Below are 72,089 nucleotides of genomic sequence, written 5' to 3'. Positions count from 1 at the left end.
AAGGGGTGAGAGTACGTATTAGGAAGCTCTTTAATCCGAACACCTAATCCCGCCCGCCTCGATAGCGGCCTCTACTAATGATTATGGAAATCGTTCATATTTAATATGTCGTCGATGTAATGCATGCAATACAACAAACACATATTAATCCTAGCATGTGAGATTAGACTATGTCGGTTAATAAACAATTTAGCAAATAATTTGGGTCGAAGTTGGAAGTTAGATTAATTACATGTGAAACATACAATATAAATCATACATAAATAATAAATAATAAAATACAATAATTAAAATTACAAATATTACAATGATTACAAAGGTTATTTGATCTACGTCAAAAGCACGCTCAAAACGGGATTTCAAAGAAGAAAGTAAAAGAAAAGTAAGAATAAATGAAACATGAAAATACGTCAGATTAGAGGTGATAATACGATTAATAGTTGATTTAATACGTAATTAGGAACTACGTCAAAGCAAGAAAGAGTTCAGGAATAGAGGCCAACCCAGAACAGGCGCAGCATCTGCTGCATCCTCTGGAAGAGGCGCAGCTCTTTCTGCGTTTGTTCTTGAGCTGGGCTCTATCTGTGAAGTCAGAACCGCGGATTGTTAATGTTCATTGGTGAATTTAAGGTCGATTATTGATATTAGACTCAAGTAGAAGTGATTTAACAGATTACATACATCTGGAACCGTCATAAAACGAATTAAAGGTGATGATTTACAGCGGTTGACATGATTATGACGAACTCGTGTCGAATTTAATAAAGGAACAAACTTTGAACTTTGAAAACGAAATTGAAATCTGATAAATTAAAATCAAACAAATAAAATTATATACAAAAGATGAATTCCAGAGACTTGATATGAACGAATCGAACCTCTAAAATCCGGGTTTGAATAAGATGACGAAAACCAGTAAATATCGAATTATAAGGGATTTAAGTCGATTTAAACGTTATAATTTGAAAGGATTAATAAAGACAAAATTTATGTACTTATACGAACAAAGGACAGAAATAAATAAGAAAAATAAGAAAGATTGCAGAAGGTCGAGGAAGAAGAAGAAGAGCAGGAGCAGCAGCAGCCTCAGGACGAGGCGCAGCATATGCTGCGATTCTTCGAAGAGGCGCAGCTGCTTCTCGACGGTTTTGAACGTGCTTTTGATGAAAACCTTACATTAATGATACAAAATAAAAGTACAATAAATAAAATAGGATTTACACCCTCAGACTTACATGTTTGAGGAAACGAGATTGACTAAAGTTATCGTTTAGTGATTGCTCGACTCGAATATGCGAATATGAAAGTGCCCTTGTTAAAGGATTTAAAAGATTGATTAAGTGGAGTTGGTCAAATTGGTCGGTCTATGCAACGTGACTGGGACTCAGAATGATCTGAGCTTACGTGGTCGATTGATCAAGCACGTAGGCGTCGAAAGCAAAAGCATTGTCTAGAATGCAAAGAGAGAAGAGAAGGACGGACACTCGCGTGCCAAATATGGAGACCGAAGGTCTCTATTTATACTAAACACACGAAGGAGTTTAGGAATGACACGGATACAGAAACAAATCACGGAAATATTCCGGAAAGCATGAAAAGAAGGCTGGGGAAGAGGCGCAGCAACCACTGCGACCCTTGGAAGAGGCGCAGCTCCTACTGCGTCATTTCCCCAGAGGTTTCCTCCTCAACAAGAATGATTTCCGCGTTTTTTATGGAATTTCGGTAGTTATACACTTCCTTATTCCATGAAACACAATATACGGAAGATATTTCCTTAAAAAATATTAAATTTAATTAGGAATAAATATCCAGAGAATTCTAGAACACTCCGGAACATTCCGACTCGGCATTTAAACGGTTTCTTAGAAAATGAAGCGGTTTTTGACTCGGACTCCAAATGAACTCTAATTACTGTCAAAACGACCGTATCGGCACGTAGATGACGACCATAAGGTTGACTCGAGTGTTTGAGCTATCACTTGTCGATGAACTTATGAACTGTCATAAAATCGTTCCGCGTATCAAACATGCGGCCCAATCATCACTCGGTGGTTGGCGAGAGGTGCAAAAATGAGGTATCTACACCCTACCGACCACCTAATAGTTGTATGAACGCAGAAATCATCAACGAATAAACCGGAATGAGTTGTTTACATTGTTATGTGCCGTTTTATACGTTGTAACATGAAATATGTTTAACTGATGGATGAGAACTAACATGCTTAGTAAGCATAATAATGATGCGGTAATTGGTAAACATAAGCGAGAATTATATGAGTGTTACACGACCGGGCCTTGTGGCAACTAAAGTGAAGTAATATGATACGAGGATGGATAAGAATACATGCGTAACCCCGTGGTTTGTGCACAACATAAATTGGTTGGGAATAAGGAAAAATGAAAGAAAGGGAGCCCCATTAGGCGAGATAGTCGACCGCATTATAATTGTTATGTACGGAGTCATGGGCTATACACGTATACCTAGAGTCACAACCTAACAATGATACAACTGGACCTTAGTCATAAGAGTGGGAATGAATGTTGAGCTTGACTTGTACTCGAACCCATGAGCCTAGATCGAGTGAATAAAGGGAATCCTTCTTGCGAGATATCGAGTGGCGAAATTTGGGACGAAGTTCTCTTTTAGGGGGATTGAATGTAACACTTAGGAATAAGAAAGGACATGAGAACACAAAAGAGCACGTACGGTAAAACACTAGCAAGAGAGACGAGCGAATGTTTGAGGAAGAGTCTTTGGGGTGAGGCATGGCACGAATGAGACATAAGAAAGTGTTAAAGAAAAGTGAGGATGAGGCGAACTTCGAAGACGAAGTTCATTTTTAAGGAGGGAAGATTGTAATACCCGGCCTTTATAGTACTCGTACTTAGACCTCAGGACATGTGAGAAGAGGTTTAGACCGATGAGAGAGCACTCGGAAGGGAAGGATAGCCTTACACTAGACCTGAGCTTAGACCGAGTGGGGTTGCAGCGGATAGAGTGGGTTTACTCAGTCGATTGAAAGTTACACTCGACCGAGTGCGTCCACTTGACCGAGTGGACTTGACACTCGGTCGAGTGCCACTGTTTTAGAACACGGGATTTAATCCCTTTCTCCCCTAACTGTAAATCATTTTCACCTTCCCCCTTATCTCTCCAAACTCCCTCCCCTCTCTCTAAAACCCTCACAAACACCTTCTACTTGGGATGCAAGCTTGGATTGGGAGATCTACCACCTTCCTCTTCATATCCTTCACCTAGTAAGTAAAGATCTCTCCTTTTCTAGTCTTTAAACCCTAACTTTTGGGGGAATTCGCCATGGGTAATTAATTAGTGTTTAGTAGGTGTATTTGGGGTAATTAAGGGGTGATAATAAGGGGCTTTGTAGTGTATATTAGTATAGGATGTATTGTAATAGTTATCATGTGATTTGTATAGGATGAGACGGTTCCTTGAGACGGTTTCGGTCCGAGTTCGAGTAGCTTGAGGATATTGCTAAAACGTAGGTTAATCCTACTCAGTTTCAATGATGTAAAGTTATTTATGTTGTTGTTGTAGTTAATCTTGCATAATAGGGGAAATTGCATTATAACATGCTTAATGGTAATCACATAATTTAGAGGATGATTATGATATATTGGTTGTGGTCCATGTATTGGTTGTCATCATATATGTTGGGGGAATTGTTATTGTTGTTGGGGTCGTGTTGTTGTTGTTGTTTTGGAGACGTAAGACGGTTGGGAGACCGTCTTACGCTTGAGTCTCCTCTTGGAGCTTCTCACTCCAAGAGGGATGTGCACATTAATGGCTTGAGTTACGGAGGGACTCGTGTGGTTGTGACACGACGTCTGGCAGGGGATCCGGTTGGCTTCCGGACCCGGTACATCTGGGCGTGTCCCGGTACCTGTTTGTGATTATCGGTATGTCTGGGCATGTCCCGATACCATGGTGGTGGTTACTGATAGTGGTATATTCATATTAGTAGTCATGTTGCATACTCCCACACTTGAGTCGTGTCATCTTTTATCTGTCTATGAAACTGACGTTTATTGTGTCTGTGTTTTGTCACCTGTCTCTCTTGGGGTGGCCTGTGTTGATCCATATGATGCCCTTTGGTCATATGGGGAGTAGGTAAGATACAAGTTGGTTGGATAGTACGCGGGAGACGGGACGAGCTTGATGAGTCACGAGATGTGTATAAATAGTCATATGAGTATAGTAACTACGAGTTGTATTTTTATTCATTAGTTGGATAGGGTGCATAATGTGTTTCATGTGTCTCAGTTAAGAAAGTATGTGAGCGACCCTTTACATGTGCTAGAGGTGGAAAACATAGAGTTGGATGAGTCCTTGTCATACCTTGAGGCGCCAAAACAGATTCTTGATCGCAAGGTTCGGAAAACTAGGAACGGGGAAACGGTGTTTCTTAAGGTTCTATGGTCTAATCATGAGGTTGAGGAAGCTACGTGGGAAGCGGAAGAGGCCATGAGGGAACGGTATCCGTCTCTTTTTTATCAGGTATGTGTGGTTACGGGGACGTAACCATTATTCTTTTAGGGGGGGTAAGAGATGATCGCATAAAGTTTTGGTGTGGTTTTATGTTAGTCTTTGCACAGTTAGTAGTTGTTTTGAGTCGGTTTGTGTTGTGGTTGGGAGTTTTGTTTGGAGTTTGTGTTGCGTTGTGTTTGAGTTAGGATGTTTTGTTTTGAGTATGGGATGAACTTCGGGGACAAAGTTCCTTTTAAGGAGGGAAGACTGTAATACTACGGTTTTCTATGTCTATAGGTACTCTATCGAGTGCGGCTTACTCTGTCGAGTAAGTAAGTTATTTTACGAAACAGTGTTCTGACTGATGGGTACTCGATCGAGTATGTGTGGCACTCGATCGAGTAAGTTGGTTTTGCGGGTTGTTTTAGCCGGGTTTTGTTAATAACGCATGATTAATATTTAAAGCTTTCCGTCACTTTCTTAATCACTTTTACTTTTTCTAAAACCCTTTCAAAGAGAGAAAACAGTTACGTTGCTTTGTTCTTCGCGTTATTGTCAAATCCCAAAGGCTAAGTTTGTCGGATCGTCTTGTTCTTTACGCTGTAGAGTTCGTCGTGTCGAGGGTAAGATCCTTGTATAGTTTTTATATTGTTTCGTTGATTTTGTTTAAAACCCTAATTGGGTAGATTGGGAGTTTTGGGAGTATAATTTGCTTTAGATGGTAATGGCGTGATTATGTGATTATAGGAGGAGGTTTCGTAGAGGAGCGATATTGATTAGCTGCTTGTGACGATCTCGTGATTTCTTATTCCAGGTAGGGTTTCCCTACTCGGTTATTGATTACATAGTTGTTGTTGATGGTTGTTTAATGTTGTTAATCTATATCGTATTGGAATTGGTAATTGGTAATTATTGATGTATAGTTGGTTGTTGTTGTTTGTCTGTGGTTCGCGTGGTGCGCCCTCGGCTGAGTGGAGTCACTTGAGGGAATGGCTTCATTCCCTTGATTCGCCCTCTGTGGAACCCGCCACAGAGGGGATGTGCACATTAAGGAACATGGATTGTCGCTCGGATGAGATGAGCGGGGATTAGGTGGAAACGGATGCGGTCCCCCACTGGCGGCGAGAATATCTGTTGCGATGGGTATTCTGGCAGGACTACACACTTTAGTGTATAGTCAGGTGTGTGTAGTTGTGATGGTGACTGGGTAATTTGTGCATTGTATCTGTTGTATTGTATTTTGTGTAATTAGTAACTGACCTCGTTTAAATGTTTTGAAAACTGTGGTGATCCATTCGGGGATGGTGAGCAGTTATTGAGCAGGTATGAGATGGACGCGCATGGGATAGCTGGGTTGAGTCACCACGAGATGTCTAGAAGTCTTTCGCTGTGTCTTAAACGTTTATTTACTTCAGTTGATTTATCATTTTGGAATAGTTGTATTTTCATTTGACAGTTTTGGTTTGGACGTGTATCGCTTTAAACTTATTTAATAAAGTACGTTCTCTTATGGTCCTTTTGATATACATTGCCTCGGGTAACCGAGATGGTAGCATTCATGTGAAATAGGTTGTCCTGGTAAGGCACTTGCAGTGTATGGGGGTGTTACAAAGTGGTATCAGAGAGACGATTTTGGAACCTGTAACTAATGAACCCAATGAATCTAGGAAGTCAAAATAAAATGAACCAGGGGAGGAGTTGTTAGGAGCTAATGCAAAGACTTGGGAGACGTCCTAAAGTCGCGATCTCGCCCTACAACTTTGAACCGGTCACTATGGGGTGTGTCATGGGATCGCTATGTGTTTATTTAAGTTATTGTTGTGTATATATATATATATATATATATATATATATATATATATATATATATATATATATATGTGTATATATATATATTGAGTAATGTGTTGTATGGATTGTTGAATAAATGAATATGGAGAATGGAGGATGTAGTGGCGAAAGGTGAGTAGTTTGCATGATTGTATGTTAATGTGAATACCGGAATTGCATGATGATTGATTTATACTGTGGTTTATAGAAACATGTGAATAGGAGGTTGTGTTATCATATCTATGTATATATAGTTGTTGTGAAAGGTAGTTAAGTGAGCATGCGGGTAGCTCACGAGTCAGCATGACTCGATCGAGTAGGCTTAACTCGGTCGAGTAGGGTATGTGACATTTTGCAGCAATCGCTGCTGTTTTTGGGCACTCGATCGAGTAAGTTGGGGACTCGATCGAGCGAGGGCTACTCGATCGAGTAAGTGAGGGGCTTGATCGAGTGAGGTTTGTAATGCTTTCTGGTCAGGTTCTAGAGTCGAGGCACTCGATCGAGTAAGTGGGCAACTCGATCGAGTGGCCTCAACTCGATCGAGTGGGTTGTTTTATTCGGTCGAGTGTGAGCTGCTCAGGTTGTATACGTGTTTAAGTTATGGGATGTGTGTTTAGATTTACCTCTTCTCTTATATAGCTTAAAGATGCCGCCAAAGAGATCTGCGTTGTATGCTAGGGCCGAGATGATGAGTATTGATGAGGTTGTGAAGATGCTTGAGCATCATGATGCACTTACGGACGCCTTAAAGAAGTTTGGGAAGGATAAAGAGGCTGGGTTAGACTTTGCTAAGATGAGCATTAACATAGCTTGTTTCAACCTAAAGGACTATATGGGTACAGGTGCGCTAATCTTGCTTCACAATTGGCATAGGGAGATGGAGAATATTCTGAATGTGGTTCATTGCCCTGAGGACTTTAAAGTGGAACAAGTTGCGCTCTACTTGAGAGATGCGGCTAGAGAATGGTGGGATAAGGTAAGGGAGAGTGCCTTAGATCTATATATGAGACAGAGGAGGTGGATGGAGCTGATAGGGAATTATGACATTGATATTATATACCATGAAGGGAAAGCAAATGTGGTTGATGATTCGCTGAGCAGAAAGAGTGTGCATTCTCTATCACAGCTATGTCTCTGATGAGATTGAGAGATGAGGTGGGGAAGATAGGGATACATGTGATACAGAAAGGGGATGCTAGCGGGGACTTGATAGTGGAGCCGGATCTTTATGATGACATTCGCATGAAACATGCTTTGGATCCTAAGATTGAGGAGTGGAGAGCTGGAGTAGAGAAAGGGACAGTGTCTCGGTTCTCTATTCATACAGATGGCAGTGTGAGGTTTGATGGGAGATGGTGTGTTCCTAGCGATGAGGATTTGAAAAATATAATCATGACAGAGGCTCATTGCACACCGTATTCGGTACATCCAGGTGGTGACAAGTTGTATAAAGATTTGAAAGAGACTTTCTGGTGGCCTGGGATGAAGAAGGAAACAACTGAGTTCGTGGCTCGATGTTTGACATGTCAGAGGGTTAAGGGAGAACAACGACGACCACAAGTTAAGATTCAGTCTCTTGAGATACCCGAGTGGAAATGGGAATCCATCTCTATGGATTTTATAGTGGGTTTACCGAGGAGTCAACAGGGTAACAACATGATATGGGTATTAGTTGACCGTTTGACTAAGTCAGCTCACTTTGTTCCGATGAAAGATACTTGGACCAAGATACAGTTAGCTTTGGCTTATAGAAATCATGTGGTTCGGTTACATGGGCTGCCTAAGGATATAGTGTCAGATCAAGATGCGAGATTCATATCCCGATTATGGCGAGAGTTGCGGGATTTGATGGGAACTACCTTGAAGATGAGTACTGCTTTTTATCCTGCAACAGATGGGTAGACAGAGAGGACTATCAAGACCTTGGAGGATATGTTGAGGGCTTGTGTGATGGAGTTTGGTGGTAGTTGGGAGGATAGGTTGGATTTGATTGAGTTTTCCTATAACAACAGCTACCACACGAGTATTGGGATGGCACCGTTTGAGGCTTTGTATGGGATGAGGTGTAGGAGTCCGATTTGCTGGGATGATAGAGTTGAGGCAGTGGCTTTAGGACCACAGATGGTACAGGAGATGATAGAACAGGTTAAGCTGATTAGGCAAAAGATGAAAGCAGCCCAGGATCGACAAAATAGTTATGCGGATCGACTTACATCGACGTGACATAGAGTTTCAGGTTGGGGACAAGGTTCTTTTGAAAGTGTCTCCTATGCGTGGGGTTATGAGGTTTGGTAAGAAAGGGAAGCTGAGCCAGAAATTCATCGGACCGTATGAGATTTTGGATCGTGTGGGTGAGGTTGCTTACCGGTTAGCGCTACCAGCGGCTTTGGATAGGGTGCATAATGTGTTTCATGTGTCTCAGTTAAGGAAGTATGTGAGCGACCCTTCACATGTGCTAGAGGTGGAGAAGATAGAGTTGGATGAGTCCTTGTCTTACCTTGAGGTGCCAAAACAGATTCTTGATCGCAAGGTTCAGAAAACTAGGAACGGGGAAACGGTGTTGCTTAAGGTTCTATGGTCTAATCATGAGGTTGAGGAAGCTACGTGGGAGGCGGAAGAGGCCATGAGAGAACGGTATCCGTCTCTTTTTTATCAGGTATGTGTGCTTACGGGGACGTAACCATTATTCTTTTAGGGGGGGGGGGGTAAGAGATGATCACATAAAGTTTTGGTGTGGTTTTATGTTAGTCTTTGCACAGTTAGTAGTTGTTTTGAGTCAGTTTGTGTTGTGGTTGGGAGTTTTGTTTGGAGTTTTTATTACGTTGTTGCGTTGTGTTCGAGTTAGGATGTTTTGTTTTGAGTATGGGTTGAACTTCGGGGACAAAGTTCCTTTTAAGGAGGGAAGACTGTAATACTACGGTTTTCTATGTCTATAGGTACTCTATCGAGTGCGGCTTACTCTGTTGAGTAAATAAGTTATTTTACGAAACAGTGTTCTGACTGATGGGTACTCGATCGAGTATGTGTGGCACTCGATCGCGTAAGGGTCACTCGATCGAGTAAGTTGGTTTTGCGGATTGTTTTAGCCGGGTTTTGTTAATAACGCGTGATTAATATTTAAAGCTTTCCGTCACTTTCTTAATCACTTTTACTTTTTCTAAAAACCTTTCAAAGAGAGAAAACAGTTACGTTGCTTTGTTCTTCGCGTTATTGTCAAATCCCAAAGGCTGAGTTTGTCGGATCGTCTTGTTCTTTATGCCGTAGAGTTCGTCGTGTCGAGGGTAAGATCCTTGTATAGTTTTTATATTGTTTCGTTGATTTTGTTTAAAACCCTAATTGGGTAGATTGCGAGTTTTGGGAGTATAATGTTGCATTAGATGGTAATGGCGTGATTATGTGATTATAGGAGGAGGTTTCGTAGAGAAGCGATATTGATTAGCTGCTTGTGACGATCTCGTGATTGCTTATTCCAGGTAGGGTTTCCCTACTCGGTTATTGATTACATAGTTGTTGTTGATGGTTGTTTAATGTTGTTAATCTGTATCGTATTGGAATTGGTAATTGGTAATTGTTGATGTATAGTTGGTTGTTGTTGTTTGTCTATGATTCGCGTGGTGCGCCCTCGGCTGAGTGGAGTCACTTGAGGGAGTGGCTTCATGCCCTTGATTTGCCCTCTGTGGAACCCGCCACAGAGGGGATGTGCACATTAAGGAACATGGATTGTCGCTCGGATGAGATGAGCGGGGATTAGGTGGAAACGGCTGCGGTCCCCCACTGGCGGCGAGAATATCTGTTACAATGGGTATTCTGGCAGGACTACACACTTTAGTGTGTAGTCAGGTGTATGGAGTTGTGATGGTGACTGGGTAATTTGTGCATTGTATCTGTTGTATTGTATTTTGTGTAATCAGTAACTGACCCCGTTTAAATGTTTTGAAAACTGTGGCGATCCATTCGGAGATGGTGAGCAGTTATTGAGCAGGTATGAGATGGACGCGCATGAGATAGCTGGGTTGAGTCACCACGAGATGTCTAGAAGTCTTTCGCTGTGTCTTAAACGTTTATTTAGTTCAGTTGATTTATAATTTTGGAATAGTTGTATTTTCATTTGACAGTTTTGGTTTGGACGTGTATCGCTTTAAACTTATTTAATAAAGTACGTTCTCTTATGGTCCTTTTGATATACAGTGCCTCGGGTAACCGAGATGGTAGCATTCTTGTGCAATAGGTAGTCCTGGTAAGACACTTGCAGTGTATGGGGGTGTTACAAAGTGGTATCAGAGAGACGATTTTGGAACCTGTAACTAATGAACCCAATGAATCTAGGAAGTCAAAATAAAATGAACCAGGGTAGGAGTTGTTCAAGGATCATTCATCCATATTAGACTCTCTAATAAAAATTAAATTATCTCATAATTTATCATTTTAGTGATCTATGTAACATGTATGCAAATATAAAAGCATAAAAATAAAAGTTAAGGAAAAACAATTTCCTTACATTGATTTATATGATGAATATGGGAACAATCAAGATCTCCTACCTTGATTGTTCTTGTGCTAAAGAAAAAGGAAGATCCTCCTTTACCAAATCTCCAAATTAGAAGATCTCCTTCAAGAAGCACCCAAGAATAAATACCCAATAATCTAACAAATATTAACTAGATACTTGTTAAATTATTCCCTTGATAATATGTAAATATTACTAACACTCTTAGTAATTATTTTGTTTACTAACAATCTTAGTAAAATGGTTTTTTATTATTTTAGAGAGAGAGATTTCCACATGCGAAAATATTCAAGTTATTGAATGGAAAAATTGGACAACACAAATGTTGTGTTAGTTAAGTGTAGAGGACGGATGGAGGGAGTAATATGAGAGGGAGTTGAGTTGTGTTATATGTGCCCAATAGGATTAGGCATAGATTAGACAAATGGTGTAATGGGAAGAGCACCCAATAGAATTTGTTGGTGCATAATAATTGTGTCTAACAACACACAATCACACTACCATTTACACGGTCCAAATGACCCATTTACGGGTCCATATCGGTTCTTATATTTGTCGCACAAATATGTGTAAATTTTATTTAAACATCGTTTTATGTTTAAATGCTTCCCGATTAATATTGTCTAAAACACTCCGTAAATATACGTGTACAGCTACACATATATTTTTACGTACCAATACTAATCACATTAGTCAATTAGTACCTATATTAAAAATTAACTGCTTAATTATTAATTCCCATCTCAAAAATTTATTATTCAATTATCGCATAATTAAATAATAATTACCGCGCCTCGAGTTCACGACTCAAAATCTCTCTAAAATAATCGACTAACCTTTTAGTCTATAAATCAAGGGACTAAATAAATTGTATCTCATACAATTAATTAGTTGTCAATTGGGGTTCGTTCCTTTAGGTGTGACCGAAAGGGTTCAGTTGATCACCGCCGTCTCACGACAATAACGTCAAACTCTAGCCAGCCAACCGTTATCGATTTACGTTAATCAACTAACGAGGATCAAATAATTAAATATCTGATGATATTCCTTTAATGAGATTTATTATGTAAACGCACTATTCTGGAGGACACTAACTCCAACAATCTCCCACTTGTCCGACACAAGGTGTGCGCTACTAATTCTCTTGTCCGTTATAATCTCCCACTCAATGAAAGGTGTCTTTCAGGTCGCACTTGCACATGAACATATCGCGAGTGGTTTTCTCGATCGGGAGTGTGACTACCTGACCGGAAAAATCTCTCACAGATTACTTCCGAGCGTGACCACGCATTTGTAGTCATTAACTCCTCGAGTGGCCTTGAGATTTAGTTTACCCAATGTGGGTGGACAATTCCTGTATGCCCTATCTATCCTATTGCACAATACAGATCACCATGACCTAGTAAATGCCCTTTTGGCCTCCTTTCACGGCACGACCTAGGACAAAAACCAAAGTCACTCGAAAACTGCACTTGCTCAGATAATAGTCTCCAGTCAAAAGAATCGACTCATTAGAACATCTTAGAGATCCCCGCCACGACCAGGCGTCTATAATAGAACTTAGGGACTCTCTAAATGGTCACTGTCCGGCAAAGTGTCACACACTCTGCCTATGTAATCGACCAGTCATCACATATGACCTTATGGTGTTGAACAACCATCAATCGACTTACAATCTAGTCACTCCGAGACGTCACCTCATTAAGTGACTAGGGACAAAATACAATGTTCATCTTATTCACTTGAATATTGTTCAACATTGTCTCCACAACTTATTCAGATAAACAAGGTATTCATATTTTAAGTCAAACTGAATAATTGAGTTCTTAAGAGACTCAAACAATGAATGGGATCATCACTTATGTAAATATCAATACTCTATCCAATATTTACATAACGATCTTCAGCAATTAAGGTATACTGCTCAATCACATTGAGATGGCATAACCATCATGTCTACCTTATGCCAACGGCTTTGGTTAGAGGATTAGCAACAGTTGCATCACTCTAATTTCCATTGCTATTTTCCTTTTTTCTATGCGATATTTTCATCACATAAAGCCTTTATAAGTACATGTCTAAACAAGTTTTCAGACTCTGGTTCTAAAGCCAGTCAAACACTCCCACTGTTTTCACAGTCTCTTGGGATACGATATTCGGCTAACAGAACTACTCTAGTCCCATTAAATTCCGGTTATCAACTATCTCTCTTACAACATCGGATGTTGTAATGTACTTAGTTTTCGTTCATGATTTGTACGTATAACACTTATACACATCCTTCATATGACATCTTTTATGTATGACTCCTCATGCATGTTTGTTTTATACATGTATAATTTCTTATACATATATGTATAACTTCTTATACATATTATTCTTTATGCACATAGCACTCTTACATGTTAACCATTCTTTAACAAGGCCCATAACATCTTATAAGCATAAGAATGTTTCCGTGTAATCCTTGTACACGAAATTCATAGATTCCTCCAAACTACAAGAGTAAATCCTCAGTGCTTCTCAAGTACTCAAGGTTGCTCTTGAAAATTATCTAGTGACACTCACTAGGAAATGATTGGTAATGACTTCTCATATTCTCAATATGATAAGTCCCGACGAGAGCAGCTTTTGGCATATTTAATAGATCCTGCAGCGGAAGCAAAAAGATCATATTAAATTGTTCAACAACTTGAACGAGTCAAGAATCTTATCACATAAGTCTCTTGACTAAGATGCTAGTATCCATGGAGATCTATCTCATTAGATCCGGATATTTAAGATGCGCCATGATACTCTCAAGTATTTACCCGAGAATATTTCTAGTCACTAATATGTCAAACACATATTTTAGACTAAGAAATATCACCTTAGCTACATTTCTAGTCAATAATATGTCAAGCACATATTTTAGACTAAGAAACTCACTTTAGCTCCCACTAAACTCCATGTATCATCATTTTATCTCGACACTCGAGTAATACCGTTTTGATAGACAACATGATTGAACCCAAGGTTCCAACTCTTTGACGTATATAGATCACAAAAGGGATCTTCCAAGCATGCTAGGCTTCTCAGCATTGACAACATCAGCAAAATTTCTCCCTTCATAAGATACATTCAAGGAGAAAGTTTCGTTATCCTTTTGCCTAAACTCATCCTCATGAGAGGCTATATTTCTAAGACCATACGAATTGATAAAGGCATTCTGGTTGTCACAAACTCTCTATAACAAGCCCAAATTTTAAACATCTTATGTAACCTTAACGACAAGATCAAGGTAACCAACCAAAGTATTCACCTTAAATCAAGTCTCGAAAACATCTCGTGTTTCCTTCCTTATCGCATCGTGTGCAAGGAGATCAATTCGAATTGCATGGTGACACGCCATTACATAGAGTTCATACTATAGAAAAGCCTTTGATGAGGGTTTAACATTCGTCACTTTTGAAAAGTAACGCAATATTATCGCAAAATTATCTCCTTATAACCACTGAGCCACAATAAAGAACATCTTCTTGCATTGTACTCACCACTGAGCCTCAATAAATAACGTCTTTTTGCATTGTACTCAGTTTGTGGGTCTTGGACTTCCGCAAGTTCAAAATTTCTCCCACTCTGTCTTCCTGAAAATGAAAATCTTTCTGGAAAGACAGTATTATGAGCCACAAACTCTTTGTTCTCGTTTTGGAGGAGTAAAAACCAAGTGGTTCAATTTTGGATAACCCTCACAAATACATAAATTGGTTCTGAACATAAACATTTATGGTCCCAAATGTATAATAATGACAAATTAGGGACTCTCCCTATCCATATCTCATATGGAGTCATTTAGGCTATTATAGTCGGGTTTTAAACTTTTAGTGAGAAAATAGCTTACAAAAATTGCGAAAAAAACCTCAAACTATATCTCATAAAGCTCGGTTTATATACTTGACTACAACATACTCTATGGTGTCCCAAGGAGAAGGTATTATGTGAACGGGTTCACAATCTTCTTAGTGATTATCAAGGTCATTACTTGATATTACCCATTTGATCTTCAAAGTCATTACTTTGAAACTTCCGATCAACATCTTGATCTTGATGTGCTTTTGGTTTAATACTTCATTTTGAAAATATAACACGTTTCAAAAATCACTTTTATGTCTTATTAAATAGATACGAGGTTTTCATATTTACTTAACATTACGATAAAAGTAACGAAGTATATTTATAACCAACTATCGGCCTTACACATCCGTATGTATATGGTCAATCACCTCACTATTGTGTTTCTTTTCTGCAAAAGAAAAACATAATACATGCACACATACCATAAGACTCACAATCAAATGGTTGTTCAATGTGCTTATCGTTTATTCGTTTAAACGAATTTACTTGAGGTTTGATCAATTTGGGTTCACCGAATTAGAGACATTAAAATCTACAAGATAGTATAATATTTAGTTTTCGTGAAGAATGTAAAATTCCTCTAACTTGAGTGGTCTAAACCAACCACCAAGTTATCATAGGAGTAGGTACAACCTTTTGTTTTAAATCACATTAGTGATGCCTTCTATGTTTAAACATAGATGATTACATTCTTTTAAAACCAAATTTAGGTACATTTGTCCCTATCGAAATCATTGCTACTCTAGCACCATTTCGATACAAAAATGTCCTATGCTAGACGTCTTACGTTTTATCAATTCATGTAAACTTCTTTACAAGGAAATGACCCATACTTGGTATCCCATACCAAGATAGTGGAACTAGCCTATCCATTGAGTAGATGTCTCTTTCAACTTTGTTCTATCGCATACATCTAGGGTTGATTCTATTTAACTCCCACTCACTTTCATATTCCTATTTGCTTCAATCAAGCAAAAATGAATCTCATGAAGACCGTTCTTCAAGTCATTCGTGATATTTTATAAACTTAGTAAGAGTGAATTACTATAAGTGAGTGCAACATGTGGTAAAATCTCAACTTCTTGCGAAATTGGACTACCTAACCGTTCAATTGTCATCATATGTCTAAACTCTTTAGCGCATAAACAATAGATTTAGCCTTTCTCGAAGTGAGCCATTTGACGGTATCATATTGGAGTATTTTTGTGTTTTTGAAAACTCTTTTCTTAAACTTTTGAATTACTCTTGAGTAATTAAAACTAATACGTCATCTTCATGACGGAGGTGTCACTTCCGAAATCAAGACTCTCTTGATAAAATGTGACTTCCTTTTAAACTCGTAATATGAGTTTGCAACATGAAACCCCTTTTTAAATATGTATGGATGTTAAGTTGATAATAATCGCAATAATTGTTGTAAGCTTATGTAGGTGAATTGGTAAATCATGTTACCAATCATTAATTCCTTCAAAGAAACCGCTTTCTATGAAAGAATGAAACAAGTTATAACAATAAATAGAGAAAAGAGGATGAAGTGCGCGATGTCATACATTTATGAGAATGAACGAAAAATAGGAAAAATTAACATTCAATGTTTTAATTTTACTTGTGAAATATCTTTAACAAGTTTTAACATTTATATAATGATCTCCCACAAAATTATATAAATGATTCCAAGACCCAAATATTAAACAAAAATGAGCATCGCTTGGGCGAAACATCGCATAATTGTGTAAATTCGGTAAGTCACGTTGACTAATTCTACCTCTAGAACTCTTGGTCGACGAATTTCCTTAAATCCATCTACTAGCCCCGGAACACAAGACCGTCTTATATCCCGTTGAGCCCAACCAATTTGGACGTGTGATAACCGCTTACCACCCTACTGATGTGACCATAATTAGCGCATATTTAGTCCCCGAATTAGCCTTGTTCCCATGCTTTTTAGTGCATATTTGGGTCATTTATTGTCTTTAGTTCTTTGTTTTGCATATTCTTTGAGGTTTTGTGTCCTTGGTAGGAAAGGAGTGCAAACCTTGCATTTTCATGGCAAAATGAGACTAAATTGATTGAATTCAATGACCAAGCATCAAGGAGAGACAAGATTAGAAGGCCTTTGTACATACTATAGTAGTTGGGCAATGATGAGGAAAGATCCTTGCATCCCCAAGGAAATCCCCAAGGATTTTATGAAGAAAAGGGAAGAAAAGAAGAAGAAACAAGTCTAGCAGCAAGCCGTGCGGATTGTCCTGAAGACGCCCGTCCCCAGCACCACAATCCGTGCGTCTTCCACCAAAGACGCTCGGGCAGCAGCCACCAGAAGACGCCCGTCTTCTCCCAAAGACGCCCGGGCAGAGACACAGGAATCCGGCCGTCCCGAGCCTAAGACGCACGGATTCCTAGACAGCACAAATTCGTTTCTTCAATCTTCAAGAAAGATGCCCTTCCTTCAGAAAATACCGGCGTTTACCTAAGTAGGGACTTAATCGTCATTTAAGCCCTTAGTTAACCCTAATGCATCCACCTAATTTCCACTATAAATACCCCATTAGTCTAATTAGAAGAGCATGTTCTTCTTATCAATTCTTAGTGTAGTTAATATCAATCAAATCTCTCTTTAGTTTTGTAATCAACAATTAATCAAGTTCTAATACAAGTTTTATTTCCTTAATCTCTCTTTTGTTCATCCTTTATTTTGGGTAATTGAAGATTATTTGGGTTATTATTGGGAGATTGAAAACCTCTCAATCAAGCATCAAGTACTTCTTTTATTCTTGCTTTATTATTGGAATCATTAGTAGGTATAATTCTCTTAATCCCTTTTTAATTATTGCTAATTACTTTCATTTATTCATCATGTTTCACTTTGTTGGTATGATTGACAACCTTGCTAGCATGTTCAACATGATAATGAGTGAGTAGTCACCTAACTAGGGTTAATGGGTAATTAGGGGAAACCAACATGGGGAATGATTCATGCTTAAATTAATATGCTTTCATGGTTTATTTGCTTGCTTGTTTTGATCTCAACTCATGCACATGTTATGTTTGATGAAATGCGAGCCTAGGAATCCTTGCATTTTTTACCCATCACCTATCTTTTCAATGAGACTTGTAAGACATAAACCAACTCGAGTCTCATTAGACCATGCATGTTGTTGAGTAGGAAAGACTAAGTCGACTTGTAGGTGTTATACAATCTAATCGATTCGGCTCCGGGACCCAAACTTTCCTAGGATTGTAAGATATAACCCAACTCAATCCATCACAACAATAATTGCTTGCTTATAATTTGAGAACATGTTTGTATGATCAATTCCCATGATTCCCCTATGACCCCATGATACCCTAGTACTTTTTATCAATTGTTTACAACCCTTTTAATTCATCTTGCTTGTTTACTTTCATTGTTATTTAGTTTAGTGACCTTCTACATCAACCCAAATTGTGACACCCCTAAGACACCACTAGTTGCAATAGAAATCTCATTTCAATTCCCGTCCCTTGGGATCCGACCTTTACTTGCCTCTTTACTAATTGTAGAGTTGTTTGTGAAGTTATAAATTGTGTTTTGGTCTAGGTACTCCTAACGACAAGTTATCGAAAAGATTTAGCTCCGACCAAAAATGGTGTCGTTGCCGGGGACGGTGTTAACTTGATTTAGATTTTCTTATATTGTTATCAGTTGTGTCTTTCTTTGCCTTGAGGAAGTAAAACTCCTCAAGGTTTGTTCTAATTGTTTTCGAGTTGTTTGATATTTTGCATGTCTAGAAGGTCACAAGGTAATCTGTTACCTTTTGATCGTGAAATTGAAAGAACTTTGACAACCAATAGAAGACTTGCTAGGAGAAATTTGAGAGGTATTAGTGAGGTTGTAGATATTCAACCAACTATTGAGTTCATCAACCCTTTTGCAAGAGAAGGTGAGGAGAACCCAACACAAAATACACCACAAAATCAACCCACAATGCCTAAGTTTTCATCACATTCCGTACCCACCGAGGAGAACCTACCCAATGGTACTCCCACACCACATCATTTGACCGGAAATTTCATTGCTAAATCCGCATTTATCCAATTAGTCGAAAGAAGCCAATTTGGGGGGATGCCTAGTGAAGACCCTCATTCTCATATGGAGACCTTTTGTGACTATTGTGATGTGATTTCTCAAACCGGTGTAACTCAAGACCAAATTCGTTGGGTCTTATTTCCTTTTTCTCTAATTGGCACCGCGAAGCAATGGTTGAAGGGCCTTGATAAGGCCACTCTTGGAATTGATTCTTGGAAGAAGTTGGCTCTAGCTTTCTACAAAAAGTTCTACCCACCGGAAAAGACTAACATGCTAAGAGCTCAAATTACGGGTTTTAAGCAAAGGGATGAAGAATCTTTGTATGAAGCTTGGGAGCGGTTCAAAGGAATTTGTCGCTCATGTCCTCACCATGGACTTAGCGAGTGGTTCTTGGTACAACAATTTTGGAAAGGTCTATATGAAGATTCAAGGAACATTCTCAACATGGGATCAAATGGAATGTTCACCGAAGTTGATGACAATCAAACTTGGAACAAAATTGAGGAAATGGCGGTCCATAACTCACAATATAGTAGACCTCGCAAGGCTACTAGAGGAGGAAAGCATGAAGTGGACTCCGTTACTCAATTAAGTGCTCAACTTAGTGCTCACATTGACACAATCAATTTGATGTTTGAAAAAGCTATGGCTAGACTTGAAGAAGCCTCAAAATCACCAAAGCATCATGTTAATGCCATGACGGCATCTTCATCAATCCCAAGTGGGATATGTGAGAATTGTGGAACTTTGGGACATGACCAAAGTGAATGTAGGGGAACAAATGAACAAGTGAATGCTTTCCAAGCATACAAAAGTGGTACCCCTTATTCCAACTATTACAATGAAAACACCAAATTCCATCCAAATCTCTCATACAAAAGCCAAAATGTTCAAAACCCTCAAACAACATACACCCCACCTCCCATGAGAAACCAAAATCAAAGACCCTTTTACAACCAAAACCAAGGTTACCAAAATCAAAATCCATACAATCAACAAAATGACCAAGGTTTTGATGTTAAAAAAGCGGTCCTTCAAATGCAAAAGAATCAACAAGAATTTTTCACTCAAATGCAAAAAGATAGTCAAGCAAAGGAAACCACCATCAACAACATCCTAGCTCACACCAAAATGTTGGAAACCCAATTGACTCAACTAGCATCTTCAAGCTCACAAAGACAAAAGGGGCAATTACCACCTCAAAGTAATCCCGCAAGACATGAAACGGTTAGTGTCATTCACTTGAGAAGTGGTACAAGGTATGAAGCACCGAAGAAACAAGTTGAGGATGAAGTTGTGGAAGCTAGTGATAAGGAAGAAATTGTGCAAAACTCCAAAGATGGAGAATCATCAAAAGAAGAAATTTCAAAGAAAAATGAAGACAAGTTCAAGGAGAAGGAGCCCATTGTGATTAGACTTCCTTTTCCAAGTCGTCAAGCCAAGCCCAAATTTGATGACCAACTTGGAAAGTTTATGGAAATTGTGAAGAATTTAGAAGTCTCAATTCCTTTCACGGAATTAATCAATCGCGTGCCGGCCTATGCAAAATACATGAAAGACATCCTCACAAAGAAGAAGTCGATCCGGAAGCTTGAGACTATCGCCTTCACTAAGGTGAGTAGTGCAATACTTCAAGGGAGTTCACCTCCAAAACTCAAGGATCCGGGAAGCTTCTCAATACCGTGTACCATTGGCGATACCACGATCAACAAAGCCTTATGTGATCTAGGGGCTAGTGTGAGTGTTATGCCGTACTAGGTGAGTAAAAGGTTGGGGATGGGAGAGCTTAAATGCACCAATATCACACTCCAAATGGCCGATAGATCGACGAAGACACCATTAGGGATATGGGAAGATGTTCCCGTACGAATTGGGAAGTTTTTCACCCCGGTGGACTTTGTCATTGTTGATATGGAAGAAGATTCCAACATTCCAATCATTCTAGGAAGACCTTTCTTACACACCGCGGGTGCGGTGATTGATGTGAAACATGGAGAGCTCACTCTAGAAGTGGGAGATGATAGTATAACTTTTAATCTTGACAAGACTATGAGAGCTCCACGTTTTCATGAACCATGTTTTATGATTGATCATTATAGCCGGAAGGATGATAGGAAGAAGTCGGAACTCCAATGGAAGAACAAAATTGAAGATGCTCCATTCAAAGAGCAAGTGAATTGTAACAAGGAGAGCTTGCAAGGCTCATCAAAGTCAAGCAAAGAAGAAGAGGATGGCCTCATTGGCCAAGACAAGAAATTGGGAGAGTTGTCTCTATCAACTCAAGAGATCTTTAGTGATCAAGTGGATGAAGTTTGTGGTCTTTGGGACGACGAATTTGAAGGGATTTTTAATCCCTATATTGGTAATGCTATCAATCAAGACCGACAGCAAGGGCAAAGATCTATTGAAGAACTTTATCATGACAATGAACAAGCTTTTGATTACTTTTTCAAGGTGTTGAGCAACATCAACAACACCTTGAACATGCCCCCATGACATCTCATCAAGAATGAGAGTTTGGTGGAGTCCTCCCTAAACCACCATTTGTAAATATTTCTAACTCCCTAACTCGCATTTTAATTATTGAATTGCATTTTTGTTATTTTTGGATTTTTATACTTTGATCAAGATAATTATCATGTTTGAGAGAAGTGAGGGAGGGACTAATGATTTCAATTAATGCGTAGTGCTTTAGCTTAGTGTGGGGATTGCAATTGCCTAGGCTATTCATGCCTTAGTAGTGCCCCCACAATGAAGAACACGAGATTTTGAAGAATGAAAAACGACAAGGGATTTGCAAGGTACGCGGATGGAACTGAATCCGGGTAAAAGGGGTAGAATCCGAGCGGTTTCAAGAGAATTCGCCCGTCTTCAGGCAATCCGGGCATATTGGGCAGAAGACGCCCGTCCTCATTAGCTGAACTTTTGAAATTTTTGGACTGTTGGCAAATCCGGGCGTCCTGCAATAGAATCCGCCCGTCTTCAGAAAGTCGCCCGTCTTCACTGAAAGACGCCCGTCTTTTTAGCTGAGAAAAACAAGAAAAATCTCTGTAAAGGAATCTGACCGTCTTCTCTGAAAGACGCCCGTCCCGCACTTACAAATCCGCCCGTCTTTGCTAGAATCCGCCCGTCTTTAGGCGAGAAATTCCCAACCCAGAACAGGCAGAATCCGGCCGTCCCGAAGGAAATCCGCCCGTCTTCCTCCTGCATTTCAAATTTTTCGGGTTTATTATAAACCCCATCCCACATTCATTTCCTCATTTCTTCATTCAAAGCACTACCCATAAACCCCATAACTCCAAAACCCTCATCCTCTCCATCACAAAAACAAGATTCCTCAACAACATTCACCAAAATTAAATCAAAACATCCTTTTAACAACAAATTAATCACTCCTCTTTCAACAAAAATCAAAACCAAGCACAAAATCTTCAACCTTTGAGTCGATTTTTGAATTCATAAAGGCAAAGCCTTTCATCTTTAAATTGATTTGGGTGCACTAGAAACTTGAAGATTTTCACTCTTTTCTTGGTTTATTCATCAATGGCAAGGACAAAGGGAGCAACAAAAGCAACAAAGGCAAAGGCACCAAAGGCAAAGGCACTCTCATCAAGACAAAAGAGTCTTCAAGCAAAGAAAGCATTGGCTATGGTGGTAGCTAGCCCAAACTTGGAAGTGCAACAACAACAAACTCTCATGGAAGCAACAACATCTACTACTCCGGAAATTGCTCAACTTTCGAACTATCCGGAGGTAATTTTCATTTCCAAATCCCATAGGGACACTTTTGCCAAGTATGCTAGAAAAGCATTTCTATCCACCAAGTTTATTTGTGAAGATGCCTTAGATAATTTGGGTGTCCTTGAACAAACTAGAGCCTTCTTTAAAGCCATGGGGTTGGAGAAATTGTTTACAACAAAAGAATTGACATACCCCTCCCTTACCTTAGAATTTTTGAGTTCTTTGAAAGTTAACAAGGTTGAGACTATGGAAACCATCGAGTTCCACCTAGCTAATGTTAGTAGGCGCATCTCCTTTGAGGAAATGGGTAAAGCTTTGGGTCTTAGTGATTCACCGAGTTATTTCAAGAATGTTGGCAAATATGACCCCGACCCTCTTTGGGAGGCGATTTCCGGAAGGAAATTTGAGAGCTATCATGCTAGTCGCGCTCTATTAGTCCACCATCCGGGCATTAGAGTGTGGCACAAGGTCGTAGGAAACACCATCATTGCAAGAAAAGACACCAACCATTTCACCAAACTCGATTTTGTTCTTCTTGAGTCGGCCTTGAACATTGGAAGGGAATTCACCAAGCCTTTCAACTCTCTAAGGCTTTTGGTGGATAGATGGCTAAACATTGATTGTGGGAAGCAAGGTACTACCGTTATTGTGAATGGAGGTCTAGTCACTCTTTTGGCTAAATACTTTGATCCAAACTTCAACAAGGATAGCAAGTATGAGGCGAAGAAGGGTGGTCATCTCATTGATATTGATACTATGATACACAAGTACAAGTGGGTCTCTCATAACCCTCTTGACACCAAGTATGGGTGGCTCACTAGTGAGGCTAGATCTTTTTACTTTGCCTTCGAAGATTTGTCGTTTAAGTGTCCACCGGACCAACTATCTCCTTCCCCTTTCAAAAGAGGCCGAGTACATCATCAAACAACAAAAGGGTGAAATTGAAATGCCCTCCTCTTCCATTGTCACACCACCCTATCCTTTCGAGTACCAAGAATTCAAACCCGAAGGCCTCGAAGCAAGAAATGATTATGTGACTCTTCTTATGCAAGAGATGCACAAGCAAGCCTTCAAGGATCGGAAAGATGCTTACTTAGCCCAATATCCACCCCTCCTACAATTAGCTAGGCAAGGACTACTTGATCCTTCTTGTCCTTTGCCTAGTTGGGCGGATAGGGAGGTCTTCCTTCCGAGTGCATCTAGGGGTATTCCGAGTGATGATGAGGTTGTTGGTGATGCGGTTGATGCGGTTGTTGATGATAACATTGATGAAGAAGCTAGTGAAGAAGGAGAAGAGGATGATGAAAAAAGTGAACAAGAAAGTGAAGAGGGAAGTGGTGATGATTCCACTTCTAGTGAGGAAGATGATGATAGTGATGATATGATGGAATATTAGCAAGCTATGGAGGCTCCTACCCTCTCGAGGTTTGTTCTACTTCTTTCTTTGTTTTATTTATTTATCTTGATCATTGTTGGAGTAGTCCTAGCACCATAGAGGACTAACACCTCGGCCCCATTGAGGTGTTCTCATTTTATTGTTCCCACTTTTGAAAATCCAAAATGACAAATTAGTTTCATGCATTGCATAGTGTGTGCATGAAATACACTCAACCTTAGGACATTAGAAATAATGTCTAGCTTGGTTTGGGGAAGTACATGCATACACAACGGGAGGTAATCTAAATTATCCTCTCCGTCATAAACAAAAACCATGCATCATGTAGTGTAGATTAGTGTAGCTTGCATTTAGTGTAGAATTCATGCATCATGCTTGCATGATTTCTCATCATTTTGGCCATTGAGGACAATGCCCATATTAGTGTGGGGATGGGGAATTCTAACTTAACTATTATCCAAAAATCCAAAAAAATTGAAAAATTTCGAAAAAATCATAAAAATTTGAAAATTGAAAAACCAAAAACAAGTTCTTTTCCTTTGTAGTGTAGTTATGTATATATTGTTGTATATATTGTGTTTGTTCTATCCTTGTTCACATTGATCGACTACGCCACATCCGAGACATGGGGATATTGAAGACCGCATGGTATGATCTTTCCAATCTCTTTTTTCCTCTTTATGTTAATGAATATGTGGCTTTATTTTGATTGATGCGGTATAACAATGTGAACATAGGACTTCCATTTAGTTTATATGTCATATTAGTTGGTAGAATCACTTGCATTAGGATGTATATAATAGTTGCATCATGGCATATAGTTGCATTTAGATGAAATATTTTGAAAAGTGCCTAATTGAGAACTTTGACAAGAGCAATTAAGCCATTACAAATACTTTTTCAACTTAAGACTTCGCCTACTAGAATGGATGTAAAACACCCTAGATAGTGTCATACTAGTGTCTTTCGACCCATGACCCAAAGCTTAGTCAAGGGTTTGCATGTGAGTCACCTATTCCAACCCCGTGATGCGATGTGGACTTGGTTAACTTGTCTAGGTGACCTTGATTGACCTTGTGGTATGGCAACCCAAAAATACTTTCTATCAATAAGTTTGAAGTGCTCATTTCAAAGATTTTGTTATGTGGAAACGTTTTATTGCCAAGGAAACCTCAAATGTTATGAAATGTTGAAATGTTGAGAATTTTAGTTGTTTTGATGGAGGCGTACCACTTTGATGTGCTTTGGAGAGGGATCCATTGAATTGGGCCCCCACACGGTTGTGAATTCGACCGCCCAGAGATAGAGTGACTATCACCCCGAAAAGCTATTGTCTAGAGGTTAACCGGTTGCCTAATAAGCGATTGGCGAAAGCAAAGGACATTAGCACGGAAGGGACAAACCCCATCTCTAATTTTTGAAATATGAAAGTTGAATGAGGCCAATTTTTGAATACTAGTCATATCCACCCTTGTTTATAACGATTTGAGCATTTTATTCCCAAAAAGCCTTTTTGTCAAGCCACTTTGTCGAGCTTGGGACAATCCATGACCTTTACTTTTGTAGAGAACTCGAGACTTGTCATGTCATATGCTACTAGCATCATGGGGATCATCATTCCATACCATCTGATCGCTCTTGACGAAAGTATTTGGAAATTGAGGACGAAAGTAGTCTAGTTTAACACCATTTGGAGGTGATTTAATGCCATCCTCTTAGCCTTAGTGATTTTTTGAACTAGTATTTGTGACGGAATATATGCTCTTAAATTTGTTCTCTTTTAGTTGACTTCGCCACTTGATGAGGAAGTGGCTATTCCTTTTGTAGATGCATCCATTACTTGATTTTGTGTGCTTAATGTTTGGATGTGTCGCCATTTTGGCAAGACCCACCTTGCCTTGCAAGAAGGCATCCTACCTCATGGTTGTCTTGTTGTGAGTTTAAGGGGCGGAGTGAGACCCGCTAATTGTCTCATGTCGGCTATGTTATTAGGTTAGTTTAAATAATGGTCCTAGTCTTTGTCACCTCTTTACTCGGGACGAGCAAAGGTTCGGTTTGGGAATATTTGATGTGACCATAATTAGCGCATATTTAGTCCCCCGAATTAGCCTTGTTCCCATGCTTTTTAGTGAATATTTGGGTCATTTATTGTCTTTAGTTCTTTGTTTTGCATATTCTTTGAGGTTTTGTGTCCTTGGTAGGAAAGGAGTGCAAACCTTGCATTTTCATGGCAAAATGAGACTAAATTGATTGAATTCAATGACCAAGCATCAAGGAGAGACAAGATTAGAAGGCCTTTGTACATACTATAGTAGTTGGGCAATGATGAGAAAATATCCTTGCATCCCCAAGGAAATCCCCAAGGATTTTATGAAGAAAAGGGAAGAAAAGAAGAAGAAACAAGTCTGAGCAGCAAGCCGTGCGGATTGTCCTGAAGACGCCCGTCCCCAGCACCACAATCCGTGCGTCTTCCGCCAAAGACGCCCGGGCAGCAGCCACCAGAAGACGCCCGTCTTCTCCCAAAGACGCCTGGGCAGAGACACAGGAATCCGGCCGTCCCGAGCCTAAGACGCACGGATTCCTAGACAGCACAAATTCGTTTCTTCAAGCTTCAAGAAAGATGCCCTTCCTTCAGAAAATACCGGCGTTTCCCTAAGTAGGGACTTAATCGTCATTTAAGCCCTTAGTTAACCCTAATGCATCCACCTAATTTCCACTTTAAATACCCCATTAGTCTAATTAGAAGAGCATGTTCTTCTTATCAATTCTTAGTGTAGTTAATATCAATCAAATCTCTCTTTAGTTTTGTAATCAACAATTAATCAAGTTCTAATACAAGTTTTATTTCCTTAATCTCTCTTTTGTTCATCCTTTATTTTGGGTAATTGAAGATTATTTGGGTTATTATTGGGAGATTGACAACCTCTCAATCAAGCATCAAGTACTTCTTTTATTCTTGCTTTATTATTGGAATCATTAGTAGGTATAATTCTCTTAATCCCTTTTTAATTATTGCTAATTACTTTCATTTATTCATCATGTTTCACTTTGTTGGTATGATTGACAACCTTTCTAGCATGTTCAACATGATAATGAGTGAGTAGTCACCTAACTAGGGTTAATGGGTAATTAGGGGAAACCAACATGGGGAATGATTCATGCTTAAATTAATATGCTTTCATGGTTTATTTGCTTGCTTGTTTTGATCTCAACTCATGCACATGTTATGTTTGATGAAATGCAAGCCTATGAATCCTTGCATTTTTTACCCATCACCTATCTTTTCAATGAGACTTGTAAGACATAAACTAACTCGAGTCTCATTAGACCATGCATGTTGTTGAGTAGGAAAGACTAAGTCGACTTGTAGGTGTTGTACAATCTAATCGATTCGGCTCCGGGACCCAAACTTTCCTAGGATTGTAAGATATAACCCAACTCAATCCATCACAACAATAATTGCTTGCTTATAATTTGAGAACATGTTTGTATGATCAATTCCCATGATTCCCCTATGACCCCATGATACCCTAGTGCTTTTTATCAATTGTTTACAACCCTTTTAATTCATCTTGCTTGTTTACTTTCATTGTTATTTAGTTTAGTGACCTTCTACATCAACCCAAATTGTGACACCCTTAAGACACCACTAGTTGCAATAGAAATCTCATTTCAATTCCCGTCCCTTGGGATCCGACCTTTACTTGCCTCTTTACTAATTGTAGAGTTGTTTGTGAAGTTATAAATTGTGTTTTGGTCTAGGTACTCCTAACGACAAGTTACCGAAAATATTTAGCTCCGACCACCTACTTACTCAAGGTAAAAAGAGAACACCCCGCTTGGGCGAGCGTGGCTCTAATGAACAAGAGATTCATAGGTGTTACTAATTGGTAAGGCTAATCTCAATTTTAGTTATGTGAGAGATCTTGTCAATTTAGTCATAAATTCCCTATAAGTGAACTAAGTCGGTGAATGTAAATGACGTGAATTGACAACCGCGAAAATAAAATGCATGTGAATGGCGATTTTGGCATGCGCGAAAAATAAAACAAGCAAACAAGTAAGTATATGAATAAATCCTAGTATGGCCACCTAGTTAATAAAAACTAGTCTATTACATTTCAGAAACCAACTCCTTGGTCCCTTGCCTCTTCATTCCATAAGTGGCTCCTTCTTGTGGGATTTGGAACACCTTCCAAAAATAGACTCCGTCTCTATATAATCCGTCTTTTGGAAACACCGGTAAGAATAACTATTACAATTGAATTACATAGCTATTCCTATTATACATTAATTAACAAAATAAATAAAACTATTAATTAATTACAAACCGACGATACGAGATCGTATTTAATTACAAACAAATCGATATTCTCATTCATTTCGGGTAATAACGATTAAAATAAACTAGGCCATACTAGGTACAACAAGATAAATACTTTAAATAAATGACAATCATTCATTCAACTTAAATAAATATGCTTAAAATGCTGTAAAATGATGCAAAAATTGTCCTATCTATCAATCGTTGATATCCATCTCGGTTTTTTGTGGATTTAATCGATTTTTAACATGTAAAAATCAATAATCAACTCTTAAATCTCATTTAAGTCCAAACTAATTGTCCAAACTGTTTTCAACCTCAAAATTAGTCCTCACTAATTTTATGATGAATAATTAGTTTGATTTGGTGATATTTTGCTAATTTGGACGTGTATCGCTTTAAACTTATTTAATAGAGTACGTTCTCTTATGGTCCTTTTGATATACATTGCCTCGGGTAACCGAGATGGTAGCATTCCTGTGCAATAGGTTGTCCTGGTAAGGCACTTGCAGTGTATGGGGGTGTTACAAAGTGGTATCAGAGAGACGATTTTGGAACCTGTAACTAATGAACCCAATGAATCTAGGAAGTCAAAATAAAATGAACCAGGGTAGGAGTTGTTGAAGGATCATTCATCCATATTAGACTCTCTAATAAAAATTAAATTATCTCATAATTTATCATTTTAGTGATCTATGTAACATGCATGCAAATATAAAAGCATAAAAATGAAAGTTAAGGAAAAACAATTTCCTTACATTGATTTATATGATGAATATGGGCACCATCAAGATCTCCTACCTTGATTGTTCTTGTGCTAAAGAAAAAGGAAGATCCTCCTTTACCAAATCTCCAAATTAGAAGATCTCCTTCAAGAAGCACCCAAGAACAAATACCCAATAATCTAACAAATATTAACTAGATACTTGTTAAATTATTCCCTTGATAATATGTAAATATTACTAACACTCTTAGTAATTATTTTGTTTACTAACAATCTTAGTAAAATGGGTTTTTATTATTTTAGAGAGAGAGATTTCAACATGCAAAAATATTCAAGTTATTGAATGGAAAAATTGAACAACACAAATGTTGTGTTAGTTAAGTGTAGAGGACGGATGGAGGGAGTAATATGAGAGGGATTTTAGTTGTGTTATATGTGCCCAATAGGATTAGGCATAGATTAGACAAATGGTGTAATGGGAAGAGCACCCAATAGAATTTGTTGGTGCATAATAATTGTGTCTAACAACACACAATCACACTACCATTTACACGGTCCAAATGACCCATTTACGGGTCTATATCGGTTCTTATATTTGTCGCACAAATATGTGTAAATTTTATTTAAACATCGTTTTATGTTTAAATGCTTCCCGATTAATATTGTCTAAAACACTCCGTAAATATACGTGTACAGCTACACATATATTTTTACGTACCAATACTAATCACATTAGTCAATTAGTACCTATCTTAAAAATTAACTGCTTAATTATTAATTCCCATCTCAGAAATTTATTATTCAATTATCGCATAATTAAATAATAATTACCGCGCCTCGAGTTCACGACTCAAAATCTCTTTAAAATAATCGACTAACCTTTTAGTCTATAAATCAAGGGACTAAATAAATTGTATCTCATACAATTAATTAGTTGTCAATTGGGGTTCGTTCCTTTAGGTGTGACCGAAAGGGGTCAGTTGATCACCGCCGTCTCACGACAATAACGTCAAACTCTAGCCAGCCAACCGTTATCGATTTACGTTAATCAATTAACGAGGATCAAATAATTAAATATCTGATGATATTCCTTTAATGAGATTTATTATGTAAACGCACTATTGTGGATGACACTAACTCCAACAGTTGTTAGGAGCTAATGCAAAGGCTTGGGAGACGTCCTAAAGTCGCGATCTCGCCCTACAACTTTGAACCGGTCACTATGGGGTGTGTCATGGGATCGCTATGTGTTTATTTAAGTTATTGTTGTGTATATATATATATTGAGTAATGTGTTGTATGGATTGTTGAATAAATGAATATGGAGAATGGAGGATGTAGTGGCGAAAGGTGAGTAGTTTGCATGATTGTATGTTAATGTGAATACCGGAATTGCATGATGATTGATTTATACTGTGGTTTATAGAAACATGTGAATAGGAGGTTGTGTTATCATATCTATGTATATATAGTTGTTGTGAAAGGTAGTTAAGTGAGCATGCGGGTAGCTCACGAGTCAGCATGACTCGATCGAGTAGGCTTAACTCGGTCGAGTAGGGTATGTGACATTTTGCAGCAATCGCTGCTGTTTTTGGCACTTGATCGAGTAAGTTGGGGACTCGATCGAGCGAGGGCTACTCGATCGAGTAACTGAGGGGCTTGATCGAGTGAGGTTTGTAATGCTTTCTGGTCAGGTTCTAGAGTCGAGGCACTCGATCGTGTAAGTGGGCAACTCGGTCGAGTGGGCTATTTTGCTCGGTCGAGTGTGAGCTGCTCAGGTCGTATACGTGTTTAAGTTATGGGATGTATGTTTAGATTTACCTCTTCTCTTATATAACTTAAAGATGCCGCCAAAGAGATCTGCGTTGTATGCTAGGGCCGAGATGATGAGTATTGATGAGGTTGTGAAGATGCTTGAGCATCAGGATGCACTTACGGACGCCTTAAAGAAGTTTGGGAAGGATAAAGAGGCTGGGTTAGACTTTACTAAGATGAGCATTAACATAGCTTGTTTCAACCTAAAGGACTATATGGGTACAGGTGCGCTAATCTTGCTTCACAATTGGCATACGGATATGGAGAATATTCTGAATGTGGTTCATTGCCCTGAGGACTTTAAAGTGGAACAAGTTGCGCTCTACTTGAGAGATGCGGCTGGAGAATGGTGGGATAAGGTAAGGGATAGTGCCTTAGATCTGTATATGAGACAGAGGAGGTGGATGGAGCTGATAGGGAATTATGACATTGATATTATATACCATGAAGGGAAAGCAAATGTGGTTGTTGATGCGCTGAGCAGAAAGAGTGTGCATTCTCTATCACAGCTATGTCTCTGATGAGATTGAGAGATGAGGTGGGGAAGATAGGGATACATGTGATACAGAAAGGGGATGCTAGAGGGGACTTGATAGTGGAGCCGGATCTTTATGATGACATTCGTATAAAACAGGTTTTGGATCCTAAGATTGAGGAGTGGAGAGCTGGAGTAGAGAAAGGGACAGTGTCTCGGTTCTCTATTCATACAGATGGCAGTGTGAGGTTTGATGGGAGATGGTGTGTTCCTAGCGATGAGGAGTTGAAAAATATAATCATGACAGAGGCTCATTGCACACCGTATTCGGTACATCCAGGTGGTGACAAGTTGTATAAAGATTTGAAAGAGACTTTCTGGTGGCCTGGGATGAAGAAGGAAACAACTGAGTTCGTGGCTCGATGTTTGACATGTCAGAGGGTTAAGAGAGAACAACGACGACCACAAGTTAAAATTCAGTCTCTTGAGATACCCGAGTGGAAATGGGAATCCATCTCTATGGATATTATAGTGGGTTTACCGAGGAGAAAACAGGGTAACAACATGATATGGGTAATAGTTAACCGTTTGACTAAGTCAGCTCACTTTGTTCCGATGAAAGATACTTGGACCAAGATACAGTTAGCTTTGGCTTATAGAAAGCATGTGGTTCGGTTACATGGGCTGCCTAAGGATATAGTGTCAGATCGAGATGCGAGATTCATATCCCGATTATGGCGAGAGTTGCGGGATTTGATGGGAACTACCTTGAAGATGAGTACTGCTTTTTATCCTGTAACAGATGGGTAGACAGAGAGGACTATCAAGACCTTGGAGGATATGTTGAGGGCTTGTGTGATGGAGTTTGGTGGTAGTTGGGAGGATAGATTGGATTTGATTGAGTTTTCCTATAACAACAGCTACCAAACGAGTATTGGGAAGGCACCGTTTGAGGCTTTGTATGGGATGAGGTGTAGGAGTCCGATTTGCTGGGATGATAGAGTTGAGGCAGTGGCTTTAGGACCACAGATGGTACAGGAGATGATAGAACAGGTTAAGCTGATTAGGCAAAAGATGAAAGCAGCCCAGGATCGACAAAAGAGTTATGCAGATCGACTTACATCGCCGTGACATAGAGTTTCGAGTTGGGGACAAGGTTCTTTTGAAAGTGTCTCCTATGCGTGGGGTTATGAGGTTTGGTAAGAAAGGGAAGCTGAGCCAGAAATTCATCGGACCGTATGAGATTTTGGATCGTGTGGGTGAGGTTGCTTACCGGTTAGCGCTACCAGCGGCTTTGGATAGGGTGCATAATGTGTTTCATGTGTCTCAGTTAAGGAAGTATGTGAGCGACCCTTCACATGTGCTAGAGGTGGAGAACATAGAGTTGGATGAGTCCTTGTCTTACCTTGAGGTGCCAAAACAGATTCTTGATCGCAAGGTTCGGAAAACTAGGAACGGGGAAACGGTGTTGCTTAAGGTTCTATGGTCTAATCATGAGGTTGAGGAAGCTACATGGGAGGCGGAAGAGGCCATGAGGTAACGGTATACGTCTCTTTTTTATCAGGTATGTGTGGTTACGGGAACGTAACCATGATTCTTTTAGGAGGGTAGGAGATGATCGCAAAGTTTTGGTGTGGTTTTATGTTAGTCTTTGCACAGTTAGTAGTTGTTTTGAGTCGGTTTGTGTTGTGGTCAGGAGTTTTGTTTGGAGTTTTTGTTGCGTTGTTGCGTTATGCTTGAGTTAGTATGTTTTTGTTTTGAGTATGGGTTGAACTTCGGGGACGAAGTTCCTTTTAAGGAGGGAAGACTGTAATACTACGGTTTTCTATGTCTATGGGTACTCTATCGAGTGGCACTCGATCTAATAAGGGTCACTCGATCGAGTAAGTGACTTACTCGATCAAGTAAGTTGGTTTTGTGGGTTATTTTAGCCGGGTTTTATTAATAACGCGTAATTAATATTTAAAGCTTTCCATCACTTTCTTAATCACTTTTACTTTTTCTAGAAATCTTTCAAAGAGAGAAAACAGTTACGTTGCTTTTTTCTTCGCGTTATTGTCAAATCCTAAAGGTTAAGGTTGTCGGATCGTCGTGTTTTTTACGCTGTTGACTTCGTCGTGTCGAGGGTAAGATCCTTGTATAGTTTTTATATTGTTTCGTTGATTTTGTTTAAAACCCTAATTGGGTAGATTGGGGGTTTTGGGAGTATAATGTTGTATTAGATGGTAATGGCGTGATTATGTGATTATAGGAGGAGGTTTCGTAGAGGAGCAATATTGATTAGCTGCTTGTGACGATCTCGTGATTGCTTATTCCAGGTAGGGTTTCCCTACTCGGTTATTGATTACATAGTTGTTGTTGATGGTTGTTTAATGTTGTTGATCTATATCGTATTGCAATTGGTAATTGGTAATTGGTAATTGTTTATGTATAGTTAGTTGTTGTTGTTTGTCTATGGTTCGCGAGGTACGCCCTCGGCTGAGTGGAGTCACTTGCGGGAGTGGCTTCACGCCCTTGATTCGCCCTCTGTAGAACCCGCCACAGAGGGGATGTGCACATTAAGGAACATGGGTTATCGCTCGGATGAGATGAGCGGGGATTAGGTGGAAACAGCTGCGGTCCACCACTGGCGGCGAGGAATATCTGTTGCGATGGGTATTCTGGCAAGACTACACTTTAGTGTGTAGTCAGGTGTGTGAAGTTGTGATGGTGACTGGGTAATTAGTGCATTGTATATGTTGTATTGTATTTTGTGTAATCAGTAACTGACCCCGTTTAAATGTTTTGAAAACTGTGGTGATCCATTCGGGGATGGTGAGCAGTTATTGAGCAGGTATGAGATGGACGCGCATGGGATAGCTGGGTTGAGTCACCACGAGATGTCTAGAAGGCTTCCGTTGTGTCTTAAACGTTTATTTACTTCAGTTGATTTATCATTTTGGAACAGTTGTATTTTCATTTGACAGTTTTGGTTTGGACGTGTATCGCTTTAAACTTATTTAATAAAGTACGTTCTCATATGGTTTAATATACATTGCCTCGTGTAACCGAGATGGTACCATTTCCGTGCAATAGGTGGTTCTGGTAAGGCACTTGGTGTATGAGGGTGTTACACGTGGTGGCACTTGAGGTCCTTCACGGGGTTGCCCGCTCCGGCCGCTTGTTCTTGTTCTTTGATGGTGGTGGGCTTAAAGGTTACTTCCTTCATTTATCCCGAAAGGCTTATTAGGCAAATGGGCCGCCAACAAAAGGTGCCCGCTCAAGACACTCTCGTTCAAGAGAGTGTTTTTCGAAACTACGAGCTTGTGGAGATTTTTTAGAGGTGGTGGGACACTCGGCCGACTTGGGGAGTACCAAACCCCGTTGCCACGACATGGGTGACTCCCGCTTATGTCAAGTGGTCAAGAGCTCAAACCTTGGAAGAAAGGTCCAAGTTTCGTAAGGACGAGGTCGTTGACTTGAAGTATAGGGAAGTTGCCAAGGCCAACTGTGCCTTCTTTGACAACTTTGCCGATGACGTTAGCCCGGATGTAGTGAGGCCACCGAAGAGGAGGAGCTCGGGTCCCAACGAGATGGTGGGCCGTGTATGGGCTCGGCTAGGACCGAGTATGTGGTCGTGCAAGAGACTAGAGGCCGTTGCCGTTGTAAATCCGTTGAGGGTCCGTTCCGAAGAGGAAGTCCATGCTAGGTGGGCCAACAATAAGAACAAGGGGAAGATGTACCCCGAGGGAAAAGGCAAGGGTAGAATGGAAGAATGAAGACCTCCATTACATGTTTTACTATTATGTTGTAATAGTGTTGTGTGTTTTTATTATGTTGTACTAGCTATGTATTGTGTATTTTGTGCTAGTTTTACTATGTAAGATGTCTTATTCGACATTTTAGCTTTGACAAGTTGTAGACTTGTTTAGCCTTATTTGTTGTCAAGTTTGTAATCCTTCTCATTATTAATTAAATAAGAGGATTGCTTGTGTTAAAAGAAATCGTGAACGCTTGTTGTTTCTTCCATCCATCTTGTAAACGTAATTCGGTTTGAATCATCCTAAACATTGCACCTGTGAAGGGGATTTTGTGGGAAGGGACAAAGGCTTTTTTTTTGTTTTTTTTTTTTTGGAAAAAGGAATGTTTTCCCTTTCTCATTTTACAACCGATTTTTACCATTTCAAATTATTTTTATGATAAACTTTTTAGCCATAAAACATTTTCACCCTTGGTTCCACCATGAAGGTTTAATCCGTGTTTCGGTGATAATATTTGGTTAATTACATTTTAAAAGGTATTTTAAAACCTTTTATTCATTTCTTTACATTTCAAAAAACAATCATATTAGTCATACATGCAAAATCATACTTGGTTCTACATACCATGTCGGTTTTAAACCCGAGTGCGATGATAAACATTGACTAATTACAAAACAATGAACTTAATACAATTAGTTCATAGTCATTTTTCAAAACTATTCATGTCAAGCTTGCAAAATCGAACCCGACATCGAATATCGTCTATACAATGATGATTATTCAAGTCCCGTTCCTCACATTAACACAAAAGCGGTCTAAACGACCTTTTCAACAAAAACGGGTTCAAATACCCTATTAAAAACCATTTTACAAGCATTTTCAACAGTCAGAAGGCGTCCCTTTGGACAGTCAGCTGCCTCGCTCCTAAACAGGCCAACTGTTTACCAGTTTTCAAACCAGGACAGGTCCCCTTGCATCGCCTGACGGCTCGCGCCTCAATAGGCTACCTGATGCAAGTCCTGCTTCCTTTCCAGCACTTGCCTAGGACGATCCCGGCTTCAGTTGATGCGATCCAAGTTAGTAACTCGGAGTTGGTTGATGAGCTGGTTGTGAACACTCACGGTGATTGTCTGGTTGTGGCTCGTGGTTTTCAGCCTATGGGCTTCTATTATCCTTCCTATGTGAATTTGTTAAGTATGGTGCATGAGAGCTGATTGTGGCACGCATTCCAAGGGAAGGACGGTCCAGGCTCCACGTTTTTATTAGCATTTTCAGATTATTGTTGTTAAAATAAAATCTAAGCTTATTTAGTATGTGTCTTGATACATTGAACTTGTAGCATTAATGGTTGTAATCAAGTGAAGAGTGATTGCTCAACTCTTCACATTTTGGCTGCTCATTTCGGTTCTTTGGAGGCTATATAAAGCCTTGAAGCTTATGAATAAAATGAGACCAGAAATTTAGAAAAACATGTTTTCAGTTGAAAATGGTTGCGGCCAATCCTTTGTTTTTACTCAACGCGTTTGAGTAAATTCACGATCATTCTCAATAGGTCTTGAGTTTGGTCACCATTGTTTGAGTTATAGGTCTAGCTCAAGCAAATATCCCATTGGTTCGATTTATTCACATAATTCGAAACAAATATCCTTTATTTCTTGTTTCATTTACATATAAAAAAAACACATAAAAATTACATTTTATCAATTTCGACAATCAGACAGTCATCAGCACTGTTCGATTCAATAAATTCCGCTTCCGCATTCACATCATATAAACTCCGCTGCCCTCTATTCGTATCATAAGTGGTATCAGAGCTTTGGCTCTTGATTTTCCATCATCGAGACGGTCCTAGGCGTGTCAAAGCCAACTTTTTAGTTGAATTTCCGATTGCGATTGGAGTTTAAAGGTTAAACTCAAGCAGGTAGTTCGAGGGTTAATCGGTTTTGCATCTCGGGAACAAGTTTCTAGTAATTTCTTATTCAAGGCGTGACGGAGACAAAAAAAAATTACAAAAAAAAAAAAATTACTGTTCACAGCCGTGTTACTGTTCATCCGTGAGATAAAAAAAAATTTGGTCCCAAACGGTCTTAAGGTGTGTCGAAGTCAAGATGTTGGTTGAATTTCCGGTTGCGATTGGAATTCAAAGGTTAAACTCGAGCGAGGTAGTTCGAGGGTTGATCGACTTTTGATAACCCATATCATAGGTTCAAGAATCGGGACGATTCTTTTTCAAGAAAGGGCGGATGATGCGATCCAAGTTAGTAACTCGGAGTTGGTTGATGAGCTGGTTGTGAACACTCACGGTGATTGTCTGGTTGTGGCTCGTGGTTTTCAGCCTATGGGCTTCTATTATCCTTCCTATGTGAATTTGCTAAGTATGGTGCATGAGAGCTGATTGTGGCACGCATTCCAAGGGAAGGACGGTCCAAGCTCCACGTTTTTATTAGCATTTTCAGATTATTGTTGTTAAAATAAAATCTAAGCTTATTTAGTATGTGTCTTGATACATTGAACTTGTAGCATTAATGGTTTTAATCAAGTGAAGAGTGATTGCTCAACTCTTCACATTTTGGCTGCTCATTTCGGTTCTTTGGAGGCTATATAAAGCCTTGAAGCTTATGAATAAAATGAGACCAGAAATTTAGAAAAACTTGTTTTCAGTTGAAAATGGTTGCGGCCAATCCTTTGTTTTTATTCAACGCGTTTGAGTAAATTCACGATCATTCTCAATAGGTCTTGAGTTTGGTCACCATTGTTTGAGTTATAGGTCTAGCTCAAGCAAATATCCCATTGGTTCGATTTATTCACATAATTCGAAACAAATATCCTTTATTTCTTGTTTCATTTACATATAAAAAAACACATAAAAATTACATTTTATCAATTTCGACAATCAGACAGTCATCAGCACTGTTCGATTCAATAAATTCCGCTTCTGCATTCACATCATATAAACTCCGCTGCCCTCTATTCATATCATAAGTGGTATCAGAGCTTTGGCTCTTGATTTTCCATCATCGAGACGGTCCTAGGCGTGTCAAAGCCAACTTTTTAGTTGAATTTCCGATTGCGATTGGAGTTTAAAGGTTAAACTCAAGCAGGTAGTTCGAGGGTTAATCGGTTTTGCATCTCGGGAACAAGTTTCTAGTAATTTCTTATTCAAGGCGTGACGGAGACAAAAAAAAATTACAAAAAAAAAAATTACTGTTCACAGCCGTGTTACTGTTCATCCGTGAGAAAAAAAAAAATTGGTCCCAAACGGTCTTAAGGTGTGTCGAAGTCAAGATGTTGGTTGAATTTCCGATTGCGATTGGAATTCAAAGGTTAAACTCGAGCGAGGTAGTTCGAGGGTTGATCGACTTTTGATAACCCATATCATAGGTTCAAGAATTGGGACGATTCTTTTTCAAGAAAGGGCGGATGATGCGATCCAAGTTAGTAACTCGGAGTTGGTTGATGAGCTGGTTGTGAACACTCACGGTGATTGTCTGGTTGTGGCTCGTGGTTTTCAGCCTATGGGCTTCTATTATCCTTCCTATGTGAATTTGCTAACTATGGTGCATGAGAGCTGATTGTGGCACGCATTCCAAGGGAAGGACGGTCCAAGCTCCACGTTTTTATTAGCATTTTCAGATTATTGTTGTTAAAATAAAATCTAAGCTTATTTAGTATGTGTCTTGATACATTGAACTTGTAGCATTAATGGTTGTAATCAAGTGAAGAGTGATTGCTCAACTCTTCACATTTTGGCTGCTCATTTCGGTTCTTTGGAGGCTATATAAAGCCTTGAAGCTTATGAATAAAATGAGACCAGAAATTTAGAAAAACTTGTTTTCAGTTGAAAATGGTTGCGGCCAATCCTTTGTTTTTATTCAACGCGTTTGAGTAAATTAACGATCATTCTCAATAGGTCTTGAGTTTGGTCACCGTTGTTTGAGTTATAGGTCTAGCTCAAGCAAATATCCCATTGGTTCGATTTATTCACATAATTCGAAACAAATATCCTTTATTTCTTGTTTCATTAACATATAAAAAAAACACATAAAAATTACATTTTATCAATTTCGACAATCAGACAGTCATCAGCACTGTTAGATTCAATAAATTCCGCTTCCACATTCACATCATATAAACTCCGCTGCCCTCTATTCGTATCATCGGTTAACCTTAATACAGGACGGATCAGATGGCAAGCCTGTCCCTTTTCACTTTGTATTTGCAAAACGCCTTTCTAAGACAAATGGATCACGTCATGCACCATAAACCTAATTCGGTAAATGGATGTTTAATTTCCGTCTTGCATGCAAATCAACTCTAAGTCCAATTTGACATCAATTACTTGATATTTGGATAAAACAACCGACATAGAAAGCTCGCATGTTAGGTTTAAACTCGTGGATGCGCATTTATGCATTTACCCGTTTTATCAACTTTTGCATTTAACCAACCAAGATCGATCAGTAGAGGCCGCTACCGCGGGTGGGATTGGGTGTCCAATTAAAGGGCTTCCCAGTACGTACCTTCACCTCTTACTCAAAAACTTTGGATAGTGGACGACCTTATCCAGGGCGAACGAGAGTCATTCTAGAGATAGGATGCTAAAGAGGGACGACTCCTTATCTTTAGTATCTATGTCAAACACCTCTTTTTGCCTTGGTTGACCTAGGTATAAAGTGGATTCGAACGGGTTCCAAGCATCCTACAAATGCTTGGTGGCGACTCCGAACATCTCTTGCATCGTTTCGAGACCCTTGCCGAGACGAAACCGACCGATCTAAAGTGATTTGATCGAAAGCATTTTTACGCCACCGAGCATGGCTTTCAGACTGCTGCTACGTCCACATATCGGTTGGGCATCGCAGGTGGCCTATTTTATGCAAGTTTTAGCACGTTAAGGTCATAAACAGATAAAAAGACATGAAAGAAGAGGATTATTACACCCTCATACTTACATGCTAGATTTGAGACAAGAAATCGACGGAAGTGTAACAACTTGTTAGGTTGGAAAACTCGGTTGAAAACCGTTTTAGCAATGTAAAAAGTGTTTTGTTTAGTTTAGTGAATGTGTAGTTGGTCGAGATGGTCGGTCAAGTGGTTTAATGCAGGATGACGGTACCTAACAATGCGTAAGGCTTGTATTTTTGATTGGTAGGTCGAAAACACGTGTCGGTTTATGACATAAGAAGTCGAGTCTAGAATTTTAAGGGAGAAATGAGGGGGCTGGCTCTCGCGTACCTTCAAATGGTGGCATTTAAGGGGTATTTATAGAAGATTGAGTGGTTGTGTGCGTTTTGAGAGACGTCGCCGCATGGGCTACTCGAAGAGGCGCGAGCCATTTCGCGGGTCTTCGAGCTGTCTTGTCACTATCACGCAATTGAAATCATGATTTGTTCTATCCTAGGTTTTGGATGACATGATTGTAGTACTTGACCATTCAAGTATACCGGGTATACTTAACATGGAAGCTTTGTGATGTTTTTTTTTTGTTTGACTCGTTGTTGGAGTCGGGATTTGAATTTTGAGTCGGTTTTTGGTCCGATGTCGGTTTTGACTCTAGTTAGTGTCATTGCGACCCCTTCATCGTGCATTAAACACTCCAAGTAGTTTTAAAAGTTTGAAAATGTTTTGTTTTCGAAATCGTTTTGAGTTTTCCGACGTATAGTTATACAAAACTGTCGATTAAACGTATCGATTCCTAAGCATGTTGTAGTCCGATAATCATCGGGTGTTTGTTGGGGAATCAACAGATACTGGGTATCTACAAATACCTAACAATATAAATAGGACAAGTAATTAAATGAAAAATTTGCGGAGCACGAGCTCCTATAATATTTGATATTTTTGTAACTTGCGCCAACAATATTCGTATTGGTCATTTCTAATTGAATTTAAATTTATTTGATAACCAAGCACGCACTTGTATTTTGTGTTTTAAGATAATATTTTATAACGATATCAAAAATGTTTTAAGCCAAGGAGGATGAAAGTAAGGAGGAGGCGGCGGTAAGGTTAAAGAGAAAAGAGAGGAATGGGGGAAGAGGAGGGAAGGCTACGAGGAGGAGGAGAAGAAGGAGGAGAATGCGGATAGGGGAAGGAGAAAGATATTGAGGCCGAGAAAGAGATAAGGGAAAAGAAGAAGAGATATGGACATAGAAATGGAAGGATGTGAACAATACGATGAAAGGGAAAAAGGAAGGGAGGGGGGAGAAAGTGTACGAGGAAAAATGGGAGGAGTAATATGAGAACAAGTGGAGGACGAAGGAAATTGGAGGATATATAAGAGGCGTAAAGAAAAATATAAAAAAAACCAAACTCAAAAAACGAGATTTTAAAATTTTATCGAGCTTTCTTTTCGTTAATGTATTAGTAGAGACAATCCTAATCACGGTCTCACTTTCTTGAAAGTTTCATAAGGGAACTGGACGACACACAAGAGGAAGCGAGGTGATAGGAAAATAAAGATGGGAGAAGGCTAGGAATAGGAAAATGGACGAGGAAAATGATAAGATCAGAGGGAAAGAGGAGAACGAGGGGAAAATAAAGAGGAGGGGCGGGGTAAGAGGGGGTAAGGGGATGAGGACACGTATTAGGAAGAGAAAAGGAAGAAGGAGAATGCAGATAGGGATGGGGAAATGGATTGAAGATAAAGAGAATGATGAGAAAGAAGATAAGGTAGGGGAAATGGAAGGGCGCGAACAATAAAAGGAAAGGAAAATGAGAAGGGTGGGGAGGAGAAAGGGGAAGGGGAACATAAGGAGGAGTGATACGAGGAAAAATGACAGAAGTAGTAGTAGGAAAGAAAGTGATTACAATGAAGAATAAAAAAATTATAAATAAACTCGACTAAATATAATACAATATACTAAACTTATTGTATTTCTTTTTATTGAGAAGCAACGTTTTGTACTAAACGTTTGTCTAAAACAGGTTTATTTGGGCAGTGTGTGTAGATAAACCTACGTTTTAAGTGAAATTGTTTAGAACTTTCAGAAAAATCGTGTTGAATATATATGTGTTGTTGGACAGAGTCTGGTATATGTGTTTACGTTACTTCGCAAGGTACAACATAATATTAATGTTTTATGTATTCCCTGTAATTGTGCTCTTTAACAATTAACTATCTAAACAAAATGCGTTGTTATATCCGGATATTCATGCTCTTAACAAATTTAAATATAAATTATTTACGAACGGTTGTAATTTCTAAAAAAAATTTTGCAATTGATTGAACGTTCAAAACAATATAACAAGAGTTTCATTGTGATCGTCACTCAACATGTACAGAAAGCTGAACCAAACAAAGATACGCTGACATACACATGAAACATCGAAGGTTAAAATATCTTGGGGAATCGTGCGCTTTCGCGCGCGGTGCAACCAACTAGTATGCTTTAAATGTCTTAAGCACAAATAAGAGAATATTTATGAGATCAGGAATTATGACAATTAACCTGATTAAGAACATGGCACATAAACTTTCTCCCTTTTCCCCAAAAAAACCCCAAAACAAAACCCGAAAATATTTCAACCGCCGCCTCCCCCTTCTACACACCTCCTATCTTCTTCTCCCCCTACTCGATCGCCGGAGATGGGTTCTCCCTTTAAACTATCTCCGGCGATCACCCACGTCTCCTGTGTGTCTTGGTCCTCTTTGGCTTGATTTTACTCCGCTTGCTGGTGTCGGATCTGCGCTCATCGATAGTCCGGTGGACTGGTTTGAGTGTTTCGTTTCGTGTCTCCGAGGTCGTTCTGTTCCTCCGTTCTCCTGTCCTGTCATCGAAAGTCTTGCATGCAACCCAGGGGTGTTTCCCCTCTCCCTCGCCCTTCCCCCGCCCCTGGTAAGTTTTTGTCTGTGAGGTCGTCTGTCTTGTTGACGAACATAAATTCGACTTGTTGTTGCTGTTTTCTGTATATGGTTGTGGTCTTGGGTCGATCCGGTGTTTCCCCTTCCCCTCGCCCCTTTCCCCACCGATCGGTCCCATCTCCTGTTCTTGTTTTTGTCGGTCGGACTCGTCCTATGGTTTGGTTTGTTGCATGTAAGCTGATGGTCCTGGGGGGTTCGGTTGGAATTTGGAGTCTCGGAGTCTTTGTCGGGGTTTGGTGTGTGGTCGGTCTACCGTGTCTTCGTGGCCTGTTTGTAGGGTCCGTTTTCTTCTTTGGTGGGAGTGAGTCCTTAGCTGTTGAGGTCCCTTTGTGTCTGTTTGAGGCGTGTTTGGTAAGGCGGAGTTGGAGATTTGGTTGTGGCGTTGGTTGGGTCGGATGCGATGGTTTCCACTTGTTAATGTTTTATCTATTTGCAACGTGTTTTTTATTGTACCAAATAATAATGGTAAGGGTTGCTTTACATTCAGTTTGTATTGTGCTCATCGCTATTCGGATTTCAGAGATGGTTTTAGTTTGGGGGTTGTTCAAGTGGTTCTCCTTATTGCCAGCTTTTGACTTACTCGATTTTTTGGACCGAGTCCTATGGTTAATGGGTTCACATTCTAAGGTGTAGGAGAGTCATCTCCGCCGATGGCAGACTTCGTCGTCTTGCTTATCTCTTTTTCTTTCTTCATTCTTTTCGTAAGAGTGGAAGTACACCTTGTCATTGCCGCTCTGCGACTCGTATGCATCAATGGTTTCCGGAAGTCAAGCGTGCTTTTGAAGCTGGTTCGGGTGTTCATGGCCAATCCTCCGTCCTTTTCCATCCTACCAGCGATCTAGTTTATCTTAATGTTGTTGTTTTTGGTTTGAATAATGTTTATGTAACTATTAGGTATGGCTTTGTGGTGCTAGATTTAGTTGTCAGGTTTCTGGTACTACTTAGGCGAGTAGCTTACTTTGTAACATTGTAAGTTATTCTTCTTATGCTGTCAAAAAAAAAAAAAAAAAAAAGAACATGGCACATAAAACTCCACATAATGAAAATGCACAGAAACCCTGCGGACAATGAAAAGCAGCTAAGACGGTACTAAATGTTGGGCAATATGTACATTCATGCGAATCCTTAGTGCATAGATTATAAATTTTATTTGACGGTAGATGGTACGATCAATTGCAAGATATAACACCCAGACATAAGTTGAAAAAGAAAAAAGAAACGCTGCCTGATATGATTGCTATGGGCCAGATAAGTTTCAAAAAGATCCCTCCCCGGCCGAGCCTAAACAAAGAGTCGGACTTTATAGGCCACCAAGTTACAAATTTGACCGATGCGCACCCTCTTTCTAGACAAAGAACACTGTTCATCATTTTCCATATGGATGGGCGCAAACAGTGACAATGGTGCCATTGATGAACCGCGTCCTGTTAAGGAGTGTTCTCTCTTTTCGGCCATTAAACACAAAATTCATAAACAATGGAAATAAGTCAATAGTACACAGCAGAATTAAAACATGAACCAGTTTATTTATAAGTACAATATTACCGACATCTACTTTACTAAAGTTTTGGGTTGTATATACATTTTTGCAAAGAGAACAAACGAGAATGATACAAGAACCCTAAATGAGGTACTAAACAAGTCAATATTTTCACAATCTGTTGCGCTCATCCAGGCTAAGAGCTTCAACCATGGATAAAATGTAGCAAAACAGTTTTATAATCGCTACAGGCTTGTTTGGATATTAGAGTAGGAGGAAAAGGGAGGGAACAGAAGGGGAGGGGGAATGGAGTATAGGTGTTCGGATGTAATTTCTTTCCAAATCTTTCCCATGGTGGAAAGATTTCGATTAGGCTTGGAGGAGGAAAAATAGATCCCTCTATTTCCCTCCTACCCCATTTTTAATAGATCCCTCTATTTGCCTCCTACAGTCCTACCCCATTTTTTGTTATCCAAATAAGGAAGTTTGTATATCTCCATCGCCTTGCCATCCTCTCCGTTTACCTCAAAAACCCCTCATCCAAACAATTCGTATCTGATTAATAGGTTGGAATCTAGAATAAGACACAAGGCACATACCATAAATAGATCCTTGAGTTTCATGGGCGAAAATACTTGTTTTCATTTTACAAGACGAATAAAACACCCATGACAAACTGTTACTTTACATACACCTTCTGGATAAATAGAGGCAGGTTCATAAATATTCTGATAACAAGACTCGTGAGACTCGGAAAAGATTCAAGAGACCAACAACTGCTTTTTCAGTCACCTGTAGATGCTTACATAGATTGTAATAAACTCCAGTTCTTTGCTCCTATCTTCCTTGAGTTCATCCATCTCTGAAAAATGAAAAACACTGCAAACTCAATGAAAATCACTGCAAACTCAGTAGAATGCAGCTGTTGAGCAGTTAAAACATGATTTGCCAAACAAAAGCATCTAGCTCTTCTGTGAGCCAGTCAGTAATACAAATGTCGTACATTACATACCTCAATTAGCGTAAACTGGCTATACACATATCATAAACTGGTAGGTAATACACATAACATAAACTAGAACGAATCCGTACATATTGCAACACTTCGCTATTCCTCAGAAGGCTGAATTTCGTTCGACATCCACAGACAATCAACTAGGAGAAGTTAGTTATGTCTTTTACTCATGATCATCCCACCTATCCTACATGCTACAACAGTACAGCTTAGGGAATTTAAGATTGTGATATAACAAACAATATGAATGACAGATAAGCTATCCCTTATAAGAATCACAATTCTCATAACATAACAATATAAAGAAAAATTATAATGGACTTCGGTCTTTTCTATATTCCTATTCCTGAAACTGATTTCAAGCTCTCTGGTTGCAAATTGACAACTACTCCCTCTGTCCCGGTCATTTGTTGTCCTATTCCATTTTGAGTCAATTGTTGTCCTTTCTATTTTAAGAATGAACTTGATGAGCAATATAATCATTCACACTCGATTTAATCCACTTGTCATTTAGTAATTGGCCCCTCCTCATTCCTTAGTTTTTGTGCCAAAACCAAATGACAACAATTGACCGGGACGGAGGGAGTAACAAATTGTGACAAAAAGATACAGTCAGTAATAAAAAAAAATGGTGAGAAAACAACTTGGGCCCTTAGGAGGCCATATCAGACCAACACATCCAGGACCAATATTATAAACCTTGGCGTTGAGTTTGAAAACCTCGACAACTCGACAGCAAATTGGTATTGCAATTTGCGACCCATATGTTAAATAATAGCAATGATGGAAAGAATTGGTACTGCAAACTAAAGAATCGTAAAACAAACTGTGTGGACAAGAAAGAATTACTACTGCACATTAGTTTTAGGAAAGCTTAATTGGGAAAATAGACAAGAATGAATTTGGAATTTGGATAGGTAAGAAGGGAATACCTAGATAGGCAAGAAGCTCTGGATAGCTGAGTAAGGAGGGTCGAGAGTATAAATCTCGAGGGGAAACGGGGTGGCAACAAGGTGAGTGGGGCGGGCAGTAGATCGGTGGAATCTGATCTTGGCAATAAACAAGTTAGTCCGAGTGCCGGGTAGGTCATAATTAGGAGAATAACCAGCCAAACAAATAAGGCCATTGCCTAAATAAAACATATCATCAAACTCATATCTCCAAACTCGATAGTGAACTTCTGAGGTAAACTCAATGTTAAGCCACTGTTTGGAAGAAACATCATACGCCTCCACTATATCCGGCATTTTGGGATTATATACATAAAACACGCCATCAGCAAAGACGTGTTTGGGAAAAAAAGGAATAAATTCGACAACTTTTTCCCAACGTCTTTCATCAGGGTAGTAAGCATAGTAGCAACCCATGCGACCGAAGTCGAGTAGGATACGATTGTTAACAGGATCGGGAACAGCGGACCTAGTACAGATTATATCGAAAATGCTGTGGTCAGGAGGTGGAAGCAGAGTCTCCCAACTGTTTGAAGTAGGATCAAAGATTCCGGCTTGGGAATCACCATTAACAAACACATAAATCTTACCAGCAAAGGCCAAAACGGAAGGGGAACAATCAGGAGTATCGTGGAAATAAGGGGCTTCAACCCAACCCGGATTCGAATCCGAATTCAAATCTAGAAAAGACATGCCCTTGTGATAGATGCCTTTTTTGTTGCCGGATGAAGAATTAGGTGGTCTTTTATTACACTTCATCCCATCAGGTTTTATACCACCCACAACATAGATCACTGACCCGATAGACACCATTGAATTCAAGCCCTGCTCAGCTAATAGAGCATAAGGGCATTCAGATACTTGCCCTTTTTTCAAATCAATTGTCAAAAATTTACCATAGTTAAACTTTTCCTCATCATGTACCACTGCGTGCAAAAATATTTTGTCCTTCTCCTGTGAAATAGAACCACGCTTCTTTCCCTCAATCCCCTTTTTCTTCTTGTGTCTTGGCATATTGATTTGATTTTGATTGTGTAAGATGGTCTACAGAAGGTTTTGTAAAGAAATTATAGGCTTGGTGGACAAGCTGCTAGCCCGTGTTGAGAATATGAGAAAACCCTAGATCGGACACTTGTTTTATGTGGCTAGAGATGGAAGTGGACACTCGGGATGTTGGGCAGGCACGGCCCTATGGCCTATTGTAGCTAGATGTGGTAATTGGGTTAATTTTGGGTCGGGTTTTATTAGGTCGGTTTTCATCGGGTTCGGGACATATTGGGTCGTGACTACATTCGGATCAGGTTCGAGCCACTTATTGATCGGGCTAATTGGGTCAATTGATTGCTCGGATTCAGGTCGAGTCAGGTTCGGGCCGGGTCATTCATATAGAGTCGTCGGATTGTGTTTTGGCTGGGTCGGGTCATCGTCGAGTCAAGTTATTATCGGGTTTGTTATTGTGTCGGGTCACTATAGGGTCGGGTCACAATCGGGTCGGATTCGGGCCGGGTCATTCATATAGAGTCGTCGGGTCGAGTTTTGGCTGGGTCGGGTCATCGTCGAGTCGGGTTATTATCCGGTTTGTTATTGTGTCGGGTCACTATAGGGTTGGGTCACAATCGGGTCGGGTATAAGTAGAGATGCGTTGCTCATTTTCTTCAAGCATTTGTTGCACACGAGCCACAGTCGCATAACATTCCTCTTCGAAACCCGGTGACAAAGTCTGTTGGCGAGTTACCTCCCGACATTCGAAAGTCATGAAATTCAAGAAATGCCAAAGTTCCGCCCCAATCTTGTAATAGATGATACGAAAATGATGCAGGAACTGATCGAAATGAACAGTCTTCGTGACTGTTCAATTATATACGCAGAAGAAGCAGTCTCAGTAGCTGTACTTAGCGCCCAAGGAAGATTATTTCCTAGAATTATAGGTTATTTATTTCCTAGTTGTTTTAGAAGTTCTAGTTTCCTAATTCTAAGTTCACTAATTTCTTAATTTCAGATTATGTCAGTTATTGTTTTCCTATTTCGTTTTAGGCAAGTATTTCTTATATCTTTATGGAGTGTGTAATAAGGCAATCCGAATTGCCATAGGAGTCTTAATCTACACGAGTAGATGTAGGAGATCGGTTTAAGGAAGCTTGTTTCCTTAATCGGTTTAGGAGTCATTCTAGTTAGTATAAATAGGAGTCACTGTATTCTTATTTTCAGCATGATATATTGATTAAGAAAATTGAAGTTGTTGCTTTATTGTGTATGCAAGTTTAGTAAACCCTAGGTTCGATGCATTTCGTTCAAAATTGTTATTGTTTTGACGCGTTTTCAGGCATTAACCCGAGTTATAATCAATAGGCCTTGATTAATGATTATAGTTCACCATTGGTTGAGTTATAGGTCTAGCTCAAGCAAATATCCCATTGGTTCGATTTATTCACATATTTCGAAGGAAATACCCTTTATTTTCTTTTGTTTCGTTTAAAATACAAAAAATACATAAAAATTACAGATTCGAGTTATAATCCAACAGTCACTCAAACCGTTCAGATGTTCCAGAATCGACACTCTGACTGTTCTAGCAACTGTCCAATTTAGTTAATTTCCCTGCAAATTCATGAATCTTATTCGTTCGAGTAATTTTTGTATCATTTGGTATCAGAGCCAGATTGTTGATTTTCATAACACAAGACGGTCCTATGGTGTATCACTCCCACATACCGAGGCGCCTTACCAAGGACCACTCTAGCATGCGAAGCTGCTACCATCTCGGTTGCCCGAGGTTAGTATATCAAAAGTATCCATTCAGAAACATTTATTAAAGTATAACGTTTAGCGAATACATCGTCTCAAAGCAAACCAAAAGAAAAGTGTATAAATCTCAATACATCAAAACCAAAACATCTAAACTCGTAACAGCGGAAGCTAGACTCAAAACATCTAAACTCGTAACACCGTGAGAATGATCTCGAGAAACAGGTGTTCCCCGGGACAAAATAAAACAAGGTAAAATTCAACAACTAATTAGCAAACAAAACAGTGCTCCCCGGCAACGGCGCCAAAAGTTGATAGGGTTGTCGCGTACCCTGAACAAAGATAATATTTTTACCCTATGCTTGGCTAAAAAACAAATTAATTTAGTTAGCGAAGTAGGGTCGATGTAACATTCCGTGTTTGTTATGTTTAATTGATGTGTCAAAAGTGTGTGTTAACCGTGTTAGAAATGCGTGACGTCCGTAAGTACGATATACAATACCCTTCTGATGTTTGAGTACGGGAGCGAACTTCGGGACGAAGTTCATTTTAAGGGGGGAAGACTGTAATACCCCGTATTTTATATAATAAATTAAATGGATATTATTATATATTAATTATTATACATTTTATATTACTAATTATATCGGGTTCATTGTTGAGTCGATAATTACGTTAATTATTTTACTTGACTCGCGTTGTATCGATCTAAGTTAATTGAGAAGGGTTTATACGGAATTCGAAAGGTGAGCTAAACAATGTACCCTCGACCCATTTGAGCTGGCCCAATAAGATGTCCAGCCCAATTAACCCTAACCCTAAAACCTAAACCCTAACCCTAATTAACCCTAAACACTACAAATCCTATTCCTACCCGCCTCCCTCACCCGCCTCCCTTCTTCATCAGCTTCAACCTCAACCTGCACGCAAAACGAGAGAGAGAGAGAGCGTGGATGTCGACGGCGCAGCAAGGAAGACCTTAGGGTGTTTGTCAACGACCATAGACGACCCTGGTGGCTGTTGTGGCGGCAGGAAAAAGGTAAGAGCACAACCTTCTCCTCTGTTTCACATTTCTGTCGGGTTTTTGGGTGCGGTTGTGTGTCTTAGGCAGGCGCTGGTGGTGGTGGTTGACGGGATATAGGAGTAGTGTGGTGAGTGGCGAGTAACTTGGTGGTTGTTGGGGTGGTTGTAGGTGGTTAGGGTGGCAGAAACAGGCGGTATCGATTATGGGGGGCAAAACGGGTTTTGGTTACGGTTTCAGGCGAGTTTTAGACGACTAGGTTTGTGGTGGCACCACCGTGGACTCGGGGGAGGTCGAAATGGTGGTGCCACGGTGTCTGGGTTCGTGGGCTGACGGCGAGGAGGATGGTGGTTATTTGGCAGGGGGTAGTTGTTGGTTGCGGTGGTGGTAAGAGATAACCAGGGGGTGTTTGGTGAGGCTTGGCGGTGAACCAGGCCAGATGCCAGCCCTGTTTCGACTCGCGGCGAATGATCGACCAGTGCTGTGGTGGTTGTTGGTGGTGGGGTCGAAGTGGGGAGCAAGTCAGGTGGTTGTCGCGGTGGTATAGGTGGCGCGTGAGGAGAGTGGGTGCGTGTGAAGGGGTAGTGTTGATGACGGGCTTTTTGATTTGAAACGGGTTATTCATGAGTTTAATCGTTATAATTCGTTAATCGGTCGTATTGTTAATTAATTAAATTAATTCCCGAGTTGATTAAAATAATTAAAGACGGGTTTTGAGTCGGGTGTTGAGTTGTTCAAATGTTGATGCGGGTTTTTCTTAAATCGCATAATTCGTTAATCCTTTAATTATCATTTTGGTTTTTAGTTCCGAGTTATTTAAAATAAAATAATAATTAATAATAATTAATTAATTAGAGACGGGTTTGTTAAAATGAAAAAGCTACTATATCGGGAAAGTTTCCATTCTAAGAAATTATACTTTAGTAACTTTCTATTTTGGGAAGTTGGGGCAAATACTAATCGGGTTATTTTAGTTATCAGTTGGGCATAAGTTTGGTGTCGGGATTGTATTTCGGGAAAGCTTCTATTTTGGGAGATTGCTATATTTAGTAGTTAGTAATTATAAATATTATAATTGTTTTAGGTGACGGATTCGTGAAGGATCGATAATCAGATTCGTTGCTTTATTTTCTGGACTGCTTGAACTGCTTAATTGGATTTGCTGGCACTTTGAGGTAGGGAAATACACTTGACCTATTATCGTTGTTGTTGAATTGTGTTGACTTGATTCGTGGTTGTTGATTTACGTTATGATTCATATACGGGAAGGTGATTGACTGAAATGATCGTGTTGAGCACGTTATCACAACATTCGGTAGCTGGCATGATTTCATTCATTAATATACATATTGTGTTGCATTATTACTGTTGAGCATTTCATATGCATTGGAGTTGGAGGATGGCGTAGGAGTGACGATGTTGAGATACGATGTGAGTTGTGATAAGGCCCAGGCGGGTTCTGCAGACTTGCCCTGGTGTCGTCATTCGCGAGTGCGGATCGGCTACGGTCGATATATATAGTCTACCGGGGATCGGATGGTGGGTTGTCCGGGGTATGAGATGTGTGTGATGAGTTGAGATGGAGATGGAGGTGACGGAGTATCATGCATATCATATTTTACTGTTTTATTGTTTTCCCTACTCAACCTCGTGGTTGACCCTGTGTATTCGTGAACACCTGTGATGACCCTATTGGCGAGCAGACTTGACAGGTTTAAGAGATAGAACGGGAGCTTGGTGGGCGTGAGACACTGGATCAGAAGACTTAGTAGCTAGATCATCATCTAGAAGACTTTCACTTTTATTTATGTTAGTTCTTTGTAATTTGACATAAAAGAGGTTTGTAATAATTAAGTTAAAATAATTATGTAAATTGCCGTGGAGTTTAATTTGTTATTCACTACCTCGGGAAACCGAGATGGTAACAGTCCGGTTTATTAGGGAATGTCTTGACGAAGGCTTCTTTAATAAACCGGGGTGTTACAAAGTGGTATCAGAGCGAACGATCCTCAGGCCTAAACCAATGAACCCAATGAACATAGGAAGAGTCTAAATAAAATGAACCCCGGGATAGAACTGTTAGGAGCACACTAAGGTAAGGTATGAGTTAGGGGCCCCCTCACACCGAACCAGCGGCCCTCTCAGTTTGACCCGGAAACCCTGAGTGTATATGAGAGAAAGGGTAGAAAAGCTGCTTGAGGTTGAGCATGAAATTCATATATCGTTGCCTAAGTGTTAACTGATTGATACATTGATTATCGTATAATCGAGTTGATGTATACTTTGAGACCCATATATTCTAACCATTATGCAGGACAACGCTACGGTAAGTATTTTGTATGAATGATGTGTTGATAGTACTACTATGACTCAGTAATATGCGGTTATGTGATCCCGAAGCCATGCTAGTATAGTCTTGTGATAGTAATTAGAAACACTATTGAATTGCATATTTATAATCATAGCAATCGTGATTTAGATGTACGAAGTAGATCGAGATGTGAAGGGATTCTACGGGATAGATGTTTACGTAAGTACAATGTGAGATTTAAGTTGGGATGAGTTAGTATCGATAGTATGGTTGTAAGAGTTTGAAACATAGAAAATGAACGACTTAGTGCTGAAACGCGTTTTGTTTGATTTTACTCTTTAATTGACCTTACTGCCATTTCTTTTCTGTTTATTGCCAATGGATGACAATTTTATGAGAGATAGCCTCGTGAGTTAGTATTCATTTGGCGTTGACTTCATGCTTATAGGATATACGGATTAATAGTAGTCAATATTTTAGTGAGTTGTGGTTAGGAAGTTTCTGTGCAGTGATGTTTTGACCAACGATTTTGTAAAAATCCTCATTTAATTTGTATTAATAATTTTCGCATAATTCCAACTCCATCGATCATAAAATTTGCATATGTTTTCAAATTGATAAGCCACGAAAAATTCTTGATGTCTCTATATTAAACGATAGGTTTTGCAAACTGGCCCAAGTTTTGGACCAATTGCTGTCACATGTTTGTTTGGACCAACTGAGTTGTAAAATTCCTTAAAAATGAAATTCTTGTGCTTTAGACCTAATTCTTTTTTCCCCTGTGTTTTTAACTCTCCGTGTTTTATAAAAATAATATGAATCAAGTTTTAATCGAACGGTTATTTATTCGTGATCTTTGAAAGTTACAACGTGAAACATGACTTGTAAAATGTGTGTTCTAGGTTGAGTTTCATACAGTTGTTTGATTAATTCATGAACCTTAGTAATGTGAATTTATAATGCTTTATATGACGATAGTAGCACGCATGTTCAGTAGTTATATATATCTTAGCAAGTGATAAAATTAAAACTTAGTTGATAACATTGTTGGCATGATAGCATGAGTAAAATTGGATAGCTTAATTTGATTCTTAATCGAGGGTGAAATGTTTATACGAGTCCAGTTGTTTGCATACTTTATATACATTTGGCATGTTGTAGTGTCTCTGGGCGTGCATCATATTTGCATAGTGGTTGGATATATATATAAATATAAAACTATATTATCATATCTTGGTAGGTTGATGGCGTTAAAAGTTAATTGATTGTTCTAATATACACGCATGAATAATTATAATAATTATGTTAAATGTTTACACATGGATGATAGTAAGGATTATGTCTAAATGTTCCCACATGTAGGATGTCATCTGAGTTCTAAGGTCCTTTATGTGAGTCTGTGTGCCTATAGTTATACTTATTGCTTTCATTGCATTAAATTATTTCAGTTGAACCTAAAACCTATAACATGATAATAAACAGTGTCGTTACTCCTTATTGAATATGTTTGTTATTATATCGTCATAAAATGCTAAAATGATTCTTGCAATTGTAACACGACATTTGACATATCTATATTCTCGAGTCGTTACTATCAATTATATTCTAATAGAGATTGTTATGATAACTATGTTGACAATTATAATAGGATAACTCTTTGATGATTCACATGATATACATTGGTTTAAATGATAGTCGTTATAGTTACGTTTAATTGAGCCTACGAGTTGCCTAATTATTCAAACCGTACAAATCAGAGAAGTTGTTCAAATTGCTAATCTTTTATCATAGCTAGAGTTCTACAAAGTATATGATGGCAAATGTATATGTTTAAACTATTTATACAATATCTTTTGTTTTGCTGAAAATGAATTATACTAAGTTGCTGGACACAATTGAATGATATGTTTGCTAAGATGTTAAACACATGAGGGATATGGAAGTAATGTTGTCGTTGTCATAGATCATATGTTGTTAATGTTATTGGGAAACATGTTTTCAGAATTGATATCGTACAAACAATTTTTATAATTTAAAATATGAATTATGAGTATGTTGTTGATTGCTTAAATCCATCGACCTAATTCGTGACCTAAACCAGTGAGTGAGTAAATGGTTGTATGGGCATGTCAATAAGACCCTGTGATTGTGATGGATAGTAGTGGTAGATCTATTTCTGTGATATGTTTACAAATGTGAGAAGTTCTTAAATTGTTTTGTTGATTTTGCTCTCGCTCGTTCATAGTCTATAATTGATCATCAAATTTGTTTAGTTGTGAAACCGTGTAAACCTTGGTTCCTTTCTTGTTGTTCTTCTAGTTTGATGTTGTGTTTTAAGTTAAGCATGAGCTAGTAATAAATGTTACTTGTTGACAATCAGTTAATTCCTTAATAAAACCTTGTTTCGACCTTAATGTTGATGCGCAATCTCTTATCATGTGTTCTTTCCTGTCACATGTGGTTGATAATGATTTTGTTGCATGGGCATACGAAAATTGAAAAGAGGTTACGAGGACGTAACCATGTTTCTAGTCGGGTAGGATTGTAAAATCTTAATGTTTATATTGCACTTGTTTGTAGATTGTAGTTTTGATCAAGTTGATGTTTCGTTGTGGGGTACCTATGCAAATGAGTTCTATATGTTTTGTTCCTACTTCTGTTTGTTGGTTGATGTGTAAAAGGAGAGTGTAGTTAAACTATTGATATTGAGATTGAGATTGGCCACTAGTATTGAGTTGTGGGGCCTTTGTGCCGAGTTACGTTTACGGTCCAGTGTGACCATGGTTATTGAGTTACTTGAGTTCGAGATCAGAATTTAGATGGAAGATAATGGTGTTCTCAGATGATTATTTAGTTGTTATACATTCGTATTCTCAGGTAGTTATTAGTTGTAGTTAGTTGAGTTAAGTGAAGATGAGTTAAACTTCGGGACGAAGTTTATTGTTAGGAGGGCAGAATGTAACATTCCGTGTTTGTTATGTTTAATTGATGTGTCAAAAGTGTGTGTTAACCGTGTTAGAAATGCGTGACGTCCGTAAGTACGATATACAATACCCTTCTGATGTTTGAGTACGGGAGCGAACTTCGGGACGAAGTTCATTTTAAGGGGGGAAGACTGTAATACCCCGTATTTTATATAATAAATTAAACGGATATTATTATATATTAATTATTATACATTTTATATTACTAATTATATCGGGTTCATTGTTGAGTCGATAATTACGTTAATTATTTTACTTGACTCGCGTTGTATCGATCTAAGTTAATTGAGATGGGTTTATACGGAATTCGAAAGGTGAGCTAAACAATGTACCCTCGACCCATTTCAGCTGGCCCAATAAGATGTCCAGCCCAATTAACCCTAACCCTAAAACCTAAACCCTAACCCTAATTAACCCTAAACACTACAAATCCTATTCCTACCCGCCTCCCTCAGCCGCCTCCCTTCTTCATCAGCTTCAACCTCAACCTGCACGCAAAACGAGAGAGAGAGAGAGAGCGTGGATGTCGACGGCGCAGCAAGGAAGACCTTAGGGTGTTTGTCAACGACCATAGACGACCCTGGTGGCTGTTGTGGCGGCAGGAAAAAGGTAAGAGCACAACCTTCTCCTCTGTTTCACATTTCTGTCGGGTTTTTGGGTGCGGTTGTGTGTCTTAGGCAGGCGCTGGTGGTGGTGGTTGACGGGATATAGGAGTAGTGTGGTGAGTGGCGAGTAACTTGGTGGTTGTTGGGGTGGTTGTAGGTGGTTAGGGTGGCGAAACAGTGCAGGTATCGATTAAGGGGGCAAAACGGGTTTTGGTTACGGTTTCAAAGAGTTTTTAGACGACTAGGTTTGTGGTGGCACCACCGTGGACTCGGGGGAGGTCGAAATGGTGGTGCCACGGTGTCTGGGTTCGTGGGCTGACGGCGAGGAGGATGGTGGTTATTTGGCAGGGGGTAGTTGTTGGTTGCGGTGGTGGTAAGAGATAACCAGGGGGTGTTTGGTGAGGCTTGGCGGTGAACCAGGCGGATGCCATACTGTTTCGACTCGCCGGCGATCGAATGACAGGCTGGTGGTGGTTGTTGGTGGTGGGGTCGAAGTGGGGAGCAGGTCAGGTGGTTGTCGCGGTGGTATAGGTGGCGCGTGAGGAGAGTGGGTGCGTGTGAAGGGGGTAGTGTTGATGACGGGCTGTTTTGATTTCGAAACGGGTTATTCATGAGTTTAATCGTTATAATTCGTTAATCGGTCGTATTGTTAATTAATTAAATTAATTCCCGAGTTGATTAAAATAATTAAAGACGGATTTTGAGTCGGGTGTTGAGTTGTTCAAATGTTGATGCGGGTTTTTCTTGAATCGCATAATTCGTTAATCCTTTAATTATCATTTTGGTTTTTAGTTCCGAGTTATTTAAAATAAAATAATAATTAATAATAATTAATTAATTAGAGACGGGTTTGTTAAAATGAAAAAGCTACTATATCGGGAAAGTTTCCATTCTAAGAAATTATACTTTAGTAACTTTCTATTTTGGGAAGTTGGGGCAAATACTAATCGGGTTATTTTAGTTATCAGTTGGGCATAAGTTTGGTGTCGGGATTGTATTTCGGGAAAGCTTCTATTTTGGGAGATTGCTATATTTAGTAGTTAGTAATTATAAATATTATAATTGTTTTAGGTGACGGATTCGTGAAGGATCGATAATCAGATTCGTTGCTTTATTTTCTGGACTGCTTGAACTGCTTAATTGGATTTGCTGGCACTTTGAGGTAGGGAAATACACTTGACCTATTATCGTTGTTGTTGAATTGTGTTGACTTGATTCGTGGTTGTTGATTTACGTTATGATTCATATACGGGAAGGTGATTGACTGAAATGATCGTGTTGAGCACGTTATCACAACATTCGGTAGCTGGCATGATTTCATTCATTAATATACATATTGTGTTGCATTATTACTGTTGAGCATTTCATATGCATTGGAGTTGGAGGATGGCGTAGGAGTGACGATGTTGAGATACGATGTGAGTTGTGATAAGGCCCAGGCGGGTTCTGCAGGACTTGCCCTGGTGTCGTCAGCTGCGAGCTGGCAGATCGGCTACGGTCGATATATATAGTCTACCGGGGATCGGTATGGCTGGGTTGTCCGGGGTATGAGATGTGTGTGATGAGTTGAGATGGAGATGGAGGTGACGGAGTATCATGCATATCATATTTTACTGTTTTATTGTTTTCCCTACTCAACCTCGTGGTTGACCCTGTGTATTCGTGAACACCTGTGATGACCCTATTGGCGAGCAGACTTGACAGGTTTAAGAGATAGAACGGGAGCTTGGTGGGCGTGAGACACTGGATCAGAAGACTTAGTAGCTAGATCATCATCTAGAAGACTTTCACTTTTATTTATGTTAGTTCTTTGTAATTTGACATAAAAGAGGTTTGTAATAATTAAGTTAAAATAATTATGTAAATTGCCGTGGAGTTTAATTTGTTATTCACTACCTCGGGAAACCGAGATGGTAACAGTCCGGTTTATTAGGGAATGTCTTGACGAAGGCTTCTTTTATAAACCGGGGTGTTACAAAGTGGTATCAGAGCGAACGATCCTCAGGCCTAAACCAATGAACCCAATGAACATAGGAAGAGTCTAAATAAAATGAACCCCGGGATTAGGAGAACATAAAATCAATATATAGTTGTTTAGTTTATTAGTAATTTCCTGTCGGCCTATTACCAATCATAGAACGATTTCTAACGAGCCCTAGCCCAAATTAGATCGGACTACTAAAACATGCTTTGTCTAATTCTATTCCCGACTTTCGCTCTTAGGAAAAGAATAACAAATTAATCAACGATTGTGATCAATAATCAAAGATTAACATTACAAATCAAGCATGTGATGTAAACAACGAACTGATATTAAAACATTCTAATCCAACAATTAAAACAAGTTAATCAAATATGGCTTTCCTACTCCCCTATATTAATGAACTAATCATTCATCATAAAACGTAAACAGATGAATAACATGGATGAAATAATGCCATATTAACAAATTAGAGAATGAGAAATAAAATAAACAAAACTGAAATATAAAGCAAGAAAAATACCGAAGGAAGAACTTGAATAAAGGAAGAACAATGCCAGACAAAATCTTGAATGAAATGTAAGGAAATGAAATGAAGTACGTACGTACGTATTAAAATAATGTAGTTTATTGAAATAATGTAGCCATAGACTAAGCAAAATGACAGCAGAATGTGAAAGATAGATGATAATCACGAAAACACGGCTCCATTATATAACACGAGCAGGGGCACTGAATAGCCACGCAAGGAGCTGAACTGTCGAGAGTTTTGGAGCTGGGTTGCTGCATCCCTGGGAGGTAGGGACATGTCACCTATCGGAGACGTGCCTAGGCTGGTTGGGAGCTCCGATTCTCGTCCTGGCTGAACATGAGAGCTTCCCCGGTGGGCAGGGGTAGCAAACCCGCTCGGGGTTGCACTTGGGCTACTCTGTTTTGGCCTGAAACATCACGACAAACACTACCTTGCAGCTACCTCACTTTAACAACAGGCTAGGCCGTGGTTGCCACCATACTCACGCATAACCACACATACTTTGTACCCCTAATTCAGGTTAAAGCTAATGGGAAATTAGCTCCAATCTCCCAGACACAACGGAAGCACTAATCGATATATAATGTAAAGTAAAAGAAACCGCAAGCTAATAATAAGTTGAGACAAGATTTCGGGTCAATATCCAGGGAAAAACCCTCCAAGAGGAGGTAAAACTCACCAGCCGAAAAGACTGAATCCACTATAAAACAGTTCCACTATAAAGATAGTGTCAGTACAACGCAACCGCTACTAAATTATACATCGAATTTGGACCCGACAATACTTTAAGAATACAAACTAGTACCCTCATGGCCACCAGTATAATTGGAATAACCACCAATTATACCCATAGAGTAACCCTCTAAATTATTTTAAGAGAAGACCTGTTATACTGCCTCACACACTCAAACCCGGTTGAACCGTTACCCGAATCACAACCCCTTATTATTTGTGTGAGTACCTTACAAATACTGTAAGGTTTGTCTTGTACTCCACCAAATTCCAGTGAAGCGCAATACCAAGGGAACACCTAAAAATTCCGATTTAAGTGATCACCTTGTTCTCTCTGCCAAATCCCAATTGAAATGGATCCTTTATATAGGCAAGCCATGCACTATTTTGTCAGAGGAAAACTAAGCACACAAAATGTGCTTTCACCAAAGTCCAACATTACATGCTCGTACAACGTCAACAAAAGTGGACAGTCACTTTACTAATAGTACGACTACTTTTAATCATTGGACTTTCACAATGGAGAAACTTTGGGTGAGACCCAAAAATTCTCCCCCTCCCGCCCAAGGGAGTTACCGAATAATTAACCATTGACCGATTTCAAATACCAGTTGCAGACCCGATTTAGTATCCGGTCCTCACCCTAACTCACAACCACGGTCAATGCACCGTGTACAGCCGCAACCGAGTCACCGCGTCAAATTACTCTAGAGAGGGACCTTCATCCCTTCACCTTTTCACCAGCATGAATCTTACCCTTGCCCCTATCTGCCAATTTTCTATGAAAAAGTTTAGTAAAACACGGGGATTTTTTTTACTAAGTCATTTTCAGTAAGGATTTGCCCAAATCTGGTAAACTTTTCCATCCACCCTGTGTTTTTAACCGGGAAACAATTTACCTTCGCCGCCTCCGCCGCGAACGAAACACATCGGCGTCTTTGCCATTCCCAGTCACCTTTTGAGGTCTTCACCGCCAGACAGTACAAACCACGATGCAACTCCCCCTTCATGAGGACCATACTACCCTTTGTCACCTTCACCACACCCCGATGAGTTTTAGACTCATAACCTTGGGAGTCCAACTGACTAAGTGAGATTAGATTCGCCGCAACCCTGGAACGTAAGCTACCTTTGTCCAAAGTATGCACTGCCCCACTAGACGTTTGGATTTCCACCACCCCAGCGCCAAGGACATCCTCTATTGAGTTATTGGCCAACTTCAACTTCCCGGGTATGCCTTCTTGGAGCTTATCAAAACTCTCTTTCCGGGTACAAAGACGATTGACACTGTTTGGGCCAAAATCCACATATTGGCCTAATAGGGAGCAAGCCCCATCTGGTTTCGTTTAATGAGTTGGGCAGAGGAAGCTTAACAATTATAAGAAGCCCATGAATAGGAGGAGCCCGCGTGCTATAGAGTCATCAGGGAGAATGCTCCCTATTAGGCCAATATGTGGATTTTGGCCCAACTCATTAGACGAAACCAGATGGGGCTTGCTCCCTATTAGGCCAATATTGCTTATCATAAACGGAGTAGGACACGACTAGGGTTCCTACCCTATAAATAGCTAAGGAGACAAAGAAGAATATTCAATCAAGAACCATCATACAAACATAACACATTGTAATAGCTAGATCATCAAGCCGACTCCTTTGTACTCATTCTCATATTAAAAGCTAGTGCACTCATTGGAAAGGGTATCGTCCCTTCCCGCGGTAGTTTCCCACATTGGGTTTTCCGCGTCACCAAATCTCTTGCGTTAACCTTTATTTACGCCTTTCATCTCTTTATCTAGCGCTAACATAACACGTTCGATCAACATACGACTAGTAAGACCACATTGACCTTACTTAACCTAATTCGGTAGAAAATTACCAAAACAGTTTGGCGCCTACCGTGGGGGCATTGTGGTCGTCAATCGTTAATTATTCATACACATAATGGACAAACAAACGTCAGCAGCCGTGTCAGAGAGCGGTCAGCCGTCGATACCACCAAATCCTGTTCAAAATCTAGCGTTAACGGTTCAAACTCAAGCACCCAGACTCACGCCAAGAACCACATCTCTGACAAAAGTCACTCTACCTCCCAAAACTCCTGTTGTGGCAGCACAATCCAGATCAGACAAGGGAACGGGAAGTTCAGGCCTCACTCCACCGCCAAGTCCAACACAAACCTTGTTTAGTGGCATGGAAAATCTTCAGAAGGTCATGGAAGGTATGCGAGAAGACTAGAGGAAGGCAGAAGCTGAGGCAAGGAAGAGGAACAGGGAGCTCTGGGCGCAGATAGACATTCTGGGGCAACACTCCAGCACAACGGCAAGCGCGGAGGAGCAAGGTCGGGCCCCAATAGTAGATCTCACCCAGGGGGCATCAGGCAGCAGGAGTCAACTTCGACAAATACCAGCCGAATTGGTAACAAGATTAGATCTGACAGCAGTACCAACAGGAGAAAGGATAATCCCACAAGGACTTAGATACCTCACACTAGACAGCTGGCAGCCCGCCAGCCGCATGGAAATACAACCAGGTAACACTCCAGCTAGTAACCTCCTGACAACTCAGCAAACACCCGGTGCAGGTTCCAGAGGTAGTCCGCAGGTAAGCTGGCACCAGGTAACGCTCGTGACTTCAACCCCATTAGGTACCACGCCGCATCAGAATCCTCAGGAATTCGGGCCTGGAAGCAACACTCCAAATCAGCGGGTAGCAGACAGACGTGGCTCGGACTCAGGAAGCCTTACCAACCAGCAGTATCTAGAATTGAGGGAGATGATAATAAGGGCCCCAGGACTCCCACCTCCACTCGAGAAGGCAGCACCCGACAGTTACGCTGACTCACCATTTGTGGATGTAATATCTGTTGTCGCCATGCCAAAGGGGTTTACAAATCCAAACATGCCTCTCGTCGATGGCACAACAGACCCTTTCGACCACATAAGCCAGTACAAGCAGAAAATGATGACGCTGACAGCTGTAGGACACGTAAAAGAAGCATGTATGTGCAAGGGGTTTTGATCCACACTGTCGGGGCCAGCACTCCGATGGCTCGTAAGTTTGCCTAACAGATCAATATCCACGTGTGCCAAGCTGGTGAAGGCATTCACTCAGCAATTCGCAAGCAGCCGGAAGCCACAAAAGCATGCAAGCGACTTATACAGAATTGTTCAAAGAGCAAACGAGACCATTGAGGAGTACAACACTACATTTAACAATGAGAAGGTGGCGGTACGAGAATGTGACGTGTCAACAGTAGTGGAAGCCTTCAGAAGGGGCTTGCATCATTAGTCAGACCTGTATAAGCAGCTAACTATGTACCCTTGCCATAGCTTCGAAGCGGTGCAAGAAAAGGCATCAACCGCGATCAGACTAGAAGAAGATATCCTAGCCAGAGCCAGCATACCAAGCACGCCAAGCGTATCGAGCACATCAGCCATGGAAAAGTCGAGTAGAAAATAACTCACCAGCAAGAAGGAGGAAAGGTACATGCCATATGGTAGGGGAGTCAACCGGATCGACAACAGAGAAGAGAATCAGCAACTCCCCACACTGGCAGAATACAGATTCACAACTAGCGTGGGAGGGATCCTAAAAGCACTCAAGGAGATGGGAGACAGAGTAAGGTGGCCCAGGCCATCAATAGAAGGGCAGTCATGGCGAAAAGACAGTAAGAAAAAGTGTGAGTTCCATAGTGACATCGAGCATAACACGGAAGATTGCTACACCCTACGCAGAGAGATTAGGCGCTTGTACGAGCAAGGAGATTTGAGCCACCTATTACCACGTGGGGGCAAGCAACAGGATAAGGCGGGCTCCGCAAAACCTGCAGCGCCACCTACATGCACCAAGATAATAAACGTGATAACAGGCGGCTCAGACTTAAGTGGATTGACATATTCAGCAGCCAAAAGGCGTGCTAGTGAGACTAAGGGAGATAGACCAGAAACTTCTTATAGAATTTGTCACAGTAACCTGCCTGCTGTAACTTTCGATGAAGAGGATGTACATGACGGACAGGAGCATCATGATGCACTAATCATAACACTATCAATGGCCAACTGCACGGTTAGAAAGGTTCTAGTAAATACTGGTAGCTCGATCAACCTAATCATGCTGAAAACCATAAAAAACATGGAGTTCAGCGAGAAGGACTTGCAAAAGAAAACCATCCCGCTGGTAGGATTCAGTGGGGAGACAACTAACTTACTAGGAGAAATCGTAATCCCAACCTATGTAGGAGGAGTCAACAAACAGGTAAGGTACCTGGTCATAGACGGACCATCTACTTACAATGTTATTCTTGGAAGACCATGGTTGCATCTGATGAAGGCACTCCCCTCGACATATCATCAATGTGTAAAGTTCCCCACACCTGGGGAGTATAAACAATACGAGGAGACCAGGAGGAAGCTAGAGGCTGCTAGAAGAGGGCATTAAAATATACTGCCAACCCTCCAGCATAGCAATAACAAAAACAGCATGTCCAGGAGAAATACATTAAGCCTCTAGCCGAGGAGCTAGATCAGATCAACCTGGACAAGCTGCACCCAGAAAGGACCATGCTAATTGGGGCTGGATGCACATGAGATCTCAGGCAGCAGCTAATCAAATTCTTACAGGCCAACATGGATTGTTTCGCATGGTCACATGATTACATGATAGGAATGGATCCATCCGTCATAACACACAAACCCAGCGTAGACTCAGGATGCAAGCCCATCCAGCAGAGACGAAGAAAGTTCGCAGCTGAAAGGAATAAGGTGATCAACCAGAGGTAGACAGCCTGCTAGCAGAAAATAAGATAAGAGAGGTAAAGTATCCAGAATGGCTATCCAACGTGGTAGTGGTGCCCAACCAGAATGGAAATGGAGAGTATGCGTGGACTTCACCGACCTCAACAAAGCATGTCCAAAGGACCCATTTCCACTACCACACATTGACGCAATGGTGGATGCGATAGCAGGACATGAAATGTTAACATTCCTAGTGATGTGACTCATATTTGAGCACATTTAGTCCCCGAATTAACCTCGTTCCCATGCTTTATAGTGCATAATTGGGTCATTTACTATCTTTAGTTTCCCATTTTGCACATTTTTTGAGGTTTTGTCTCTTTGGTAGGAGAGGATGGCTAACCTTGCATTTACAAGGTGAAATGGAGCTAAATTGATCGCATATAATGAGCAAGTATCAAAGAGAAGACCAATACTAGAGGCCTAAGTAGATAATAAAGTGAAAAGGGCAATGATAAAAGGATCCTTGCATCCCCGAAATGATCCTCGCGGATTGTTAGGGAGGAAAAGAAGAGATGTTGTCTGCCCTGGAATCCGAGTGGATCGAGCACGATCCGGGTGTCTTCCAGCAGCATGATACGGGCGTCTTGTGCCCAAGATGAGCGACTTGCAGCACCCTGATCCGAGCATATTCCCCCAGATCCGAGCGGAACCTAAGACAGAAGAGCCCATGCCTTACCTCAAGACGCACGGATCGTGGCAAGACTAGCACGGGAATATGCTCATTTCCTTCGAAAGGAGCATTTACTCAACTTTTTCTAGGGTCTTATTAGTCATTTAAGCCCTTAGTAACCCTAATATTTGTACCTAATCTTTAGGATAAATACCCCATTGTACTACCTAGATAGCATCATCTCTAAATGATCTCCTAATTATATCTTAATCCATTTTTAATTACGTCTTAATACTCTCAAATTAGTTCTAATTTTGTTGTAATACAATTTATAAATCTTAATCGCTTATTAATTTCTCTATTGTTCTTCATTTATTTTGGGTAATTAGAAGATTATTTGGGTTTATTTGGGAGATTGACAACCTTCCATCAATCATCAAGTACTTCTATTATTATTTGCTTTATTATTTGGATCATCTCCATAAGTATAATTCTCTTTACCTTTGTTTAATTATTGTTAATTACTTTCATTTATTCATCATGTTTAGCTTTGTTAGTTTGATTGACAATCTTATTAGCATGTTGAATTTGATAATGAGTGAGTAGTCTCCTAGCTAGGGTTAATGGGGAATTAGGGGAAACAAACATGGGGAATGATTCATGCTTAATCTAATATGTTATCATAATTATTTTGCTTGCTTGTTGTGATTTCAACTTATGCACATGTTATGTTTGATGAAATTCGAGCCTATGAATCCTTACATTTTTTTGATCCATCACCTATCTTTTTAATAAGGCTTGTAAGCATATAAACCAACTCGAGCCTCATTAGACCATGCATAAAGTTGAATAAGAAGGATTAAGTCGACTTGTAGGTGTTGTACAATCTAATCGATTCGGCTCCGGGACCCAAACCTTCCTAGGGATTGTAAGCTTATACACCAACTCGATCCCATCACAACAATAAGTGCTTGCATATAATTGAGAACATGTTTGTATGATCAACTCCCATGAATCCCCTATAAACCCATAACACCCTAGTGACTTTAATCATTTGTTTACAACCTTTTTTTATTACTTTTCTTTGTTTTCATTGATTTACTTTCATCTTGTTGATTAGTTTAGTGTATCTCTTACCTCAACCCAAGTTGTGACACCCTAAGACAAAACCATTTGCAATTGAGAATCCTACATCAATACCCGTCCCCTGGGACCCGACCTTTACTTGCCTCTTTGCTAAGAGTAGTTTGTAAAGTTATTAATATTGTCCTGGTTGGTAGATTTTGACGACGAGTTTTATTCCGAACAAAAAATGGCGCCGTTGCCGGGGACGGTGTTAAATTGATTTGATTTTTATTAATTGTTTTTAGTTGTGTCTTTCTTTACCTTGAGGGAGATCACTTTCTCAAGGTACTTCTCACCTTTTTCTCTTAGTGTACTTTTCAAGATGGATATTATAGATTGTTGTGTAGAGGACCATATGAGTACTACTTTCATCAAAGATCCTTTGGAAGCCTTAGAAGCAAGTGAGGCCAAAAATAAGCATTGGGAATTAGAAGGATCTCCTTGAAGGCGCTCTAGCCAACAAAGAACTTACCTATGAGCAATCCATGTTGATAAATAACATTCTTGAGGAAGCATCACAATCCACCAAGGAAGAACAAGCAACCGAATATCATACCACACAAGCTGAAGAGCTAGATGAATTTGTTATGGAATTTGAATACGATGGGTATGATGAGCTTGAGGAACAAATCGAATATGCCATGAGGATGGAGTGTATAATGGAGATGGAACACGTCCTTAATGAACTTTCATTGGTAGAAAGTGAGGTACAAACTTCAACTCTAAAACCCCTTCCCCCAAATTTGAAATATGCTTACCTTGATGAGACTAAAACCAAACCCGTGATTGTTAATGATAAACTTGATGAGAATCAATTGAAAAGTTTGCTTGATGTGTTAAAACAACATGAAAAGGCTATAGGTTATAGTCTAGGTGACCTTAAGGGGATAGACCCCGATTTTTGCATGCATAGAATTCATCTACAAGAAGACCATAGGCCCACCATTCAAGGGCAAAGGAGATTAAACCTCCCACTTGCAAGAAGTTGTAAAAGCGGAGGTTATGAAATTACTTGATGCGGGAATCATTTATACTATATCGAATTCTTTGTGAGTTAGCCCCGTTCAAGTGGTACCTAAGAAAGGAGGTACCACGGTGGTAAAAAATGATAAGAACGAGCTAATACCCAGAAGGAAGATCACCGGTTTGCGTATGTGTATTGACTATCGTAAATTGAATTCCGCAACAAGAAAGTATCATTTCCCCCTACCATTCATTGACCAAATGCTTGAGAGGTTAGCCTCTAACAAATTCTTTTGCTACCTTGACGGGTACTCAGGATTCTTTCAAATCTCGATACACCCGGATGACCAACACAAGACTACTTTCACATGTCCCTACTGTACTTTTTCATATAGGATAATGCCTTTCGGGCTATGTAATGCCCCCGTTACTTTCCAAAGATGCATGATGAGTGTCTTCTCCGACTATCTAGAAACCATAATGGAAGTTTTTATGGACGATTTTAGCGTTTATGGAAAAGACTTTGAATCTTGCTTGCATAATCTTTCTCTTGTATTGCAAAAATGTAAAGATGTTAGCCTTGTCTTGAATTGGGAAAAATGTCACTTTATGGTCAATAAAGGTATTGTCTTGGGTCATTTAATCTCGGAAAAGGGCATTGAAGTTGATAAAGCCAAAGTTGAGGTGATAGAGAAACTCCCACCTCCCGTGAATGTTAGAGGGATACGGAGCTTTCTCGGTCACACGGGTTTCTATCGCCGTTTCATAAAAGATTTTTCCAAAATTGCGAAACCCCTTACTCAACTTTTGCTTAAGGATGACCAATTCCAATTCACTAATGAGTGTATTGAAGCCTTTGATAGAATCAAGGAAGCACTTATCTCGGCACCAATCATCCAACCACCCAATTGGGAATTACCATTTGAGATCATGTGCGATGCGAGTAACTACGCCGTTGGAGCGGTTCTTGGCCAACGGGTAGGAAAGGCCTTGCATGCTATCTACTACATAAGCAAGACTCTTAATTCCGCCCAAGTGAATGATGATACTACCGAGAAGGAACTTCTTGCCATTGTCTATGCTTTAGACAAATTCCGTTCCTAATTGCTTGGATCAAAAGTGATTGTTTTCTCGGATCATCGTGCTCTTAGACATCTCTTGATAAAGAAATAAGCAAAACCAAGATTGTTGATATGGATTTTGCTACTCCAAGAATTTTATTTAGAGATAAGAGACAAGAAGGGAGCCGAGAATGTGGTAGCGGATCACTTGTCAAGAATTCGATTCCATAGTGATGAGGGAGAGACACCGATTAATGACTCTTTCCCCGGTGATATCTTGATGGCCATCCAATCACAACTTGAGAGGCACACCACACCATGGTTTGCCGACTATGCTAATTACATTATTGGAGGAGTTCTTCCTCCAAACTTGAACTACAATCAAAGAAAGAGATTCTTGTTTGAAGTGAAGAGATATTTTTGGGACGATCCCAATCTTTACAAGGAATGTAGTGATGGACTTTACCGAAGATGCATACCTCAATGTGAAGTTCAAGGTGTTTTGGAGGGATGCCATTCATCACCTTATGGAGGACACCATGGAGCCAGAAGAACTATTGCTAAAGTCCTTTAATCGGGCTTCTTTTGGCCTACCATGTTTGAGGATGCTAGAGAATTTATTCTCCATTGTGATCCTTGCCAAAGAACCGGGAACATTTGTTGGAGAAATGAGATGCCACAACGAGGAATATTGGTGGTAGAAATTTTTGATGTATGGGAATTGACTACCAAGGACCATTTGTGTCATCTCAAGGAAACAAGTACATTCTTGTAGCCGTTGATTAAGTATCAAAGTAGGTATAAGCAATTGCTACTCCAACCGATGACGCCAAAACGGTTGCTAAGATTCTCAAGAAAATAATCTTTCCAAGATTCGGAGTTCCTAGAGCTCTCATTAGTGATGGAAGGACACATTTCCATGAAAAGAAGCTCACCTCTCTTTTGTTAAAATATGATGTTCAACATAGAACCGGCTTGGGATATCATCCTCAAACAAGCGGTCAAGTTAAAGTTTCGAATAGAGAAATCAAACAAATTCCTGAGAAGGTTGTTAACAAGACTCGTAAGGATTGGAGTACGAAGCTTGATAACACTCTTTGGGCTTATAGGACGGCCTATAAGACTCCCATAGGAGCCCCCCCTTACAAGCTAGTCTATGGAAAGGCATGTCATTTGCCAATTGAGCTAGAATACAAAGCCTTTTGGGCAATCAAATCTCTCAACCTTGATCTCAAGTTAAGTGGTCAAAAGAGGATAATGCAAATTCAAGAGTTGGAGGAATTCCGACTACAATCCTACGAAAATGCAAGGATTTACAAAGAAAGGACAAAGTTGCTTCATGACAAGAGAATCAAGCAAAAAGCCTTACACAAGGGAGACAAAGTCCTTCTATTTAACTCCCGATATCGACTCTTTCCCTGGAATTTAAATTCAAGATTGATGGGGCCCTATGTAATCACCGAAGTGGGAAAATATGGCGACTTCGAAATAAAGTCGGAAGATGGAAACAAGTTCAAAGTCAACGGCCAAAGGTTGAAGCCATATTATGAAGGAGCATTCATCGGAGAAGTAGAGGTCATACGACTCGAACCTCTCCCATCATGAAAAGACCATCAAAGAGAGAGTTTGGTGAAGTCTTCTCTAAACCACCACTTGTAAATATACTAACTCTTCTTACTTATATTTTTGATTATATTGCATTTAATAAAAGCATGATTTTTGACATGAGAGTTGGTGAGGGAGTGTTACTAATTCTTTTGATGAATGAAGGATTTAGGAATTCAAGTGTAGGGAAGGACTCTTGATGAACGAAATGAGGGAAAGAAGAACAAAAAGGAGGAAAACCCCCACGGGCAGACCTGAGCCCGCGGGAACTGAAGGCAATCCGAGCGTCCCAGTGGGAATCCGCTCGTCTTGGGAGAAATCCGAGCATCCTGGCTCGAAGACGCTCGTCTTGGGAGTACTGAAATTGAAAAACTTGTGTCTGTTTTAAAATCTGAGCGGGTTACAAAGAAGACGCCCGTATTTGTTTGAAGCCGCTCGTCTCAAGCAAGATCTGCGCGTCCTGGCTGTTGGCAAAATTATCATTCCACACTGACGATGAATCCGAGCGTCCCCTGAAGGATCCGCTCATTTCCAGCAGGATCCGCTCGTCTCTTGAAGAATACGCGCGTCTCAGCACGGGTCAGAAAATCCAGACTGCACTGACTATGGATCCGAGCGCCCTGAGCACTATCTGCCCGTCTCTATCTGCTCTTATGTTTTTCTGCACACCAAAGAATCTGCCCGTCCCAGACACGGCCCGCGCGTCTCCCTTCCGTGCTACTCTTCAATTTTCGACTTTTGCTACCTCCAACCCAACCTCAACAACATGAACCTCAAACGAATGACAAAGAGAAAGTTGTTATCCCGCCTTACCCGTTTCCATATCAGCCATATAATCACCCAAATCCCTTCATTCTCCTAAGAGATGACTTTGTCACGGGTCTACTTCAAGACATGCACCAAAAGCAATATGAAGCAAGGGTGGACAATTACTTCGCTCTCTATTCCACAATTCACCGATTGGCCCACCAACGGCATATTAGTGAAGAGGGAATGATTTTCTCTTGGGCACAAATGGATATACTTTTTCCGAACTCGGAACATGCCAACGGTGGGACACATGGAGTAGAAGAAGGAGGGTCAAGTGTCGGTGATACGGTAGAGGTTAATAGTGAGGGGGACGTGTTCATGGACTTTTATGAGAGTGATGAAGTGCAAGAACAAGAGGATATTGATCTTGGAGGGGATGATGGTAACTATTGAGGATCTTCATGAGCTAGGTGGAGCGGGCATGGGGTACCCACCAAGGCCAAAGTGAAGTTTTTCCTTTCCCTCTCATTTTTTTTCATGACAAGAATTCCGTGCTTTGTTAACTTATTTTACAATTGATTGTTTCATTTTTGTGGTGTCCTTGTAAAATTGAAGGACTATTATTCCACCTTGGCAACATTTAGGTGATGATAAATCTAATGTTCCCACTTTTTAAAATCCAAAATGACAAACTAGTTTCATGCATTGCATTTTTGTGCATGAACTCCCCCAATTTTACACTAGGAATAGTGTCGTACTTGGTTTGGGGAAGTTCAAGCACAAGCATTGGGAGTCAATTCAAATTGCGCTCTCCAACCAATAAATTCATGCATCATATAGTGTAGTTTAGAATGCATCACTTGGGTATATGCCATGTAGTTTGTATATTAGTGTAGAAATCATGCATTCTCATATTAGCTTGCATAATTTCCTATCGTATTGCCCATTGAGGATAATGCCCATACTAGTGTGGGGATGGAAAATTCTAACTTGACTTTTTAAAACAAAAATTATAAAAATTGAAAAATACAAAAATATGTTCTTTCTTTTTCACAAAAACAAAAACCATAAAAATTTCAAAATTTCAAAAACCAAAAACATATTCATTCCTTTATAGTGTAGAATTGTATATCTTGTATATACTCCCTCCTATTCATTCATTTTGTCCCTCTTTCCTTATCGAAGCTAGTCGGATTTTTGTCCCTCTTTCCTTTTTTGGTAATTTTTGTGTGGTTCAAATTTAATTACATGTGGGGTAGAGTGGAATAGAGTGTTTTGTGTGGTCCAAAATCATTTTCTTAATTCTTGTGCAAAATAGAAGGGGGACAAAATGAATGAATAGGAGGGAGTATTTGTTTGTTTGTTTATCCTTCTTTCACATTGATCGTCTACGCCACATCCGAGACATGAGGATCATGAAGACCGCATGGTATGATCTTTCTAATCTCCTTTTTCCTCTTTATGTTAATGAATATGTGACTTTATTTTGATTGATGCGGTATAAACCAATGTGATTGCAAGAATTGCATTTAGCTTATATGACATACTAGTTGGTAGAAGCATATGCATTAGGTTGTATAAATGTTAGTTGCATCATGGCATATAGTTGCATTTTAGAAAAATTCTGTGAAAACATCTATTTGGGGAACTTGACAAGTGTATATAAGGCCCTTGTAGATACTTTTTCTTCTTGAGACTTTTCTTACTAGAATGCTTCTAAAACACCCTAGGACGTGTCATGCTAGTATCCTTTGACCCATGGATTAAGGCCTAGTCAAGAGTAAATTTTGGTGTGATAACTCCTTGGCTGCCGTTTATTCCAAGACGACCTTTGAAGCCGTACAACCATCTTCCACATTCTACCACATTTTTGTCAACAAAAAGGGAATGGGCACAAAAATTGTTCAAATTTGAGTTCAAGTATTAAAATGAAAGAAATGAAAAAATGAAAAAGTTTG

At 39.8% G+C, this 72,089-nt stretch overlaps 1 protein-coding gene and 1 non-coding gene across 4 annotated transcripts; both read right to left on the bottom strand.

Annotated features, from left to right (window-relative positions):
- Nucleotides 1-19,056: 19,056 nt before the first annotated feature.
- Nucleotides 19,057-19,163, bottom strand: LOC141650642 (small nucleolar RNA R71). Its single transcript, XR_012546663.1, has one exon. It is a non-coding gene; the product is annotated as a small nucleolar RNA R71 (small nucleolar RNA).
- A 25,762-nt stretch (nt 19,164-44,925) lies between these two features.
- On the bottom strand, nt 44,926-47,480 carry LOC141647624 (uncharacterized). Of its 3 annotated transcripts, XR_012545780.1 has the most exons (3): nt 46,293-47,429; nt 45,438-45,554; nt 44,926-45,207 (listed from the first exon to the last, which is right to left on the bottom strand). XR_012545780.1 is itself a non-coding variant. In XM_074455896.1 (2 exons), the coding sequence occupies exon 1, from the start codon at nt 47,322-47,324 to the stop codon at nt 46,293-46,295; it is 1,032 nt and encodes a 343-aa protein (XP_074311997.1). In that variant the 5' UTR covers nt 47,325-47,480; the 3' UTR covers nt 44,926-45,207. The 3 variants fall into 3 exon arrangements, 2 of the variants coding, with proteins under 2 accessions (XP_074311997.1, XP_074311998.1); XM_074455896.1 differs by lacking the exon at nt 45,438-45,554 and having other exon boundaries at nt 46,293-47,480; XM_074455897.1 differs by lacking the exon at nt 45,438-45,554 and having other exon boundaries at nt 44,926-45,224.
- Nucleotides 47,481-72,089: the final 24,609 nt, after the last annotated feature.

Source organism: Silene latifolia, chromosome 3, assembly GCF_048544455.1.
Source record: "Silene latifolia isolate original U9 population chromosome 3, ASM4854445v1, whole genome shotgun sequence".
NCBI classification, from domain to species: domain Eukaryota; kingdom Viridiplantae; phylum Streptophyta; class Magnoliopsida; order Caryophyllales; family Caryophyllaceae; genus Silene; species Silene latifolia.
Note: the sequence above shows the minus strand (reverse complement) of the source record. Positions and strands in the feature narration are given on the sequence as shown.

Bases quoted from the DNA above. Each gene is read 5' to 3' on its own strand.
- LOC141647624 (XM_074455896.1), bottom strand. From the start codon at position 47,324: ATGCCAAGACACAAGAAGAAAAAGGGGATTGAGGGAAAGAAGCGTGGT.